The sequence below is a fragment of the Diadema setosum genome, chromosome 9, assembly GCF_964275005.1.
Source record: "Diadema setosum chromosome 9, eeDiaSeto1, whole genome shotgun sequence".
Taxonomy (NCBI): Eukaryota; Metazoa; Echinodermata; class Echinoidea; order Diadematoida; family Diadematidae; genus Diadema; species Diadema setosum.
The window spans coordinates 4,228,742-4,300,830 of NC_092693.1; the positions used below are offsets into that span (position 1 = coordinate 4,228,742).

Genomic DNA, 72,089 nt, shown 5'->3' on the forward strand with positions numbered 1-72,089 from the left:
GTGAAACCATGAATTTTTGCTGCATTTGATATTTCAGAGGGAGTTAACACACTGGGTCTAGGGCAATTACCCCCTGGGCAATTAACCCCGGACCCTCCCCGTGGCCCTAATCCTAATCCTGAACCTAATCGTAACCCTAACCCAAACCCCTAACCTTAAACCTAACCCTAACCCTAACCCTAATCTTTACTCTAACCTTACCATTAACCAATATTTAGCCGGGGGGTAATTGCCTAGATACGAACACACTGAAATGTGATATAGAAGAAAAACCTGTAATTGTTCTTTGAGAAAAAGATTTTGTATTGGAAGAGCTGTGGGTGGTGGTTGAAATCAGTTGGAACTAGTTGGTAACAGTGTACATATCTGCTCAATTGTTCTGTATATTTTTGATAATTTGTTACAGATCACAGAGTCTTTCATGTTTTATGCTCATCTCATATTGATATACATTGTACATGTGAAGTTGAGAAAGAAATATATTGAAAAAAAAGACAACTTGGATGATGAGTGTTGTTTTTAATAACATATTCCATGTAGAGAAATTCCATGTGTGTTTTTATAGCTTTGATGTAATGATTTCTGAATTTGACTAATTTTGTAGCCACATCTATTTTGCATCTGATACTCATGCTGCTTCAAAAATATGCACAAATGAATACACAACAAACATATGCATAGATACACATGAACACACACAAACACAAACAAACAAGCAGATACTCTCACACAGTGTCGTCCACTTCTTCAAGCTTTATGATGAACGACTGCCCTGTTAGCAATTATACTCACCTGTACTCTGTTGTGGAGAGTGATGGAAGCTGAGAGACCAATGTCGAGACAATTTCTGCAAATATATATATCTCTGTTTTATTGTTTACAGAAATCAAACAATAGATTGGCACTGATGGGATCACAGAATTTGGGGGTGGGGTGGGGAGACATCCATTCCCCTCACCCCCTCCCCCCTTTTTTTGGGTTGCTTTGCTAAATCACAGTTTCTCACTCCCAACCAGCTGAGAAACTTGCCATCTCTGGCTTACAAGTCTCACCTGAACTTGATCTTCACATAGTATTCTCTTTTGAAACGGAATAAAAAGTGGATTAATTACATCCTTGATATCAGATTGATTGTTGAGTTGTAACAATGTCTATGATACACATATAGTATCACATGTAAATGAATAGGATAGTTGTGAGATTGTGATATCTCGTAATGTATATTCCGAACATTGTCGTGGCCAATACTTCTAAACATTTTCTGGCTGTTTCTCATTTTATTGGATTTCAGGGAAACTTGTTCCATTTCATGTCACCTCTGATAAAAGCAAATAATCCATTTCTGTTCTAGTTATTACTGTAATTAGATTGCAGAACTTCTTTTAGAATAACATTTGTTTTTATTTCTTTCATCATACAATGTTTAGCCGGGATATTGGGAGGGGGGGGGGGGGGGGGGACAACATACGAATTGAGAGGTCCTATAACAAGGAGCTGCATGCCAATTAAATTTCATAGATCACGCAACATGTGCATGATCACAAGTTCAGGCCTTCCATGGTCAGATTCATGTGTATATTTAACACAGCCTGACAGTAACTCCCCAATGCCATACAAATCAGCACCACATGAGCAGCGAGGTGTGAATACAGTTTGTATGGACACAAAGAACAGGGGAAGTACCTGCAGTGAACTCTTTCACAGCACAGTGAAACCCCGTTATAACGAGGTCCGTGGGACCGGCGATATTACCTCGTTATAACCGGTACCTCGTTATATCCGTACGCATCAAAAACAAAGAAAAACATAAGCACGACATCATATACCCATAAATGAAGCTGAAACTTAAGGACATCCTTTGCGTTGTTATTACACAATTATGGATCATTATTATTGAGAGAATAAAGGGAAATTAATTGTGAATTAGACGAAAAAGTAGGGGCTGAAATGAGTTTAATCTTTATTGTAATAATTCTTGTTTGTGAAGTTTTTCTAAACACCAGCGCAAATAGAATAGGCGTAATAATTGTTTACCGTAACTTGCGAGGTATTTTTACGCGTTGTGCCCAGCGGGAATGCGATAATTTCATGAATCATTTCGACTGTAATTTTATACAATGTATTATATGATCGTTGCGCGCGAAGGGATAAAAAATCCGTTCATTGTTTTCTTCCGAAAATCTCTTGAACTGTTAAATGCGTTTGTTTCTATTTCCGAACACCAATTAAGTAGGTTAACATGCGTTATTTCAACTATCTTTTACGCTACGGTCACCCGGCGAGATTGCGATGATTTCACTAATTATTATTTCTGCTTCAATCAATCATACACACTCATGTTGAAATTATAATTTGGTAAATGATAATGAACAAATCCAGATCTATTCAAACTAATAAATGCGTGTGTTTCTTTTTCTAAACACCGATGAAGTAGGTTAACATGCGTTATTCAACTATTTTTACGCTACGGTCAACTGGCGGGATCGCGATGATTTCTTGAATTATTTCGGCTTTAATCATACACACGCATATTCAAATTATCATTTGTTAAATGATATTGAACAAATCCAGATCTATTCAAACTAATAAATGCGTTTGTTTCTTTTTCTGAACACCGATTAAGTAGGTTAACATGCGTTATTCAACAATTTTTACGCTACTATCACTCGGCGGGATCGCAATAATGATTTCATTAATCACTGTCTTCGGCTTTAATCATCCACACTCATATTAGCTAACCAGCAAAAGAACTGAAATTCGGAACTAAAAATGGAAAGGATATAATGATGAATTGCAAATGCATTCCAATAGTCCATTTTGGCCACAAGTGTCGCTACATGAAAAGTTTTTAAATGCGTTTTCCTTTTTTTCCTTGTTGCGCTGTGGTCTGACCTAATATCACGCACGCGTATCTTGCGAAAAAGAAAATCGAATGATTATGTTTAATAATTCAGCAGGAACATCGGAAGGCATTTCTGTGTCTTGCGTGGTTTAGAAGAAAAAGTGGAAGAACGGTTCTCTGCAAAACGGGAAAAAGACGTGGATAGCGTGAATTCGGTTTTCAATGTTTCGTTTGTCGCGTGTTTGAAAGCGACAATTTAGTCAAGAAATGGAACCTCGTTATATCCGATCAAATTGCTCATGTTTTTCTTTATCATGATGCACCGAAATTGTCCTTGTTATAACCGGAATCTCATTATAACTGAACTCGTTATAACTGATTCGTTCTGCCATAGGTTTGCATGCAAAGGAAAACGGGACCGACGCGATCACCTCATTATAAGCGGTTCCTCGTTATAAACGAACTCATTATAACGGGGTTTCACTGTATATAACAAAGTATGTGTCGCATCAGTGCTATCTCCATAATCCATATCTGACATAATTCTGAAGGTTTGTAATTTTGATTTTTTTTTTTTTTCATATTTGCCCTATGTAGACCTACTATGGGCAAGAGCTGTGCACAATAACACATGCCGTCAATCTCTCGTTTGAGGCGAGACCCCAGCCGGATTTGGTCCAAGGTGGGGTGCGTTTATTTGTCGTTTGAGAGTTGGGAGTCGAAGTACTTGTCCATTGCAAATAAACTTTCTGCTGAGGCGTGACAAACCTGGAGGCCAAGCCAGGGTTTGATGACTCCAGCAGCTGTCGTATTACGTAAGAGCATGATAAGGATATCTGCCTGTGGCAGACCATTCAAAGTGAACTCAATTTTCTCTATCCTTTTTAAAGTTTTCAATTTTATATTCTATTGAGAAATTCTATGGTCATCCATTTTACATTTCGAACGAAAAAAATTGACCCGTAAATAACGAAAATACAGGAATAAGAAGGAGAGCATTGCCAGTTTGCCGGTGCTGACAATGTGCTATTTGGCAGTGAGTTACAACGGGGAGGTGAGACTACCTCCCTGGTTACAATCAGCCTGCTGACTGGATCATTGAGAAAGCAGCTGTCGTATTACGTAAGAGCATGATAAGGATATCTGCCTGTGGCAGACCATTCAAAGTGAACTCAATTTTCTCTATCCTTTCTAAAGTTTTCAATTTTATATTCTATTGAGAAATTCTATGGTCATCCATTTTACATTTCGAACGAAAAAAATCGACCTGTAAATAACGAAAATACAGGAATATGAAGGAGAGCATTGCCAGTTTGCCGGTGCTGACAATGTGCTATTTGGCAGTGAGTTACAACGGGGAGGTGAGACTACCTCCCTGGTTACAATCAGCCTGCTGACTGGATCATTGAGAAAGAGAGAGAGAGGGAGAGAGAGAGAGAGGGAAGAGCGAGAGAGAGAGAGAGGGAGGGAGAGGGGGGAGAGATGGGGGAGGGAGAAGGGGAGAGCAAAAATGACAATAGTTCCGGTCACTACAGTACAGGCATGCTCTGTCTGCATACGCTGAATGTCTACACTCACACACACACACGTACACACATACACGCACCATGGAGCTACATGGCCCATGCCAAAACCAAAACAATCTCCTCCTCTCGCGGTGCCCCCCCCCCCCTCCTGTGGCGCTGTGGCGATGACTGATGCTTAGATTAGGCCATGGTCAAGAAACAGGTGTTTTATATCTTTGACTTTAAGTCATTGATTGCCAAGATATGCACTGGCATTATTTACTGGGGTGTAGCCTCTTCAAACGAGAGATTTGCGTCATGAGCTAGTACAGTCTACAACCAGAATGAACAGGTATAGGAAATCAATAACAGCATCTGTGACCTTAGTCGGATGTCTGTATTGATATGGGTCACCTTGTCACCCTTTATAATTGATTACTATATTTAGGTTGTTTGTTCGTTGTTGTTTTGTTTTGTTTTAGGTAAATTGCATTGGGAAAGTAACTCGCCAACAAAAAAAGGAAACAAAAGCCAATAACAACACTAGAGAAACAAAACAATGCCAAATATCTACTAAGCTGTGACCCCTCAATGTTTGCACACGACACCCTCGCCTGGTCTCATGGGTTACCTTTACAACACTGAAAACACGCCTGGAAGAGGACTGTGGTTTCACATCCCACTATGTGCCGATATCGTGTGGAATTCAGCTTATGATCTCGATTAGCACATTCTACACCTTCTCTCTTACATGCATACAGGCCAGACTGCTTACATGAGACTCAAGGGCAGTAATAAATCACTTGTGTGATGAACCAGTCTCCTAAGTATGACAATTGGTTTATCGTTACCGCATAATATTTAAAGGGGAATGAAACCTGAATTTACACATGGATTGACTGATGTCTCATATGAAGGATAGTAAGAAAAAAAAATATAAAGAGAAATTTGACATTTTCACTTTTCAGCAAAACAAAGAGTACTTGGCCTGTCTCTTTCTGAAAGCAGGGGGAATAATATTACTCTAAAGACAAAGTCTTGATATAAGTCAGTAGTAATTTAAGTTGGGGGAATGAATACTTTTCATTCAAAAATGAAATTTTGTTATATTTTCCATATAGGTTTTCTCTATGTCACAAACTGTAGTACTAGTAGTCTTGTCATCCAGCAGTGGTTGCACCAAAATATTAAAACTTCATAACTTTTGGTCAGATTGTCTAGTTTTCCTCCAACTCTCATTGATGTGTTCTACTAATATTCCTGCATTCACTCAATCCACATGTATTTTGGGGATTTCATTCCCCTTTAATTGTAAAGCACACATGCTGCCTGTGAAGTACTGGTATATCAGTGCATGTCATCTTTTGAAAGGCATACAAACATATGTCTGGTGTGTGTGTGTGTGTGTGTGTGTGTGTGTGTGTGTGTGTGCGTGCGTGTGTGTGCCTCAATACGTCTTGCAAGCAATACAAGATAGCGACTCCATATTTATAAACAATCGCTATGAGACCAATTTATCAAAGTGTATTTCATTTCTGTCAGTGTCAAAAACCATGAGAGTAGAAGGTAATTATAGGCTCACAGCAATCGGCAAACTCCTCAGCCTGTGTACACTCCCCCCTTGAAACCATCAATTTATTAAGTGTGGACTCACTGTGCCTTCTTGGATGCAGTGATTAGTAAAAAGACACAAATGAAATAGAAAATATTATTCAGTAAGCCTTGCAACAGATTATTAGAGGCTTTGTCAAAACCAGTGTGGTTGTAAGTGCACAGAATGGCTTATTTTATTTTATTCCGTTTTAGTTTTCACAGGCCGGGTAGCCTACTTCAGTTGAAAAAAAAAAAATGATTTACACAGGGGCCCTGCATAAAACAATACAAAATACAAACAAAATACATACAAAGTTACATACAAAAGTACAGTAAACAAAATACATACAAAGCTACATACAAAAGTACAGTAAACAAAATACATACAAAGTTACATACATAAGTACAGTAAGGTGGTAGAAGGCTTAACAGTGCACCATGTATTCTTTCTAGGGTATGTGTTTGGCCCTGAAAAGGGCCTACCCAATCCCGTCGTTTCTGCAAGCATTTTCTTGTCATTCTTATTCTGTCTACCACCCACGTTCTACCGCCACGGAAGCCTTCAAAGATTTTAAAATCACAGTAGAATACTGATGAAATCGTCCACTCCACTTTCATGCTTAAATGTCTCACAGTATCATTCAAATATTAATCAACAGCAAAAAATCATCGCACAAGTTAATCAAATCTGAAAAAGTGTGGAAAGCACTCGTTATTCAGCATTTTGTCATCTGCAAATGCTGAATAAATAACAATAATTCTGATGACAAAAATGTGTCTCGTTTGTAGATGTGTATGTGCTCTTTACAAAATGTACAAAACATATTCACAGATGAATCAACAAGACTTATTGATTTTAATTGCCTCCATTCGTGTCTGTAGGATTTTGAGGGGTGAAATAAACTGCAGCTGCTATGTGATTGCTATAGATCAAAGCGAAAATGCTGCTCTCTGCCATTTGATTCGGCATGTGTCTTGACTGTATGAAATTATGAACCCCGCACAGCTGTTTCAGTTTTTGGCGCGTATGGCATCTCGGTGATGAGGAAAACTTGAAGCTGCAACGTGGAGATGACCATGAAATATTTGGGTGTCTGGGTTAGGCCTATGAACTGATGAGGAAAATGGAATAGATTCTGAGACAGACCTTTCTTGGGCAAGTGGTATAATGTGGTATAAAGTGGGCTCACTGAAAGAGAAACTTATTCAGTTGAACCTCTCATATCCGGACAAGTCGGGACCGGGGCTCATCCGGATAAGGGATTTGGCCGGATACGGGAGACTCAATGCTTTATACATGTACATATACATACACATGTACTGATGTAGCCCATTGTAGTACCACATGTAGTAATGTGTATACTGCAACCTTTTCATTGTTACACTCAGTAACAGACCCCAAAATAGAGGTGTATGCTAATGTTGGAAGTAATATGTAATTCATGTGTGTTTGTGTAGGAGTTCTCGAGGAGTTGGGAATCCCCCTTTCCTCCCGTAATTATTAAAAAAAAAAAAAAAAAATCACGGCGAGATTGCGTACGCATAATAGAGAGATCCGGATAAAGGGAGGCTGGATAAGAGAGGTTCAACTGTACTCAAGAGGGACGCTTTGCCCATATGAGGCAAATTGCCTTTTTGAGCATTAGCCAAATTTTCTGGCCAAACAACAGCAAACAGACTATACTCTTTTACTTATCTTTTTTTTTTTCTAAATGTTCTTCTAGCTCTCAGATATACGCAATTCATTTCCCCACAGGCAAAAGAAGACGAGAGCTATAAAAGTCATGCATGATTGATATCAAGGCAAGCTATATTGCTGCTGTGTCTAGATCGAGTGAATCCCCGAGTGCAATATTTCATTTAGCGTTGTATGGTCGTGTATGCACAATTCTAGTGCTTGGTGCTATTTGCAAATTGCCATCAATTTTGATGAATTAAAGCATCTTTTGCAAAGTGACAGTTTGGACAGCAAACTTGACAAGTGCCACCCATGAAAGATATTGCTCAGATACAGTTTCCTGTAAGAAAATTCAGAGAGACACAGTTGAACATGCTGAGAGTGACTTTGATATTGCATAAAGTGAAGCTTTGAGAAAACATAACTTGGGTGAAAACGACATGATTCAACAGTAGCACAATTAGCACTAGTCAACCTAAGCATATAGATCGTCGCACAAAGTACATTTCACAAAGTGATCTTAGCTTAAGATCACTTGCTGGTAAATTTCAATTATTTAGCAATGCATGAGCCTGAAAATATGCAAATGATCTCCTGGCTGAAAAATAAATGTGACAACAAAATTTTACAGCCAATGTTTTGATTAATCTCTCAATTACAGCAATTTGTTTTCATTTGACATATTATTTACAATTAATATGATACATGTATTCCATAAACTACTTGTTATTCAAGATTTTCACAACATATTTCTTTGTAGTGTGAATATTTTCTATATGCCTTAATGTTTTGTGAACTTCACTTCTTAACCCATTGCAGTCTCGTGTTGATGTTTCTGCGTGGCAATTGTAAGTTACGTAGGCCTACTAGCTCGGTGTATCCATTGGGCAGAAGTGCTCCTGATGCATGATAGGGTAGGGCCAAAAACACCAATAAACCTGCACAATTGTGTTCTCTTGCTATTCTGATGGGATGTTCAATCCTCAACACATTAATTGAAATGCTGCGCCTGTCATGGGTAATTCTGTAGTCCTTCCTAATCTGTATCAGAAAGATTGCAATGAAGACTTATACGGATCGGAAACACCCTCCTTCCAAATTAGTATGTTGGTTCTGCACTGCCATTTTGGATTGTATGTTGTTATGGCCTGGATACAGTCCAGCTTCGGGAGTTTTTGCATAGTTTTAGATCATGTGTAAAGTTTCACATGATCAACTCACAAGGGACTTCTGCATAACTTACTGGTAGAGCTTGGTGAAACATGACTAAAAGTTAGCATGTGTCAATTAATACAGTTACATATGATTTAGGGAGTACTACACATGAGTGAAGTCATACTATTTAACTTCTGTCTTTGTGATCATACCCCTGATCCCCCATGAATGTCATCACTCACAAATGAGTGATCAGCCGATACATTGCAGTCATATTTTGTTCATAGATATATTGACAGTGCAAGCATGGACTCTTAAATGGTGGCACTGAAAAAAATAAATGTTGAGCCTCCATGGAGACTGAGTGCAAAGACTGCTACACAGTACTGTACGAGCTGAAATTTTCGCGGTGGTTTTATTTTTCGCGAATCATCTTTGAACCGCGAAAATAACAATGCGCAAATAGTTACGTTCAGTTAGACCGTTGCAACCGCGAAATTAACAACACGCGCAAATGTCCTCCAAGTAGCAATTCGCGAAAATATCTGTACGCGAAAATTTCAGCTCGTACAGTATGTGGTAAATTTCTGTTCTCTGGCTCCAAACATGAAAGGGCAGGGTGATGGTATTGTACCCCTCATTATAGTTCAGCAGAACTTAGAAGTCAAAGTCCCACAAGTCATTTTCTTCTAAATTTCACATAGACTGTTCCCCCCCCCCCCCAAAAAAAAAAAAAAAAAAAATGCACGTTGATCACGCCACACTGTATACATTGAATATTGCCCGAAACACAAGTTGATGCTAACAAATGCTGGTAGGCTATTATCTCATGCTACTATAACCAGATCAACCTAACACACTGTGTGTCAGAAGTCTATTCTAATATCAGACATCTATTCCTTTGATAGGTTTCACTCTTCATTTGATGGACAGTAATGAAGATGGAGGTTTGAAAACATATGCTGGTGATGTTGGAAGCCTCTCCCCCACACTTTCATAAGGGATGGGGTATAGGGTATGAAGAGGAAAGCTTATTTCTTTCCACTGCATCTACTTTTTTTTTTAATCAAGGATTGCTCCCACGAGACTATTTGCACTGTAGCAAGCCTTGCTTTGCTTTTTATTACCACAAACTTGTTAGGTGAAGGCAAGCAGATAAACACTGGCAATACCTGGCAAATATTTGAAAAGGTATACAGATCGAAAGAGAAAGAATGCTAGGGACGAGAAAGAAAGAAAAAGAGAGGGGCGGGGGAGGAGAGAGAGAGGAGAAACAGCAAAGTAAACATTTAACAAAAATCCTCATCACTGTCATTGTGTTGCTTGTCTTCATTTGACATATTTTATCACAAAAAAATTTCACCTTTCAAATCAGCATAGTATACCACATTGTCATTGCCATAACACACTGTGTGTATGTGTGTGTTTAGCGGTGGTAGTGGTCGGGGGGGGGGGGGGGTGGAGGGATTGAGGTTCCAGCATGTGGGTCAGACACTCATCTTCCTGGCACGTGATCAGGACACCATTTTGTAGAGCTCTTAAAACATTACTATGTTACAAATAGACTGAGAAATTTGTCAAGAGAGACAAATATGGTTATCTGTTAAACCCCGATTGTGGGTGATTGGCCATGCAATATATTTGAGCTGTTCATCAAAAACAGATTTGAAAGAAAAAAAAAAAAGAACAAAATCCAAAGCTTACCTGTCATGCCAATTGAATTAACAGAAGAAAAAAAAAAAGACTGCCATAGAAACAACATGGAACCTCAATTTTGAAATACAAACACACACACACACATTTACTTGGCTCAAGCAAACTTGCAATCACAAGTCCATACATGAACCTATGAATGAGGCAAAATTATGGTGGCCCTGAAGAACGCTCAACAACAGGTCATGTGCGCCGTGAATTTTGCGACAATGGCCACGAAGTTTGCGACCACAGGACGCGAATTTTGCGTCCCCGGTCGTCAAGTTCGTGTCCCGGGTCACAAAATTCGTGTCCCGAGTCACAAACTTGGCGTCCCAAATTGCGAATTTCGTGACCTGGTCGCAAAATTCACGGCACACATGACCTGTTGTCGAGCATACTTCAGGCCCCCCTACAAAATGCTGTAATGACAACACATGATCATAGATGTCAAGTCAGAATGTAGAAAGGTGTGAGATTTTTTCAGCACATCAGTAGGGGGCAAGGGTTTGGGGATTGTCAGAGGAGGGTGTCCCATCAGTAAGGAACTCTGAAATCATGGTCTGGTACATTTTGAACATTTTATTTCAGCTTTTCAGAAGAAAAATACAATACATGTATTGCCTCAAAATGTGATTTTTTTTTTTCACTCCTGTGGTTGGATTCTATATACATGTATGTTGTTACTGTTTTTGCTTTTTGGTTTTTGGTGAGGATGTCGGGTGTGTGAACCCAATCAGAAAGACTCTGAAGGTGTGAGCCTCACTCTTAATGCATGAAACTTGGCAGGTCTGCATGATACAGTCTTTGCAAAACTGCAGAATCCTAAAATTGTCTCGTAAGGCACTTAAATTGTGCCATGGATGAATAGAGCAAGAATGCTTCGCAGATCTCTTTCTATGCTCTGACTTCTAAAAGTCCCTTCAAGACTTATGATAACAAATAGAAAGCACACATTCCTTATCTACCGGTCTCTTGGCGGGCATCCTTTAATGATCTTGTTTTGATGGAAGAATTTCAAGAATGATGCAGAGGAACCTATTACGGTACGTGAATGAGACAAGGAAAAAAAGAGACAAATATATTCTGTAATACAATGGAAGACAGTCACACATTTTGATTGGCTTCTGTTGCTGTACACTTGGTCTGGCATTCTCGGTGTATCGTTTGGCCTCAAACTTGTTCCAGCTACTACAGTATGCAGTGATAGAACCTTTCTTTGGTCAGCTCCTGCCTGGCCCTTTCCGAATTCTGCGAAGAGGGGAAGGTGGTCTCAGTAAACTTATCTCTAGACTAACAGCTGAAAATTCCAAGGTGGCATCAAAGCATTTTACACTGTATTGTTCATGGCTTTGAATACTGAAGGCATCTTCCGGGGGGGGGGGGGGGGGGGGGGGGGTGTTAAGGGGGGGGGGGTGTTAAGATGACACTAAGAATTATATTTTTTGTTAGGCTGTAAGATTCTATTAAACTCAATCAACCCCCCAATCGGGAATATGAGTCTCAACAAGAACCTCTTTATTACATGGTTGGATATGGATAGATGCCTGAAATTGAGTAATATCTAATATTGCTGGGGCCATTCTGTTTAATAATAATAATAATAATAATGATAATAATAATGATAATAATAATAATAAAATAAATAAATTGAAAAATATATATATATAAATACATAAATTTAATACCTGATTTAACAAGATAGAATGCCCCATATTAAGGAAAGAATTCAGTGGTCTCGGGCAGTTCGTTGTAACTTTAGGCGTTTTCACATCAGCCCGAACGTTATCAAATAGCGCGCTAGTTCGCATTAATTATCCTGCTATTTCAGAAATTTCCCCGAGTTGGACTCAAGAAATTTTCTCGATCAGGGCGATAAAACTAGCGTGCTAATTTGTATTCACATTATCAAATACTGCGCTACTTCGTGATCGGGTTAATTTCCCAAGTCAGAAAATAGCGCGCTATTTCGAAACATCGGGCTGATATCAATTATCATCATCATTAATATCAACATCTTTGCCAATACCAGGCTTACATCTGTTTATATGCAGCATATGTCAATCTTTTTTCCTTTTTTTTTCGTTCACCATTTTCCTGCTCCTGTGGATGAAAGTACTAATTTACCCCCATAAATGTTACATCACAGCTGCAAAATTCTGTGATGTAACAGCCGTCACCCATGAAGTAGCACGCCGATCTTCGGGTTTTTTTTTTTCCCCCTTGCTAAGCCCAACAATGCTTTGCAAACAAAAAAGGCATGTACCGTGTCGAAGGCGGTCAGTTTGCAAGTCACTCAAGTCACCCGAAGGAGAGTTGGTCTCCAGCTCTGCCTCTTGTTATGCAAATTATCCCCTTTCCAGTCTACCACTCCTATGACAAGTGCACCTCTTTCTCATACCAGGCCCGGCTGTCAAAGGGATGGGGGGGGGGGGGACAATCGGGTATTGTGTCCTACTTGTGGTGACCTCTTGCTCTCTTTCAATTTTCTGCGACGAAGCTTGGAAGTGTCCACTCTTGATTTTTCTGATGAATTACTGTACTTCATTGCCAAAAAATCAAGGAGTTCTCTTCATTTATGTGTTGACATCAAGTAATGCATCTCCCGTCAGCATATCAAGTGTAAGAAAGTGGCTATTTAAGAGCATGGAATTCAGTCAAGAACATCCTTGTTAGTGATTAACACAAAGGGATTAAATTCCATTTCAATATGATTTAAAAAAAATGAGAGCTGACCTTCATAGCTTTGTGACTAACTACTCAGAGAGACAGTCATGCAGATAGCACTTTAAGTATATTTTCAAAATAAACAACTTTCAAAATATTGTATGTAGATTTGTTTTGTGGTGTGGACTTGATTTGCTCATACATAATTACATTAATCACATATACGTACATTGCAGTGTGTTCTGCAGGAGGATGGTGTTTCACACTGATGTACTACTAGTATTTCATACCAAGCTTGTTTGCCTGAAAAAACAAAAAACAAAAAACAGAAGAAGTCAAGTCAAAGTCGAGTCTACATCTGACAGCATTTCTTATAGTAGATTCTTTCATGAATCTGATCATACACAATTCGAAAATACTACAAAAGAAAACCTCACTTCTTGTTTTTTTTTTTTTCCCCTGACGACAAGCGATCTTGAATGAATTTTCTGTAACAATGGTAATTTTGTGCAGAGAACTGTGATTAAACCAAATTTCGTAAATTCATGAAAAATTTCATAAAAAAAAGAACGATCAGAAGGCACATAGTAAGACTTTACATCATACTCAATGAAGGATATCTTTATCAAACATTCATCGTTATTGACCCATTGGTCAATTTTATTTTGCAGGCACATAGGTGTTCATTCTTGACTGGAGACTACAACATTTTTTTTCTCTTCCCCATGAGACAACTGTAATTTGATACAATCATCTTATTTGGCAATATTACTTCCTTGCATATGTTTATTCTGTAATAAATGTCTATAACCCCTAAAATACTACCCAAAAATGAACTACATGTCACATAGCATCTGCAAAAGACATATATAAATTAAAATGTGCATTTGGCTCATATCAACACTTAGTCAAGAAAAGGCTTGAAATCACTTACATATGTATATATCTATATATATCTATATCTATATCTATATCTATATCTATATATATATATATATATATATATATATATATATATGTGTGTGTGTGTGTGTGTGTGTGTGTGTGTGTGTGTGTGTGTTGAGTATGCCTTGTCCTCATTGTCAATCATTGAAAAGCAAACAACTTCACACCATAGTCAAGTTTGTTTTGCCCCGGTGGTCCACGCAGAGTATTAAGTTTATTCATTAAGTCCTTGAAAATTTTTGCAATAACACTGACAACACATTCCTTGAGATAATTTTGGCAAATGCACAACTGCAAACAAGCTTCAATTTTAGATGTGGGCATACAAGTCAATTTTTGGCAGCTGTCCAAAAGATGGAAGTGACCTCTGAACAAACATGTCAGGGAAAAAATTGGAAATTTGGTGGTCTTATAAACACAGAGTAAGTACGGTACACTTCTGTTATAACGAACATGGTTATAACAACATTCCGGTTACAATAAAGTAAAAACTCAGGCCGCAACATTATCCGCTCTTTGTTTTTTATTGTTATTCCTTGGGTTATAATGAAATTTCAATATAATGAAAGAAAACTGCTGGTCCCGAAGACTTCGTTAACGGGAGTCAATTATACACATCATACACAGACAGTTCGTCCACTCGATGTGTTGTTGGGTGACATACGTAAATTCACACGATGTGAAAGAAGCACATGGCTCAAATATATCATTGGAAAAGAACCATTCAAAATGCACACATAGACAAAGTTGAACAGTTCTTCATACCTTCTTCTCTTTGAGAGGATTAAAAACACAAACATCAAATTTTGTTCCCTGAATAAACACATTTCGTTAAAAGAAAAAAACCTCTTCCACAAACTTTGGGCTTTGGCTGAACGTTGAGTTGAGAGGCCTCGCCAGAGATGGCTGAAAAATCTATTTACACAGAGTGATTACAATTCCAAGGTCTGCATTTCAGAACAAATTTAGCAACCATTTCAATGATCTATGATAATTCTTTAGGGTTTGGGAGGGGGGGGGGGGTTGTTTGTTTGTTTGTTTTTTGAGAACCACATAATATTGGTTTCATTCTACTCCACTCCCCAAAAATGGTTTACAAGGTTTCAGACTCATTCAAGATATTTCACGAGACTCATCTGAGTTGGTACACAATGTACTTGCTGGATTTGGTGAGAAAGGAGTCTCTGAGAAGCAGCTTGAAAGAAAAAATACAGTTTTGATTTACTTTAACATTAATTATTACACATACTGTAAGCCTATTTTGTTTAAACGAATAAGAAAGCAATGTCATTACACAAAAATAAACGGATTTCACGCAAACACATAATTAAACAGGAAGTTCATGTGCCCACTATGGGTGACACTCCCCCTGCAGTATCCTGGAATGTTCTTGCACATTGCATGGGAGGCTAATTCTCATTTCAAAAATGCAGAGAGGAAAATTTTGATGCCATGGGACCAACTCATAAATCCTTAAATCTATTACTTACTGTTGCTGCTTTGGTGAGTCTTCTAGACAGTGTCTTACCTATGGATACCTGTGGTTGATACTGAATGCAGATCCAGATTCTATTGATGTTCTAAGTTAAATGGGTCATGGTCAGGTGGAATGGGGCCAAACTCATAACTTGATGGGCTCTGTCATACATGGTGATACCGAAACAACTTTTCAGAAAGTGTCATTCCGTGACATAACTTTCACCTTCAGGGAATGAGTTACACTCCACGACAAGCAGTGCTTTCTAGCAAGCTTCTATCACCATGTTGCTGCTTTTGACAACAGTGGCATGCTTTCAAATTAAATCAATCTAATAACTCTGGCACGATCCATTAGCAATACTAATGTTGTTTTTACATACAGCATGTCAAAAGGATGTGCAACACAGTAAAGCACTGAAAACATGTGCACATTTAACAACTCCCATTTCCACCTGTCCCTCCCCCCCCCCCCACCTTTTGGGAAACAAAGAAAAGCATGCAAGGCTTTTTGTATCATGAACAATCCATGTGATATTTATTCCTTTCTTTGCAGATTACAATTGTGTAATTCCTCCTACACAGACATATACAGACGGAGAAACATGCAGATACACACACACACACACACACATACATACACAGACACATGCAGATATACAAACACACATACACATACACACACACACACGCATGATAATGATTCAAGTCCAAGTATGTGAATACCCTTTCGCAAAAAAATCAACCATGTGCCACCGCTGCGACTTCTGACGATGAGTCTGCCTCAGGGCCCAGTGGTGGTATGACTTCATCGCTGGAAAACATGTCAGTAGATCTGGAAATTAAAAACACACAGATGGACAGGAAATATGAGTTATTGCTGTATCTGAGAAGACTCCAGTGCTTTGTGTGTGACAAGAGTAATTTTTTAGGATGAACAATTACTGTAAAAGCTGAAATTTTCATGTGAGTAAATTTTTCATGCTTGGCTGGGCAAGATGGATTTTGTGTGTTTTAATTTCCCAGATTGAGTGAACACTTAAAGGGATGGTTCATTATTGGTGGAGATGAGAATCGGGCTTTTAACTTTTTGTGAGATACCAAGAAAACACTTATGATACAGTACATTGCATACCATTTTAAGGGGAACTCAAAGCTTATTTGATGAAAATCGGGTTTGGAATGACTGAAACATCAAAAACAAAGTAAAACAAAGCGATCGTAATAAAGTGTGGGTCCCACAATTTATTACAATTGCTCTTTTTTGGGTACATCTCAGCCATTTCAAAACCAATTTTCATCAAATAAACATTGAATTCCTCATAGAATTACATGCTCTTTCATATTTCAGAAAAGGCTTCTCATTATCTCACCAAAAAATGTTAGAAACCTGAAATTAGGTCTCAACCAAAACTATACGATCCCTTTAAGAAATTTGCTGTTACCAAAGCATTTAAACTGGCACAGTTTGGGTTTAGATGGGGCTGCAGATTTCCAAACTTGTGTTTGTGTGTTTGTGCGATAATGAGAAACCTCTTATGAAATACAAAAAAACATGTAATTCTTTGAGGAATTCACGGTTCATTTGATAAAAATTGGTCATGAAATGGCTGAGAAATCCAATACAACAATCCTAAACAAAATGTGACAAGCCACAACTTTTACTAGGATCTTTTTGTTTTATCTTGTTTTTGGATATCTCAGTCATTTCAAAACTGATTTTCATCAAATGAATTTTTAGTTCCCTAGAGAATTGTATCACAGAAGTGTTAATTATGAATTAAATTTTCCAAATGTTGCACTAAATTGATTGCAGATGGTGAATAGTTAAGAAATGTCTGCATGTTTGAAACAGCACTACTTTCAATGGCAAAAATCACGATATTCATAATTTGAGAAACAAATAGTCAAGATATTCACATAAATTTCAGTAATGCTTTGTATGTGGGTTGTGAGTGAAGAGATATCTTTTAATCTTTTGTTAATTTATTCTTCAAATATTAATCTAATTGTCAAAATCAGGTTTCTTATTGAACTGTACCCTCTAATCTAAAATTCATACATGCTATAAAAGGTTTTCTTTTTATTATTCTGATTTGAAAGAAAAGGAAACATATCTTTTTTCTTTCAAGATATTTTCTAATGAATTTCCAAAAATATTCTTGGGCTTAGTCTGTTCACAAGCAACATGAAATATATTGCAACTATTTTTCTTACATACACTACCACTAGCTGCACTGGATATAAACAATGCAAAGAGATTGATGAGTTCTTAAAGGGGTAGGAGAGAGAGAGAGAAAGAGTTCATAAGAGGAACCACCAGGGACCTTTTTTCCTTTTTGTTGTTGATGAAAGGATGTTGTTAAGTCTGATGTGTCTGAATAGTGAGCAATGCATTGCTTTCAAGTCATTAACATAGGGTAGAAATACCATGGTACTCTTTACAACCTGTGCTTGCAGAGTTGAGACTCTCTACACAATCTCTGACCATGGGGTGGGGTGGGGTGGAGCAGCTGATTAAGTACTATAAAAAGAAGAATGTTCACGTGCATTCTATTTTCGCGAATTTCGAGAGCGCCAACCACAATTTCGCAAGTGTCAAGATTCGCGAAATCAAAATGCACACGAAAGTTCTTGTCTACACTATATGCATTGAATGGTAGGGGCAATTTGCGAAAATTTCATGCCACCAAAAAGGCCGTGAGCTCCAATTTGCAATAATTTCATGCCGCGAATATATCATGTTTTATAGTATACTGTCTTCTGCATTCATCTTACCCACCCCAACACACACCCACACTACAAATGTCAAATATGTGCAGACTGCACATACTTTTGCATCTGCCAGATAATGTATAAAGATTTGAACAATGCCATCCCACCCTCCCCCCTCCAACACACACACACTCACATCCACATAATAGCTCTTATATTAATTACATGTACTTGAATGTGAGTTAATTTTAGTCACTTTCATACTGGCTATATCAATGTCGGTCTGTGTAGATGTATAGGCCTACACTTCCTTTCAAAGCCCACATCCAACATAATAGAATATGCACTCAAAGACTGAATTTATGTAAAAAGGAATCATTCATATCTCATTATAGTTTATATAAATTTTGATCACCTTACGTAATGTGAATACCATACTTAACATCATTCCTAGCGTCATTCTATGGTTCAATAACTCCTATCAATTATCCACTTATATCTCCACTACCACACATTTGATTCTGGACAGATACACAATAGTTACTTCAAAACAGAAAAGATAACAGAGAGCTGAAAAGGAGATATAGCACCTGACAGAGTAACGAGTTCATGTCCTTTGAATGACGCAGCTACCCAGACCCATTTATTTTCCATAAGAGCTTATCAATAGACTCCAGGGCCTTGTGCACACAGAGGAGAGGTTGTAGGAGATATGCAATGTCAACACTGTGCACAGATCAGCATGTGATGACGAAGCTCGTGTGTATAAATATCTCACCAAAATTGATATTTGCTCCAGGAAAATGCCCACCACGGCAACAGCTCCGCCGGACGGCAACGAGAAGAGCATATTCATAAAATATATGAATTAAAAAAAAAAAAAAAAAACACCAAAAGAGAGAGATAGAGAAAAAAAGGGTAGGGACGAGGGGATGGAAGGAACAAATTATACAACCTTGAGTGGGATTACATAATCATGACAGATCACATGCAGGCAGTGTATTTTGGCATCTTTGGGATTAGTGACTTCGATACAATCAGTGGCTTACAGGGTCAAGAGTTAAAAATTGATAGCTATGGACTGCATTCGCATGCTTAGAAACATCATTCTTATATCATGGACAGTTGACTATCTAAATTGATAAGTTCACATGGTCCTGTGAAAGATAAGGTTTAGTATTCCATCAGTCTTATTCCTAGGATTGGCAGTAGTTTCAAGGTTAATATCTCCCAGCAGATCACATTAGACATTGACAGAACACAATTGTGATAAGTTAAAGTTGCATTCTTTCCCAGAGAATTTGACCATGCATTTTCAAAAAGAAGATCAAAATGTAAAATTGACCCCAATATGTTCCCAGCCCTAAGGGAGCCACCTCTGGATCTGCCATAATCAAACATGAAACTAGAGTCTACCTCATCAATGTCTGCACTTATAATGCTACCTAAGCTCTATTACTTATGGTTAAAACAGTTGATTAGATTTGGGGACTTTTGAGCATTCTATATGGTCAGTGGGTGGGGGGGGGGGGGGGGAGGGCTTGGTGCCTTTACTTAAATTAAGATCCTATCATCCTAGGGTCCTGTTTTTTGAAGAGTTAAAATTGATTATATAGTTGATTTCAACTTAAGTCTAAGGCAGCCTGTGTGGTAAGGAAATTTAAAACCGATTTTATCTTTTGATAAAATGGGGCCCAGGAATACTACCTGCACAGTTAGGTGAAAATCCCTGATGGTGTTTTTAAGAAGCTTACAATGCACTGGGCCACAATTTGCCCCCCTTGGCCCCAGGGGAAAGCTAAAGAATCCAACATTCCTGGTAATGAATTTGCAGGGGCATCATAATAGAGCAGTTTGCATACTCTATCTACAATCTGTAGTGTTTCTATTATTGTGTCACAAATTAATCCACAAAAACATGTACAACTATCCTGTCAAATGAGACAAAATAATCAGTAAATTGATAACCCAAATGATAAGGAAGCTTTTGCATTTCACACCTATCTGATTAGTTCTTTTTTAAAATCATAACTGACACATATCTCTGATGAGTTCATACATCAAAAGGACCATGATGATGGGAACATGTAAATACACTTCTTTTTAAATATTGGCATAACTTCCTTGGGACTTTGGGTCAGTGGGAAGGTATTTCAGACCAAACTTTGTACACATTAAAACTTGTCTTGATAGTCAGTTAAAATCTAATAATCAGTCCAATGTTCAACAAGTTCTAAAGTTTACATTAAGTTGGGGTGCTTTTCCACATCATGTTTGTGATGGCTTCCGATGAATAAATTAATAAAAACCTGACAAGGAATCACAAAGTGTCACACACTCAAACAACAGTGCTACAGTTCGACCTCAATTATCCGGCCTCCTTTTATCCGGAAATCTCTATTATCCGGACGCGTTCACACAGTGAGAGACTTTTTTTTTTTCATCCAAAAATTGAGAAAAAACAGTGACTTTAACATCTTTTCATGGATCTATTTCACTAATTTCAGAAGATGTGCATGATAGGTTTCTCAATATCTAATGAGGTAAAACATGTATGATTTTCACATAAAGATATACTTTATTTTTGTGAAGAAGGGACTACAATATATTGTGTCTCCCATATCTGGCCAATTTGCTTATCCGGATGAGTGCCGGTCCCGACATGGCCAGATAATTGAGGTCGAACTCTACTTGCGAATGGGGGGTGGGGTGGGGGATGATGTCATCAATTCTCAAAGCTCCAATTGACCTGTACAGTAGTCATTCTTTAATTTCTTTATTCGGTGTGAAATTAATAAAATAACTAAAATCTTTATTGCAATACTACTACTACTGCTAATAATAATAATACAACACATTTATTAGGGGCTTAATATGGATGTTTCTGAGTTTAATACGAATGTTTCTAAGTGCAGTTTTACCGGAAAATTAATGTTTAATCCAACATAACATACACCAACTGCAATATAAGTCTAAAGTTAAAAGCTTCCAAAGCATATACTCACAATCTGGTAATATGTATACAGCAATTTTCTTTACTATACTTCAGCATTTTCAAAATATGGAAAAAAAGTAAAATTTAGCATATTCACTTGACTTTTGACCCCATGGCCCAATAATTGTGCAGTAACGCATGTATACAAGTACCAAGTTTGGTGTATACATGGAGTCATTTCCAAGGCATGGAGAAAATAGTGTAAAATCAGTATTAAAAAGTATAATTTTAGCATCCTAACCTGACCTTTAACCATTGACCTCATGACCCCAAACTTCCCATGAGAATCATTATCTGGCAATATGTGTATGTAGTAAGTTTCATAAAGATACCTAGAGCCATTTCCCAGATATGGAGGAAAAACGAGAAACTTTAGCATTCTCATTAGACCTTTGACCTTAGACCCCAATAGTTAAGCATGTTTCTACTTCTCTTCCTCCCCTGTTCTATTTGATTACTTGCTAAGGTTTGCTCATGCTTATGGGAAAATAATTTGACATCATGTGGATGCTTTTAATACAACATCAATTGCTCACCATTTCTAGGGGATGGTTGAGACAACATGTACCCAGTAACAGTGCTGAGTCTGAAGGGCAATAATATCCAACATAGGGAGACCAGAAAATAGAGAGAACTAGAGATTGTAATTTGTCATTACTGACAAATTAAGGTGATCCGATTTTTTTTAAATCAAATATTCGAGTCCTGATTGCAATACGCATTCGGATCATACAGGTTTCATCTGTGTTTAGAGATATTGGCCGTCTGATGTTTGGACTCTCATTTAGAAAAGGGAGTCATATCTGCCATCCTTGGTACTAAATTCTGTATACACTAGATAACGAAGATACAGCAACAAATACATATGACCTTTGACCCACTTTTACTCTCCCAAGATGGCACCTGAGGAAAAAGTGGGTAATTTGTGAAATGATTCTTGCGACATCGTCTATAAGTGTGCAAAATATGGGAAAGATAGGACAGGTATTCACCAAGATACAAGATGAAACAGTTATGACCTTTGACCCTTATTTACATACCCAAGATGGCGTCTGATCAAGAAGTCGTTATTTTATGAAATAATGTAGGTGACATGAACTAAACATGTGCAAAATATGGTGGTGATAGAGCATGTTTTTCTTGAGTTTTTGCAAAGAAAGTTGCGCAAAGAAAGAAATATTTCAATACATCGTTGATGAGCTTTAATTTCAATCAAGTATTTTGACGTGATACCAACATCGTGTGAAAAAACAAAGGGCACTTATATGATAGCATAAAGTTTCAGCTACAACATATTAAGATCTAGGAGAAATTCACTGAAGCATAAGTGAGATAGTGCTTGATAAAGATAGTCATGTCAATTTTCACATCTAGAAAAACTCCCTCCCATAGAGATAACACGTAATAGCGAAGATTGAGAAAGAAGTACTATGACCTTTGACCCCACTTTGCACACCCAAGATGGCATCTGAACAAATAGTGGTTATTTTGTGAAATGATCCTTGTAACATGGTCTTTACGTGTGCAAAATATGAGAAAGATAGGACATATATTTACCAAGAAACAGGATGAAACATTTATGACCTTTGACCCTAATTTACATACCCAAGATGGCGTCTGATCAAGTAGTTGTTATTTTGTGAAATAATGTTCGTGACATGAACTAAACATATGCAAAATATGGTGGTGATAGGGTATGTTTTTCTTGAGCTATTGCACAGAAAGTTGCAGAAAGAAAGAAATTTTCCAATACATCGAAGATACGCTTTAATTTCAACCAAGTTTTTTCATGTGATCCCGACAACGTATGAAAAATCGAAGGGCACACTTACGATAGCCCTACGTCTCAGCTACAACATATTAAAATCTTAGAGGAATTCACCGAAGCATAACTGAGCTAGTGCTCGATAAAGATAGTCATGTCAATTTTCATTTCCATAAAAATTGCACTCCCATAGAGATTACACGTAAACTGGTCAAATCTGACAAGGTTACCTTCAATCCATTTTTTCGAGGTGATGTTGTCATCTCATAAAAATTGTGTAATTACATTTATGAAAGAGCATTTCATAAGCTACAACATATTGAATTTTAGGTGAAAATTGGCAAAGGATAAGTGAGATACGCTCGAGTAAACTTGAAATTTGATGATGTCATTTTGAAAATTTAACAAACTTTTTTTACTTTATTAAGAAATTTGTTATCTTTTAATTATTTTTTCAGTATCGCCAACCCATGAAATGATATGTACAACTCATCAGCTTTCAAAATATGTAAAGAAAATGGGGGGTCACCGTCCATCCTGACGAGTAAGATCGGATTTAAAATTGGAGGTTTTTTGGCATAGTTGGCACTGTATATCGCCATTGACGCGCGCGCGGAATTTCAACTTTGACGGGCCCGTATGACTTCATATTGAGTCGGATTGACTTGAAACTTGCTAGAAATATTCCTTGACATTTCAGGCATCTGATAAATGTGAAAAAACTGGAAATTTCTATTGCATATGAGCTGTGCGTGCGTATATGTGTGCGCGCGTACGCGTCCGTCCGATTTTTTCAATTTTTCAAAAAATGCTCAAAATGGTCTGAAACGTGTACAAAAAGATTTTGAGCTCGATTGAAGCATACAAATATTTCAATGCGCGAGTACGCGCACGTTTTAATAATAAATATGAATTTTTATGAGTAAAATGCGCTTGACTTGAAATATATGTGACGTAAATTTCATTGAAAATTTCCATTCCATTAATGAGATATGAATGAAAATGTGTTTTCATATAATGACGTCATAGTGACGTCACGGTCGACTGATCACTGTGATTTACTAGATCTGTCGTCTTTGGGACACGATACATATATGGTATAAGTTTGACATTGATAGGCAATGCACTTTCTGAGCTAACCTCTGCACAACTTTTGTCCAGAAATAAAGAAATAAAGAATCCGTACAGATACAGAAGGTGATCCGAGAGGATACTTGGATCACCTAATGAACTCTGAACACAACCTTTGGAGCCACTGCTAATATCTTCATCTCATACTCTCAAAGATATTGCATGATTAGGGGCAGCTGCATAAACAAAGCATAGCCCTCAATGCAATATATTCTGATTTGTCTTTTTTTCTCTTGCTGTTGTTGTTGGTATTGTTGGGAGTGGAGGGAAGGGGGTGATAAAGGGAGGGGGAGAGCACCCAATGGACATACTTCTGAGGGGTGACAGCCCTCATGGGTGAAGGAATATGTGTAGAATGGTGTGTAGAATGGTGTGTCTTTGTGTGAGTGGGTATGTGTTCAAAGGGGGGGGGGGGTCATTTGAAATGGGCTGGCTATATTTCTTTGTAGGGCAGTGAGGTGGCTCAGTGGGTAGCGTGTCTGTCATGCAATGACACAGGTTCAAATCCCAGTGTGGCTTGCTAAGCAATGCCGAGTGTTATCATGACATCCCCATTAGTAAGATGCAAGACACTATATCACTTGGAAAGGACAAAAAAATGGAAGTTTCGCATGCATGTAAATTCCCACTTCATTCGTTTATCGCAAAGTGCAGGGGGCAAACCATTTGAAGTGGTACCACCCCACATACGCATAGAGAAACGGGCTGTAGGTGCCACCTCGTGATCTGCCATATGTGACTAGCATGATGGTATCAACAAGGCACGTGTTGGCACACTAGAAGTTGAAGGAGCTATGTCTCTCTCACGCGTGAAAAAACACCTGACGCCTTGATACAAGTATGACATTTACTCTATTTCTATTCTGATTTATTCTATTTCTATTCTGATTCAATTGTAGGCATTACAAGCAAGAAAATGATCACCACAAGCTAGGGTATTCTGATACATTGTAGCATTCCATTACAGGTTTCAAGCTTTTCTATATGTGGTGGGAAAACATGGTGTGCTACTTATCATTAAGTAACTTTACTCAGGAACCAAAGGCCTGCTGAACTATTCTTTGCAATATTCTACATCAGTTTATCTTATTTTGCTGCTGTCAAGAAAGTGAGTTCCTATCATAATCATTTTTGTTAAACAAAGCCAACTTAGATGTAATAACTCTTGTATTTTAGAGCAGTATTAGGGTGCCTAGACACGTAGTAAAAAGTTCAGAATGCATCCGTAAATCAATCACAACACCATGGAGCAAAGGTTTCATCACAAGTGTGTCACGTACTGGCTTCTGATAACATGATCAAGCATTTTCTGGCAGGAACATTGGCATAAATAATGGCCCTAAACACTGATATGCTTTCATAATTAGACTGAAAATTGAACATCAACCCCATTTAATGAAGTACTGATGCATGTCTATCACTAGATTGATATTAATACTTATTATAGAATGGGCAGCGAGAATCCTGCGATCTCATTGGTCGAGAGCTATGTGTTTATTTTATACTGGCCCCACGCTGAGTCACAGTGGTAAACATGTTATCGCGCACTTGTAACAAAGATTCGCGCATTAAGCAAGCATTCGCACACTCATTATGAGACGCCTATTGGCTAAAACAACCATGCATCAGTTTTTACTGATGCACGGTTAACCATGTGTCCAGTAAAAACTGATGCATGGTTTTCGGGCTCTCGTTTATGGCAAGCCAAAAGGAAATGCATCCAGTAAATTTGTCATCAGGTAACACGGTAGAAAAATGGGGTTTTGGTAAGAAAATTACCCATTCTATAAAACAGACGACGCACATGTCTTTTCGTGCGTCAGTTGGAATATAGTGTGCATGCGGTAACTAAGGAATTTAGCCTTAACCCACTCGGCTTAACCTTGTGGGTTAAGCATTCCATAGTTACCTTATGCACACAATTCCGACTGACGCACTCAGACCTGTGCGTCATTTGTATACTGTGTTTCATATTGCTTGGATGTAAAAACAAACAAACTAATCTTCAAATTTTACACACACACACACACACACACACATATACATACACATACACACGCACACACAAATCACTGTTCTGGGAAAGCTTCATCACACAGCTTCAAAGGCAGAGGTGTTGAATACAATGTGAAATGAAATTATTTCTCCATAGCCTCTCAAAAGTGTTAGAATATATGCCATATATTTGCTCCTATTTACAATGTTCCACTTAATTAATATCGACTGTAATTTGTATGTAAGCATTACTTGTATGTTGAGGAGATGAAACTTTGGGGTAGTTTACATTCTCTTTCAACACAAAGCAGTGTAAGAACACTTTCTTAATACTAGTACAAATTTCTCTTTAAAAAGTAATTTTCTGCATAAGATATCCATAATGCAGATGGTGTGAATAACATGCTAAATGAAAAACAAAAAGAAGATACAGTAACCTGTCATTCTTCTGTTACTTTGTAAATGTCTCATTAGTCAAAATGCAAAACATATATATCTCGTCTTTACATTCTTTACAGACAAAATTGCATGAAAGAGAGCAGGTTGTCTTTTATGCTACACTTTACCAATATCTCAAGCTATACATTTTCAGTTTTGAGACCTGCAAAAATCACACCTACATATTAAGCTCTTACACTCTGAATCACGTCAGTTCACTCCATTTCCAGTGTGAGGTTAGTACATTTTAGTAGCCGTGAAATCAACCACTGACATTCACACAACCCATAAAATCAACTATCAGTTTTGAGAATTGTGACAAGTCAGGAGTTGCAGTGATGAATCAGGTAATATCTGGTATATTCAGTTTGAAATCACAATCAGCATTTGTTAACACTGAACAATCTCAATCAGATAACTATGATAAAACAGTTGGGAGGGTCTTTGAGGGAGACTAACAATATCTTCTCCACATGGTTGAAACAAAATCTCCTTGTCATCACATACAACAAACTCACCTCACATTTGCCAATCTTCTCAGGCAGCATTCTTGACAACTGAAAAAGCAAAGTATACACAAATAACATATCAAGGCAATAACTGCTATCAATTGATATGATTTTTTTTCTGTTACGTATTTTCCCCCCTGTGCATTTTAAGTGATTTCAGTTTCATTTACCCTTCACATCTGTCAACGGACAGACTAAAAAGAATGTGGATTTGATATGACAATTTGTTAAAACTATAACTTCAATAATGGGAGTGCAATCACATCTAATTTCTATAGTTCTTTATAAGCATTCCCATTATGCTTGATACGTAAAGTATAAAATATACCAATAGGCCAGCGTTGAAATTCCACAGCAGAATCCCAGCTATAATGCTGGGTTTCGACTGTTTGTGTGACCTGCTATGCATGCTACAATTTGGCCGTAAGTAGTTGATTCTACAATGAGAAATATTTGTTTATGTCTATCACAATCTGTGTCACTGTTGAAATCATTGTGGTGATTGTATCAGATTTTGAGGTCAATCGTGATGATCATAGAAAGTTTTGAATAATGCAAAAACTGTCTAAAGTACCATCAACGCAACTGCCCCGACTGACGTCAAAATCTGATACAATCACAATGATTACTCCATGATTCAGACCATGATTTCAATCATGGCACAAGCTGTGATAGACGTAAACAAAAATTCCCAAATCAGCAACTAATGGCCAAATGTGGCATACATGTGTAGCAGATTGCATGATAGTGGGAAACTGGCATAATCACTGATGAAAGAGAGGAAAAGCTCTGCATGTAGTTGTGTGTGTACATTATCATTGCCTCCCTTGCCTCCTTCACCCCCTTTCCACGCGAGCTGCTTCTGAACTCTTGCCAACTTCACATACTTTATTCTGTTATGCACAACCAGGTAAAAACCCATCGATAAATCACAATACACAAAGCACATTGACAGTGTCAAAGCCGTAACTTTGTCATAAAATCTACATCACAGCAAAGCTTGAAATTTCCTCTACAACCTTGCTGTACTGCATTTCTAGCATATATATGAATATACAAATATATAAATATATATATATATATATATATATATATATATATATATATATATATATATATATATATATACACATATACATACCCTTCCTTAAAAACTTAAAAGGCTTAAAAAATGTTTTCCCAAACCACTCATGCAATGCGGTCTCAGAATAATGTGGCACGCAAAGAGTTTTAAAGTGATATTCAAGCATTCAGTGACAACATACTGTTCTCACAAAGGCAAGGCCACTGTAAAAGGGATGTTTTGTCCAAGACAGATCTGCACTACCTGTACTCTTAGAGGTCACACACAGATTGACAAATCTCTCTACACACACACAATTGCATTCTGTGAAATGGAGGCATTTCATCACAGGTTTCAGACTTTGATTGTTCTCATACGGCACAGCGCTTCCATGATCCTCACTATTCAATCCCTGGCTTTTGACATGAATAAAAACAGATTCCAAATGAAAAATAGAATGCAAACTTAAAGAGTGAAAAAAAAAAGAAGAAACCCAGACTGACAAAGCTCCCAGCCCATCCCCAGAAATGTTGACGTCTTTTTAAAAATTTGTAAATCAAATACCCATGTCTGTGCATTTGTGCAGCTATCAGCATGTCTAAGCAAATAGCTGGTATTCTGGCACAGCTTGCTATGGCAGCAAATATCTGTATGCTCTTCCAACACTGCATCAACTGACAGCAGTGAGGGGGCAGACGCCTTGTCAAACTCGCTCGGCAGGGACACCCATGAGCACGCCAGGAGACTGAATGTGAGGAGGATGTATTACCATGGAAACAGCCCATGCCTCGAACCTTTTACTTAGTCATCACAAACCTTTTGTGAGTCCTCACGCCAGTCACAGGTATTCAAACCCTACAATTGGTCTGAACAGAAACTGATTTTGTCAGAGTAAAAATAATTCTAGACAATTTATTGCCAGCAACAATTTGAGAACAATGTAAAGTCACTGTACATTGCTTTTCTTTAAAAAACCCCAAAACACTCACAAAAAACCCCAACAAAATGTGTAGTTAGCTTGGCCAACATGTCAGCTTCATCACATAAAAAGTGAGCAGGGACATTAATTTTTCTCTCATAAACATTTGTGGGTGTGCGTACCAGTACTATTTTGACAACTTGAACTTTTCTGCAATTACCTCATAAACACACGACACACACATACACATAATACACACAGACACAAATACAAATAATACAGCATTAAAAATACATACACTTATCATTATTTTTTATACAGTAGCAGAGGGGGACATGCAGGTTTGGTTAAAAAGGTTGGAAGCATGAACACACAGCTTTATTAAGATTGCAAGACGATGTTTCATGATTAAACATAAAAAAAAGGTTTCTTTAACCTTTATTTTCTCTGTGTTCAATCTTTTTCTTACTGGTAATGTAGGTTGTGCTTTTTACTGTTCTTTTTTCTTTCATAATGGCTATATTTTGCCTGGCTGCAGGCACTAACTTTCTGAAATGCAATTTTCTATCATTCCAGAATTTGACTGGTTGCCGACAAGGCTAAGGCAATTCATATTACTGTGATATTGATACATGTATCAATATCACATATGAATTACCTTAGCCTTGTCGGCAACCAGTCAAATTCTGGAATGATATTAGCTGACATCATGTCACTGCTTGCACTACAACAATTTAAATCCTTGCTTCATTAGTCACATGATTGCACTATGACCAATCATTGACCAGTTCTTTATGCAGACCATTTAAATGATAAATATCTGATATTTAACCCATTGAGGACAGACTTAGTTTGCTATAACACCCATTTCCCATAGACACCTGCCCAAGTATTCTCGAAACTCGTCTTTGACGGGTTAATGGGTATGCGTTCGAATCTAATCTAATCACATCTTTCTAAACATTCCTTATGTAATTGACATAATGCTGCAATGATGCAAACTACATTTAACTTTGTTTGCCATATTGCAGCCTTGAGTAGTACTTCAAAAGAAAAGTACCATGTGTAATATGATTGCATCATAATTCATTTCATTTGACACACGTAATATCATATTTTGCTCACATTATATATATGTGACTACGAGCTAATCTTTCCTTGTGCAAAAGCAGTGTATCACCTTACATACATGCACACTAGCGTGCCAGCATTTGATGTATGCAAAGAATGTAAACTTTTGAACTCCACTATATAGCAGGTAGGAGTCTTACGTTCTTTCCATTTTTGCAGTTGTTCGTAGCTATGAAACCATAGCTCACAATAATAACCTAGATAACAAATACAAGCTTCACTGATATTATTAATTCTGATGTAGTGTTGATTACAAACAATGAACAATGAAATATGAATGAAACTCACAACAGTGTTCTAAACTTTAATCATGCAAAAAGGAAAAACAAACATACTGTAAACTGCTGGATGGTCTCATTGGAAATTAGTAGCCTAGAGCAATATATGCATTTTGCATTAGAAAATGGCATCAACCCAGCTACCAGTATTCAGTCATGAAGATTTTGATCTACAAATGATTTTTGTTTCAGTCTAACCCTTTCGGACTCGACATATTTCATCATCTTTTGACTGACCTTTCCTTAATACTTTCTTTACTTTTTTTTAACCCTTCCTATACTTTGTTCACCAATTTTCACAGGTGTCTGGAAAGTATTTGACAGATTGCTTAATCGTCATAATCCCTGTTGTATTACCATGGTCTTCCTGTATGACTGAGGAACAATAGGCGTTTTCACATCAGCCCGATGTTTTGAAATAATGCGCTATTTTCTGACTTGGGAAATTAACCCGATCACGAAATAGCGTGCTATTTGATAATGTGAATACAAATTAGTGCGCTAATTTTATCGCTCTGATCGAGAAAATTTCTCGAGTCCAACTCGGGAAATTTTCGAAATAGCGGGATAATTTGCGAATTAGCGTGTTATTTGATAATCCGAAATCGCCTCAAGAAATTAGCGCTATGCATCCCATCATGCCTAGTGTGATGGCGATCACGCGGGTAATTTTTTTGAAAGCGCGCGCTCTACTGGTATACCCGACACTGTTTGCGCATGCTCAGCTGTCGAATTAGCTCGAAAAAATTTCGGGCTTATTCTCTTCGGGCTGATGTGAATAGGGAAATGAGATAGCGCCCTAATTTGCGATAGCGAAAAATATCTCGAACTTGGATTTTTATCAGGCTGATGTGAAAACTCCTACTGCTACACCCAAGTGGGCTTGCCAACTTTACAATTAGGTAAATGCTTGATGAATTACCGAATGCTGATTAAAAAAGCTTGGCAGGTTAAGGTAGGTGTCTGGGCACATAAAGGATGAAAGCGAAGTAAAGAGTACCAAAATGTGATGTCATAGTCATTCATTGCCATGGAAACTGGTTTAAAACAACCTCACTTGGCCCGAGTGTTTACATGTGCACCAGGTTCCATCCAAGCTATAACAAAAGACTGTAACATCCTCACTTTGGTACAAAAATCTCTTGCAATCTCCCAAATCTTTACTGATACACTAAAGAAGCAACTCAAAAGAAGCAATATACGTACTAGACGCATGTACACGCTCACACTCACACACAAAAACACACATCAGATATAACACAAGACAAGCATGCAGACAGACACCACTTGCCCCACTGTAACACAAGGCACCATCTGATCACTTTTCTCACCATCATCTCTTGCGCTTTGCAGTTGACCCTTTCCGTGACTGGTAGGCAAATAGTTCTTCAGCTTTTTCCTCCTGCTTGTTCCTCTTCCGCTCAGCCTGTTTGGAGATGAAGGAAGATGATTATCTCTTTAATAGCCATGCTAACAGCAGTCACCATAATACTGTCTACGCCATATTTTTCGCCACTATGATACAGTAAAACCTGTCTTAGAGACCACCTGTCTATAGCGGCCACCTGCTTATAGAGACCACTGAAAAATCCCCTTCATGAAATTGCTGAATTATAGACAGTCCTTTATTAAGTTGCCACCTGCCTTAAGCGGCCAGTGGCCACTCATTTTGTATCCTGTATTCATTCCATGAATTCTACCACAAGAACAAAAGTAGGGTAAAAAAAAAAAAATTTAAATGAAGTAAACTGTGAAAAAATTCCATATTATAGCTGTTCATAAAAATTTATTTGCTATTTGTTTTTTAAAGAATGAGGTATTTTATGCTATTAGACAATGCAAGTGTTGACATTAAAAATGGCCTCCAACCTGTCTATAGTGGCCACTTTTGTTGTTTCCCTTGGATAGCCACTATAGGCAGGTTTTACTGTATTTTGCATTTCACAATCGAGAACCATACATAAATAATATATAATATATATATATATATATATATATATATATATATATATATATATATATATATATATATAAATAATACATAAATAAGTATTTATCCCTTGTCAAGAAAAGTGAAGTGTTTTCTTCAGCAGTATTTGGTCTTATGGGAAGTATTTTTTTCTTTTTTTTTTTTTTCATAACTGCTATGCACAGGAGAGATCAACAAGGACATGAACACATAGAGGAATATGCTCAGGATGATTGGGGGTAGGTAGGGCAGAGGAAGCAGCCATGAGACAGGACACAGGAAGCAGCTCTGTGGGTTCCTTACCCTAACTTCTTCATTGAACATCTCTTCAATGTCCTTGCTGGGCTTGTTGCAGTGTTTGAAGAGGTCTCGACCACCAATGATACGAGGGACAGCGCATTGACCAGCAAAACCAGCCTGAATACAAAGAGGAATGCAGAGAGAGAGAGCAAAAGTGAGAAAGGGAGACAGGGAGTGAGAGAGAAGGAGACACCAAACACAAAGACCAAACAACAGCAAGAAAAAGCACAATTGAATCACATCCAATCTTTACTTGAACACAGACTTCTTTCAAGTGATCATGTTACAAAACGTTTTGCAATTTTCCTTTCTCACATTCTTCAGTAATTATATCCAGTTTTCATTTCTGCATTTTGTCCTTCATGCTAGCCTCAGCTTTTTACTTCTTTGTTTCTCACTTCTGCAACCACTATTCATTCAATTATTACTAAAATATATTCATCACAGAACAAAAAACAAAATAAAACATATCTGTCTTCAGACAGACAGCTGAAAAGTATTGATTTCAATATCTTGGAAGGTCCACATTGAATGAAAACTGGATTTTCATGGTGAGCCAGACTTACCTTCCGGAATCTCTTGAAGTTTTTCACAGGTCTTCCATTCTGAGCCACTTGGACTGCCCTTTGCCTAGGTTTACGGTCTCTCTGGACGATGAGGTCAACGCTTTTGACCTGCAGCAGTTTGCTGGGCAGCTGCTCATCTGCCACGTACTCTTCGTCCACTTTTACGCTGATTTGGTCCTGGTTCAGCAAAGTACAAGTAAAGTACGAGTAAAGTACAAGTAAAGTCACAAAATGGCATTCCTTACACGAAAGTATTAAAGGGACTGTACAGTACTCTTTGAGGTGGGGATTCAGGTTTATAACATTCCTAAGTGAGATAATGAGAAACCTCTTATAAAATATGAAAGAGCATGTAATTTTAAGAAGAATTCAACGTTTGTTTGATGAAAATTGGTTTTCAAATGGCTGAGATATCCAACAAAGTGATAATAATAAAAGGCGACAGGCCACGCCTTTTATTAGATCTCTTTGTTTCACCTTGTTTTGGGATATCTCGGCCATTTCAAAAATGATTTTCATCAAATAAACTTTTAATACCCCTAAGAATTGCATGCTCTTTGACATCACATAGAGTGGTTTCTGAATATCTCGCGAAACGTTAAAAGCTAAATCCTCACCTCAACCAGAACTGTACACACCCTTTAAAACTGCACTCTGTCAATAAAAAGATGAAATCATATCTGGTCAACTTCAGAAAAGCCAACTCCGAATCTATATGCCTTCCATCCATCCATCCATCCGTCTTTATACACATTTCATTTCATATCTGTTTATATGTACATTCAAAAAATCATTAAAATTTGATGCAATGATACATTTGACAAAAAGACAAAATTAAGATGTTTACTAATACTGTCTAAAACGTGAATTTACCCAAGCGAGACCTACCTCGATTGGCACACGCGCGGAAATAAATCCTCGAGGAAGGTCAACATCTTCCTCCAATAATTTAGTTGGGGCGTGTCCGTTCCCAGCAGACTGGGAATCAAAAGTGTCTTCTTCCTATATCGTGTAAGCATATGATGTGATTACAAAAAAGATGGAGTATGAGATACTGCTCTTTTTTCAGAATCCTAAATTCAAGGTCGCATATCTTCAATGAATTCCACGTGTGTATACATGGTGTAAGAATATTACACACCCTGTTGGTTCTCATATACTATCAAGAGAGTCAGTTGTAATGTGTGAACATGCTTCTTCTTCTTGACTTTTCTCCTCTTTATAAATCCAATGCACATTTTGTCTTTACACTGCCTGATAGTTACCACAAAACAAATGTAAGCTGGTCAAACAAATCTTGATTACTAATACTTTGTGTGTAGAACCATCAAGGACTTTATATCGACATTTCCACATCTTTCAAGGGACACAAGTTACAGGTACTGTTTACCATTGGGAGCGGTGATTTAAAAAAAAAAATAATTTAATACAACACATCTGATGCATATGTGTAGGTCAGTTGTATCACAAAACATCTGACCATGTAAAAAATGTGCAATAAGGCCTGAAATATAAGGAGATATCAATATTTTTCTCACTGCAGATAGTTTAGGCTTGGAACATCTTTATCATAATTATAGTTCACATTTTGTATATCTAACATTACTGAACATTATTTATACTGATTCAAATTCTACACTGGCAATTTCTATCCCTAAATCACATTTTAGAACTATTTTGAAGCACTAAAGCTGGGTTTTTGTTTCATCTACAAATGGTAAACAATGCCTTTAGAGAGTGAAATCACCTGGGAGAAGATATCAACCCTGGCTTTCTTCTTCCACATGCTGCTACCGCCATCTTCCTTGGAACTCGCCTTGATTCTCACAGCTTGATCTCTCTTCCTCTCATCCCTGCTATCATCGTCACCTTCACTGCTCCAGTGAGCTTTACGCTTGGCACTCCTCTTCCTGCCTCTGTCTCCCCACAGATCTTCCTCCTCCTCCTCCTCTTCCTCCTGCTCCCTGGTCGCCTCTGTCGTCCCTCCTATACCCAGGGCTCTTCTCACTGTCCGTTTGTCATCCTGTCTTCCTCCAGTCTCCATCTGTCCATCACCTGATTCATCCATTGGCTCTTCCTTCACTCTGACAACCGTCTCCATGGTATTTTTCACCTCAACGAGCCCCGCCCTTTCCGTCCTCTCGTGCACCTCTCTCTTCCCTTTTGCTGTGCTGGACTGGTTTTCCTGTTTCAGTCTCACTGTTGAACCCAGACTAGTTGCACCCTCGTCATCAGACTGGGTTTCTGTCTTTATCGGGACACTGCTCCCACTGGACCCCTCCTCCTCAGGTTCACTCCTCTCTGGTTTCATAGGCAGACTGCTCCTACCTGTCTCCGTAGCCTGAGCAACTGAACTATCCGCCTCCTCTCTATGGTGCAATGATTCTTCTCTGCGTCTTGCCTTCTCAGATTTCACAACCACGGGACTCATCTTCTCTTCTTTGATATGGACTGCACCCCTGGTGTGTCTGCCCTGCACATTTTTGCGCTCCTCGTCAACATCCACTTCTGTAGACTGTTTAACACCTCTCTCACCTCGATCCTCCTCAGGTTCTGATTTAATACCCGCAGACTTGTCTGCTCTCATTTCAGTCTTCAACTGGCGGGGGAACTCTGGGGATGTGTCTGCTTGATGTGCTGAGGTTGATTGTACACTCGTAGAGGCCTTTCCAACAATGCTCTCATCGATCTTGGAGATTTTTGGTGTTGATGTGACATTTTTCCTGTAATCAACATCCACAAGGCAAAGTACACATATGATTCTATTTCTGCATAGAAGAAAAAAAAAATCACTATCATCACTACGTAAAATTCTTCTTCCCATCTATCTTGCAAAGGCAGATCGGGATGTGGCAGAACACTGATAGAATCATGCTGTATCAAATTAATATCATCCACTACCATATGTACTTTTGCACAACACTTTGCTCCGAAGCTACGTTTCTTTCCTAGCCCATATTCACAAAGTACAATGTACATCTACCTTTGTTTCAAGTTCAGTTTCTGACATTAAAATGATATAATTTTCACAACATCACTTGACTTAAGAAAACAAAATGAATGAATTAATTTCATATGACCCCTAAATAATTTTGGCACACAAAAGCATCTGTTGTAGAAAACATATTACAGAATTCATTCATCAGACTACTGTCACATAATATTGTAGATCTTTTTTTTTTTTTTGAGGCAGCTGAAAGAAGTGTCAAGTATTAGGTTGAAAACTTCAAATTTTTTCAGCTAAAGTTGACTGCCGTATAGTTTGATTTGAAGTTTCCACACATCATTAGAAATGCAAGCACTTATTCAAGACAAAATTTACAACAAGAAACCCCCCCCCCCATAAACACACACACACACACACACACACACACACACACACACATAACAACAAAAACAAAGAGTACTATGGCTACTTAGCACTGGACTTTGCAAAGACTAAATTCCAAATGAATGGCAATGAAAGACATGGTACCAAACGCTGAAGGTTTGGAAAATGTCCATGTAAATCTACACAAGAATATATGAGTGCAGGCATGCCTAATAATTAGCTTGAGAGCGTCCAGATACAATAAAACGAGAACATACATCTGTAAAATTGGCAGATAACCACTATGAAAGGCAATCTTTCCTCACCTCAACTGATTCGTTGAGGCTACACTATTTGAGACAGGTTCAGCCTTCATCTTGCCTTCCTGGATTCGCTGGGTCAGAGTCTGAGTGTCCGATGCCAGCACATCTTCAGTCGGCAAGGTCACCGAGGGTGCTACGTCGAGGAGGTTTAGACCGGCTGGAGGGGACAAAGAAGAACAAGAGGAGAAAACAGACATGGAGTGTAATGGGCTCAGTGGTTGCAGTGTCAGTGTTGGGATTCTGGAGGTTATGCAGGGCTGCACGCTAACCCATTTCTTCTACTGGTCAGACTTGTCTATTGGACCAGTATGTACCCAGTTTTTCCATTCTTTACTGGTAAATTCCTGAAAAAGTTACTGGTCAGACAGCAATTTTACTGATTCCAGGGACCGTCGGACCAGTGCCAGTGTGCAGCATTGGATTACGGATGTGACAAAAAGGAATGCTCACTTTACATTCTCTCTGGACATAAGCAAAACTGTGAGTGAAATGACTCATACTCGCTATAGATACAACATTGCTTCTTGCAGGGAGCAGGTTGACCATGTGATACCCCATTCATACACAAATTTGGGCACAGGAGCACTCCTGAAGTGCTCCAACTTATGCACCTTTGCATTTGTTCATGTATAGAGACATCACCCGAGCCAGTTTGTTCATGCATAAATAATTTAAAGCACTTCAGGCAGGAGTACTCCTGTAGCACCCTAAATGCCCCCTGCTGACTTTAATCTCACAGTAAAACTCAGCAAAGCACCTCATCATAGAAGAAATACTGTAAAAGCTGTTATTTTCGCGAGGGTTTAATTTTCACGAATTTCGCGAATCACATTCGGATCGCGAATTTCACAACACACGAAAATGTCTCCATGCGCTAGGGTTACAGCTCATTTACGTTAGCGTCGGCATCAGTTCGCGAAAACAACATCTCGCGAAAATGTCTACGACCTCCTCATTCGCGAAAATATCTGCACGAAAAAATAACAGCTTATACAGTATTGACCATATCACAAAAAATGGAAATAATTGTTATCATTGAACAAAGTGACAATTGGAAAGAGAGAATTGCCGTCTACAGAGTGCCTCTCTTATAATCAATGAGATTCTTTATTTTTTAAATTGTTCAAATTGGTCATATCGACTTGTTGGGTATACTCCAGTGTAAGTGTTGCAATATTCCCTGGTTTTCTGACCAGTCAGAGTGTGCTGATTGCACCAAATGTCTTTTTAGTAGGTGAAGTTCCATGCTCATCATTTCATCTCACGCTTTGTCTTATTCAAAAATTCAAAAAGTTTCCTAGGGAAGAAATGTGAATGGTTTAAGATGGATTACAGTTCTCCTCAACAGAGAAATGTGCTTTTCGGGAATATTCACAGGATAGCATACCTTGGGCAACCTTGGGATTGCAGTGAAGTTCTGTGGAAACATACAGCACAGCAAGGCCAAGCTCAGACTCTGGAATGGGGCGGAGTCCATGTCTGGAAGAAGGGTATGAGATGATTTGAGTGATAAATTGTTTTGCTAGAGATCTAGGTCTACAAATATTCTAAAAGCTTTCATGACTGATACTCCCTCCCCCCATTGGAGCAAGAAAGTGGCTTTATAGAACAGTGCTACATATCTATCATTACAGCATTCCACGAAAAAATACCTTACTACCAGACACGTAACATGACAGAACTATCATGCCAGAGTCGACAGAACTTCTGGGTAATTTTCAAATTGTCTAAACATATTACATCTGACATCAGTCAGAAAAGAAATGTTGTCACATGCTGAGAATACACAGGCTATGAACACTAAGAGGACAATAATTTGAGGAATACATGCTTGCCCCTTCAGTCCTTGCTACAGGGCTGTGGGCAGACTGGTTTCAGACGGAATACAGCATCTGGGAAACTTGTGTTCTCTGGCAGGGAGTCTACAGGAAGAGGCAAGTGAGCAGCATCTTTGAAGAAATCACCATTACCCTACGGGAACCTGGTGGCCTGTGTATTAAGTCTATGGGGATTTTAGAATTCAGTATGGAATGGGTGTACAATGACTGACTTAAAATCCATAATGTGATATTCATATTGGGCACGAAGTCACTGGTGACTGAGCGTTCAGTAAAAGCTTACATTCTCTTCGCAGGTCACGAAGTCAGAGAAAGAATTGACTTCCATGTAGACTGGAGTTTTGTTAGCAACTCATGATACTTAACTAACATTGACAGATGTAAGCAAGCTTTGGTCCCATACATGAATAGATCCAAGTTTCACTTGGGCACCGTTTCATGAAATTTGTCAGCCCTGACAAGTTGTCAGTCTCTGACAATTTCAGTAAATCATTGGTTTTGACTGGTTGAGAAGCTCTGGTCACTGACTGATACCATGGTATAAATTGTCAGAATCTGACAAATTGTCAGGGCTGACAGCTTTCATGAAATGGTGCCCAGGTCTACCCAACAAGGCTGATTGGACGACTGGTCTTACTGTTTGAGAAGCTTCAGTATTCTGCTGGTCACGTCCTGTCCCAACTGACTCATCTCCTGCGAGCTGTCCTTGTGCTCCGTGTACAGCACACACGCACCCTTGGAGGTCAAAGGTCGACGTAAGTCCTTGACGTCATTGTCTTCTTCGATCAACTGAGACTGTCCACCAGCCATGCCAATGGCAATGTGCAGCCGCTTGTACTGCATCAATGAGAGAAGAAACACATCAAAGTTGAGGCAAAAGCATAAGCATTTTAAGTGTACCAACACCCCGAGTATTATGTTTGCTATATTTGTAGAATACACTTGGGACATGCCCTCTGCAAAATATGACAATTTTTTGTCACTATGATTTATTTTTTATAAATCTACTCACACTCCAGACATTTTTATGGGCAACGCACTTTGCACAGTGAATCTGTATGACTAACCTCACAGCAAAATTTCCTGCCTCTGCATGGAGGTCACAACGAAAGGCGGATCCTAGCAGAGTGTGGGATCCATTCACCCATTGCAAACTCCATGTGAATAAAGCATTATAGAACTACAGTGCACTCCCATTATAATGATCACAGTTATAACGGGAGTGCACTTTACAATCTTATCATTTCTTCTACACTCTAATAATGATTGACAGAGGGGTAAGGGAAAAATGTGTCCTTCTCTACATGAGATACGTGTAGGAGAGAGAGAGAAACGACCGGTACTGTATGATGCAACAGACCTGTTTCTGGGTCAGGAAGTAGAATGTCATGCCCTGGAAAATGGTCTTCCTTCTCTCATCTGGAACAAAAGACACCTCATTTTCATTGATGGATTCCTCGGCAAGGGGTGGAAGGTATCTGAAATGTACAATCCATGAATGAACTCATCAGGTCATTAGCATGAGTGCAAAGATCATTCTTATCAACACCTAATCCAGTCAATTATACTGGAAAGAAAACAAAACAACCACACAGACACAAACAAATAAACCTAGCAACAAATATTGACTTCCTAATGTAACACGCTGTTTCTCTCAGAATGTGAACAGAAATTCCTAAAAGGGAAACTTGTGCCATAGTTAGTAAACAGTGATTCAAAATATGGGCAAGGAAATATCAAACTGTCTGTGATGTATGATTAACATTGCAGTAACAGTTTATCACGTATATATTACCAAACTTCACTGTATGGACAAGAATTAACAGATTCAACAGGCTTGCCACAGACAATGTAGCATTCATGCCTAAAAAATAAAAGCAAGTATGGTCTGATGACACAACGTTCTACCCATGAAATCCTTTTTAAGAATATAATAATAAATTGTATCAGTCATTAGATTACTAGCATTGTCTTTGTTGTTTTTGGTCAATTTTCTTGCAACAACAACAACAAAAGAAGGTTTTTTCAAATTGAGGCTGTGCAGTCCTACCACTTGTAGTGGTTCATGAAAAGCTTCATGAGAGCTTATTACACGTAATGAGCTGTCATGGGTTGATATGAGGGCTCTTGAATCTTAATACAATACCCAATAAGATAGAAACCTCACCTGTGTGATTCTGGCAAGCTTTCCTTCTTTGCTATTGCTTCTCTGATATGGTGCCAGAAATTGGGGGTCACAACAGGTCGACAGGCCACCAGAGCACTGATCAGCTGAAAGATGCAACAAGCAATGGAGTGACGTAGCTTCCTCAGTATTGCAAAGTCTTTTGGACTTGTTCCTTTGAAATAAACCAGTGTCTCACTGAATTTATTGACTTCAGGAGCAGGTTCAGAAAGAATCTCTTTTGCTAGACATCATTACTACAACAGCAAATACATTATTTCTGCCCCTCTTCTCTTAAAAAAAAAGACAATTTCAGCTACATACTGATAAAATTTATGTGAAATCTCAATGAGTTAACTCAAACTGTTGAGATGACATCATTTTATCTACTATCATCGAAGTCATGTATCCTTACAAACACATACAGAAGAGCAAAAAACACATTTTTTTTGGTTTGTTTTTTTGTTTTGTTTAGAGCTCTTAAGAAGACACTGGAAAAAGGATGAGGACAGTAGAAAAGGTAATAGCCTATACAGATAACTCTCAAAATATACACATGCAAGTATCAGAGGATGCTATGACAGTGATTGAGACACAGATATCATTATACAGAAAAGGGTCTGGAGAGAAATTCTATCATCACATCTTATCAAACAGTACTTCCAAGTCTTGTAAAAAATTGAGGCTCCTCTTCCTTCTCTGACCCCCCCCCCCCCCAACACAGACACACACACATGCACTCCAGCCATAAACCCTAAATATTAGGAAGAGCAAAAAGGAAAAATTGCAACTGGTAATGCGGCAGTCCCCTAACCTTCACTGTGACATTCAGCTGTGACATCACCAGGTGGGTGCATTCGTAAGACCACTCCGACACCAAGTGTCCCCCAAGCTTATGGATGGCTCTCTTGAGGTTCCTCTTCTCTTCCGTTGGCAAGGCGGAGGCGGCGGCAATGAGGGGACAAAACTTCACTCTGCACATCGTGTCGTATGGAAATACAAGTCATGTGATTTGTACAGTCTGGAAAAAACACTTCCAATTCAATTGTTTCTTAGTCATTTAGGCAGACTCCAGAACCTTAACAAATGTTGTAACACTCAACTACCAAACAAACCACCTGCTCTGAGCACCATAATGCCTTCACCCCTAGTAAGAGTTGTAGCATCACTAAGGCTAACCTCTTAGCTTCATGACTACATCAATGCACATACATGCAGGCCATGAAGGAAGCACATTTATACCTGTACTTTGGCATTTTCCGCTAACAATCTTGATGATACTCAAGGTTTTATACCACAATCACCATGTACTAGTGCTTGGGTGATTAATAAATTAGTTTCGCGGGCTAAACCTTTTCTGAAGCCGCCATGAGGTCAATACTTTTCTTTATATAACCATCAGAATAGGTATCATCATGAGATATGAACTTTGAAAGGTTGGATGGGGCGACATGCTTGATTTGAACCTATCAATGCAGTCGGAGTCCATATTCATACAGTCTACAAAAATAAGGAAATTTGGTGTAAATTATTCGTGCCTAGATCAACAAGAGGATTGTAATGTAATGACATCCTTGTCTCATCTTATTATAGTACATGTGACAGATCTATTCTACGAAAACATACCGAAATCAAATATTTCATTTATAACTCTCCTATTTCTTGGTCGATATTGATGCAACCTGTCTATTGGTTTGATAGTGATATTTCTATTAAAAAAAAAAACCAACAAATGAAAACATAGAGTTGAATTTACAAGTACTATACATCAGAAGCTGTTGAGTCCCTCTCAACAATCCGTTCACAATGTTTGAACACTGGGACCAGTTCCATAAAATGGCTACTTTGATTTGAAAATGCAGTAAGCGAGAGCGGCAATACATTATAGCTGGCACACACTTTAAAAAAAATACAATTTACAATTAGTAGACCCCGTATCTAACACTCATACCTCCACTTATTGGACTTGAATGTCCCAAAGGTGATGACATCTCCATCCTTCAACTTTGTCTCGCTCCCTGAGGCCAGTTTCTGTCCATTCAGGAAGGTGCCATATTTGGAAGACTCGGTGATGAGCAAACTTGAAGGACTGCGGGGATGACTCTGTGTTGGAGTGATGAGTAACAGAGTGTGAAACTGATCCAAAGATATATTTGTATCAAACTCAATTTCCCTTTTAGCTTTCCATAGAGTTTATTTTCCATACATGCCCCTTACCATTTCTTCTCACACTTAGCCTCCCATACATCCGAATTCCTCTCCCCTTGCTTGTGACTATCATACACTTTCCAGTACCTTCTTTACTTCTCACCCATCTCCACACCACACAACTCTTTTGTTCTGTTCCCATTCATGTGTAAGTTCAGCTAATGATCACCTCATCTATTTTCCAGTGGTTCTTTTTTCGACCTCGGGTCGCACTCTTTTCCTTGTAGCATTTTAATTGGCTCCTGTAGTCTACGATTTTAATATGTAAATGGAAAGAACCCAGTGGGTTCTGAATGAAGAATTGTCAACCCCTGGAACTCACTGACAGAGGACCTCCTTTGTCCCCTTCTCCTTTTTTGCCCTGAATGTTTGTTGGAGGTTGACTAAATGTTGCCCAGCTTCTGGAGTGTTGAGTGACTGTCTGATGATGATCTTGGACATCAAAATGAGTCAGAGTGTCACAAGCTAATAATTTGGTGGCTTATAATTCAACTCTACCTACAAATAATTGTATCTGATCTCTGTTAAACTAGGCTGCTTTACAAAACCTCTCCCTCTCTCTCTCTCCTCTTTGTCAATTCTGTGGCAGCATACAATAAAAAACTGCTGGAAATTCTCAAATAAAAGTGATCTCGATATCATGATGGGATTAAAAATCAACAGGATATCAGATTAACCTGTTGAAGACTAGTCCAAAGTATTCTCCCACTGGGGTGAATGGGAAATGTGTGTAATAGGAAAATCAGTCTGTCTTCAATGGGCTAAATCATAACAGTACAAATGTTTAATCAGTTTGATAACACACCAGCAAATAAAAAGAAAACTAAATCCTTCTGCTCACAATGATTTTCTTACTCTACATTACAGGGACATAAAATTGATAGATGTGCAATTCAGGTGGCACCCAAGGCACCCAAAATCCATATCACTGTTATAGTACTGAGAAATAAAAAGAGCCCTAGAAACAAACAAGCATAGAAAAATAAAAATAAAAAATCAAGAATACAAAAACAAAGGTTACCAATTATCTTAATCTAATACAATTCTATCCGGGTTTTTTTTTTCTTTTTCCTTTGAGTTATTGTGTCATGTCTCGTGGTTGGATCAGACAGTCTATTACGGTTCCTTGTAAAAAAAAAAAAAATTCAACTGAATGTGAGGAAACTAGCAAAAGTCACCAGTCACAATATGAAAATGACACATTCCTTACCAAATTCATTTCTGGGTGCTTGACAGTCAAAGTGGCATGCTTGCGGCTGATTGATGCATCTCCACTTATCAAGATTTGGCAATCTGAAGAGAAAGAAGAGATATAGTTATCGCCAAGTTCTTGACTCCCTCTCTGCCTGTTGCTCTCTCCCTGGGAGACAAGTTTATCATCTAGCCTATTCATTGGCCTATACATGACCACACAAGATACTCTGTAATTACTTACTATACTAGCAACCTAGATAACATTTTTAATTAGGATATGGAGGGCATATCGTTCATCATTATCGACTGTATATTACTGAACAAGAACTGTAAGATTATAAAATTTCAAACACAGGTCTCAAGATACTGACAGATGGTAATACGCAAACTGAAAAGGCTTTATGTTTGCCCAGTAGCTGAAAAAAAAAAAATATCAGAAACTACACCGATCCGATCCGTAATGAAAAATCTAATTCTGCAAATTTAGAATGCCTGTCCTGATCTCTTTCTATCAATCATCTACTGTAAAACATGATATATTCACGGCATGAATTTTTCGCGAATTGGAGCCGAAGACCTTTTTTGCGGCATGAAATTTTCGCAAACTGCCACTGGCATTCCATGCGTATAGTGTAGACAAGAACTTTCGCGTGCATTTTAATTTCGCGAATCTTGGCGCTTGCGAAATTCGCGAAATTAAAATGCACGCGAACATTCCTTGTTTTACAGTAATTTGAAGGCACACCTCACATAGGTACATCACTGCTGTACCTGTATATCTCACTGCCTGATAGAACAATTATTTATGATAACTTTAAACATCTGCCAAATATATGTACAGACTATTAAAAACATTGCTGACTGCACTGCTGCAGTGCTGGTATACTCACCTTTCCTGCCAACAATCTGATCTTCACCGACCAGAAAATTAAACTTGCTCCCTTTGGATAAGAACATAGGAAAAACAAAGCAACGATGTTAGATGTAGCGTAGGGAGCAATACAACAAAGTTGCTTGGAGAGCACAGACCTCCGCCAAGCCAGCAACTTATTTCCCAAAATAGAAGCCTTTTGTAAATATGTCACTGCACGGGGCCTTGACCAAGAAGAGTACGCACTTTAGTGCGCATATATGTAAACCTCCAGTATGCATAACTTGAACCCCAAGTTCCTTGACCTTATATGCCAAAAGATGAAAAATCCTTCAAAAATCCATAAAAATTCCCTGATCACTACCAAAATTGAATGCTCAAGGTGTTCCGTAAGTGTCAATATCGATGTTTTATGCAAGTTTCATTTTAATCCATACACAACTTTTTGAGTTATTTTGTAAACAGACAAACCAACGCCGATGATCACTTAACCTCCTTCCTTGGCAGAGGTAATAAGAGAAGTGACTTACTACACATACTTTAACAGTGCTCACCCGATAATTGGGAATTCATCAAATCATTATCTACTTGTTACTTTTTAGGTCTACCTCTTGGTCTCTTCAGTAATTGTTAATAGGAAAAAACATTGCAGAAAAGATAAATTCACTTGGGATTTGGATCATGAATACATTATTGGCATGCAACCATACCAAAGTTTGACCTCCCATGCCAAGGCTCACCAGTGCAAAAAAAGCATCAAGGTTTCTACACATAGCAGGCAGTCAAATTTGGATGACGTCGTGATGAAATCATGGGCCGCATTCGGGACACATGATTACCAAATCTGCTAGCCGTTCTACATTTTTCAAGAAGAGTGACAGTTTGTGGCATAGCTAGCTTGCTGTTGAGCCTGCAGCCAAATTTGTATAAATCTTTACTTAATATACTTTTTCTTATGTATGCCAAAATTTAGGCCAACTATTTGTTAGAACTATGGAAATTTTAAGTTTTAAATGCACTGACATGTGAAAATAGGCTGATACACTGGCCCTATCAAAAACTGCAACCAGCTTGAGCGTGAAGCTAGCGCTTCCACCTGCACCTGGCCTCCCTTTGACTGGTCATTAGTGATCAGCTGATAGTACAAAAACAAGACAGGTCTGTACAACGAGTGCCCCGTGACCAGGAGTGCCAGTGGGTTTGCACACACTGGCCATAGGATAGTTCGATAGAATTGGTCTAGATTTCGTCTACAGTAGTACAGTAGACCTTGTTACAAAAGTAGGCCTACCTATTGTCTAGGTGGAGCGTGCGGACGAGGATGGACATTAAGTTCTACTTTTTGCCCCTCTCCTGACTTTTACAAAATTGTCATTATTTGGTTGTATTTTAACTTCGAAAACAGCAATGTTTTGAACGGCTTCAGTCTATCAAAAAGGAAGATTATTTATACATCTGTAGATATGATATTTAGTCAAATTGGAGTAAATTTATTTTGCAGGTGAATTGATGGATATGTTTTTAGCAAGTTTGCCCTGAGCACTTTTTTTTTTTTTTTGCCAAGCGATGTATCCGGCTTTCTGCACAATAAATACGTGTGGACATTTTCGCACTTTAGCTGGAGTCCTCACCCATGTCTCATCTCCCTGGATTTCACATGCAGTAGAGCGTCTAGTGGCAGTGGCCAGTCTGAAAAACATCGTTCTGTTCAGTGGAAGATTGTTAGTACGCAATAGTAGCTCTAAAACCCAATTTGATATGTGAATGAAATTCAGAGTATTTCGCAGCAGTGCTGATATGTTTTAGCGAATTTTGAATTGTGAAAATTTTCCGCCATATCGCACCATGTCACATGACGTATTCAATCCAGCCCTTGCCCGCGCCATTTTGGATTCTACATTATATTGGATTAACCTCCACTGTGGATTTTACAATTTTAAATCTGTATTTTGATAAGTAAGGCATAGGTCCTAGATTTATTGCTTTAGTGTAAACATGTTTTTATGCTGGCAAAATTGTGGAAAGTGTGCAATATTTTTTTCTCTTCCTGTGCATAAATTTATTTGGAATCTCATTTAGGCCCTACCTCAGCCACCTCCAGTTTAAACTCCGCTTGGGCTCTTTTAAAAGCCAAGTAGGCCTACTTTAAATTTACCGTTAAACAGTCAGGCATGATGAAGAAACAATGTTCAGAAACAATTTTATCTAATGTTAGGGTGTCAAATCATTGCTATTAACATGATTAATGCCCAATGCCATGGCAATGGCGTGATGCAGGGTTTGGTGATAAATTTACAGTTCAGTTGTGTCATAGCCCGACCAGACGCTGTTAATACGCTACGCGAATACACGCTACGTATGTACAGCGGCGACTGGGCTGTGTATAGTTAGTTGTGTCAGTGATACAGTGACAGTGATACAGTGATTTTTATTCACTCACCTTCATCTCTCAAACTCTCAAGGGTCCACATTCTCAGTCTGGTCGCATTCTCTCCTCCTAAATAAGAGTAGAGATCTACACTCTTGCTGAAACATCACATGTAAAATGGCCTGCTTCACTACAATCCCATCCCTCGGATATCTCGACGAGATGTTGTTGTGTGTAAACGTGTGTACGGATGATATCGTATAGCGCATTTGCACGCGGCGGCGGGAACATGAACAGATTCGATGGGGGTTTCCCCCGTGTCAAAGGTTACGGTTCGACCCTTTCTTTATTCGTGAGGTGCCCTTGTGCCAGTGTTTCTTGTACGGAAGCTTAAAAGTGCCAACCAGATGACGAGATAAGAAGACGAGAAGACAGGTTAAATACCGAGAAGCCGAGTTATTGCAACTCGGCAAGTCGACTTGCTTGGATCAAGAAGACAAGATGACAAGTTGTTGAAACTCGGTAAGTCGACTCGTTTGGGACAAGAAGACATGATAACGAGTTGTTGAAACTCGGAAAGTCGACTTGCTTTGGACAAGAAGTCAAGATGACAAGTTGTTGAAACTCGGCAAGTCGACTCGTTTGGGACAAGAAGTCAAGATGACAAGTTGTTGAAACTCGGCAAGTCGACTCGTTTGGGACAAGAAGTCAAGATGACAAGTTGTTGAAACTCGGCAAGTCGACTCGTTTGGGACAAGAAGTCAAGATGACAAGTTATTCAAACTCGGCAAGTCGACTCGTTTGGGACAAGAAGTCAAGATGACAAGTTGTTGAAACTCGGCAAGTCGACTCGTTTGGGACAAGAAGTCAAGATGACAAGTTGTTGAAACTCGGCAAGTCGACTCATTTGGGACAAGAAGTCAAGATGACAAGTTGTTGAAACTCGCCAAGTCGACTCGTTTGGGACAAGAAGTCAAGATGACAAGTTGTTGAAACTCGGCAAGTCGACTCGTTTGGGACAAGAAGTCAAGATGACAAGTTGTTGAAACTCGGCAAGTCGACTCGTTTGGGACAAGAAGACATGATAACGAGTTGTTGAAACTCGGAAAGTCGACTTGCTTTGGACAAGAAGTCAAGATGACAAGTTGTTGAAACTCGGCAAGTCGACTCGTTTGGGACAAGAAGTCAAGATGACAAGTTGTTCAAACTCGGCAAGTCGACTCGTTTGGGACAAGAAGTCAAGATGACAAGTTGTTGAAACTCGGCAAGTCGACTCGTTTGGGACAAGAAGTCAAGATGACAAGTTGTTGAAACTCGCCAAGTCGACTCGTTTGGGACAAGAAGTCAAGATGACAAGTTATTGAAACTCGGCAAGTCGACTCGTTTGGGACAAGAAGTCCAGATGACAAGTTGTTGAAACTCGGCAAGTCGACTCGTTTGGGACAAGAAGTCAAGATGACAAGTTGTTCAAACTCGGCAAGTCGACTCGTTTGGGACAAGAAGTCAAGATGACAAGTTGTTGAAACTCGGCAAGTCGACTCGTTTGGGACAAGAAGTCAAGATGACAAGTTGTTGAAACTCGCCAAGTCGACTCGTTTGGGACAAGAAGTCAAGATGACAAGTTATTGAAACTCGCCAAGTCGACTCGTTTGGGACAAGAAGTCCAGATGACAAGTTGTTGAAACTCGGCAAGTCGACTCGTTTGGGACAAGAAGTCAAGATGACAAGTTGTTGAAACTCGGCAAGTCGACTCGTTTGGGACAAGAAGACATGATAACGAGTTGTTGAAACTCGACAAGTCGACTTGTTTTGGACAAGAAGACAAAATGCTGAGTTGTCAAAACACGACAAGTCGACTTGTTTTGGAAAAGAAGACAAATTGGTTAGTTAGTGGAACAGAAAAGTCGACTTGTTGCGGACTAAAAGACAAGTCAAGTCAACGAGTGGTTGGAATTTGTTTAGGACAAGAAATCAAGGTGACAAGTTGTTTTTCGACATTTGGGGTCTAGGAACACTACCCCCTGGAAAACTAACCTCCGGATAACATGCCACTTGGATAATTATCCCTCAGGACAATTCCCCCCTAGGGCAACTACCTGTCGGACAACTAACCCCATAGGGCAATTACCCTCCAGGGCAATTACCCACTAGGACAACTACCCCCTAGGACAACTACCTCATGGACAACTATCCTCCTAGGGCAATCACCCCTCTGGACGATTCCCCCTTAGGACAACTACCCCATGGATAACCACCCCCAGGATGACTACCCTTGGATAACTTCCCCTTTAGGATAACTACCCCCAGATAACTACCCCCGCAGATATCTACCTCTTGGATAACTACCCCCGGATAACTACCACCAGAGAACTACCCCTGGACAATTCCCCCTGATTACTACCCCTGGATAACTACCCCCCCCCCCCCCATAACTATCCATGGATAACTACCCCCGGATAATTACCCCCGGATAACTACCCCCTGGATAACTATACCCCCGGATAACTACCACCCGGAATACCCCACTCCCCCATTACTTGCCCTCCCCCCTCCCCTCAGAAAAAGAAATTCCCTGGATAAGTTTAGGGCCTTTACATCCTGGTTGAATATCTCACTCAACGTGAAAGACGTTAGCAGCTGTATCCACGTTCTCCGATATAAGACATTCATGTACTATAGTATATAATTATTATATACATCTTTAACACAATATGGAGCCTTCTTTTATGTGGCCTAAACTGAATGATGATAAATGTTCAGTTATTGGTTTTCAGAATCATATGTTAAGTAAATTCGATCATTAATGATGTTATGTCCATATCGGTCCTGTCTCTAGCACTTGTATACTTCATCAAAATCAGCCCGTAACTTATGTGTGATAGTCGATCACGAAATCTCATATCGAAGTCATATAGCTCAAGTTCAGCGGAATGTTAGATATCAGTTGGGTTATTTAAGTTTCAAATATACGATTCCTCTTTTTTGATGTTGTTGTTGGATCAAAATTTGCAGCTGATATCAACGGCATAAATCCGTACGGGGGGGGGGGGGGATGATCGGCGATAGTCACCATTACCACGATTACAAGCCAATAACCTGACCGGCGCACCCTTTTGTTTTTTGTTTTTTTGTTTGTTTGTTTTTTTGAGGGGGAGAAGCTTGGTGACCCCCCCGACACACACACACACACACTTAACAGGGAGCGAATGTCCCATTCTTTTGCATGAATTATAAAGTGGAAGGGAAGTGGCAGCAAAAAATATGTAGTCTTTTTGTTCTTGTTTTTGTTTGTTTGTTTTTGCTTGTCAATATGAAGAATTTTTTTGTTGTTGTTTCTCTTGTCTTTTGATTTCCTTTCTTCTTCATTAAAAGGTAATTTTGACCCCCCCCCCCCCCCCAACCTTTGAAAAATATGGCGCGGCCCTGAATAGTGCCCAATTAAATTCAATAAACTGGTAACATTTCTTTTATGTAATAAAATTATGTACAGACCATTCCCCCCCCCCTCCCCCGCCTCCATTAAAGGGGGAATTTACGCCCATGGCTGTTATGCTTAATCATTCTTTGCCTTCTTCTCGGTTGGGTTTTTCGAATTCGCTATTGTGTAATATTCCAAAAAAGAAAAGAAAAGATGTCACAAAAACTTATTACATTGTAGTACATCATTCGGTTCATACCCTTTTCCCCGTATACCTACTCTATTACTGTCATCTATAAAATGTTGAAATCCAAACTTAAAACGTATCTGTTCCCCTCACAATGAGGACCATAACTGCAATATGTAATGTTGGGAACGATTGCAATCTTTATCTGGTATCTGTGGTTGTTTGTTGCTTGTCATTTTCTTCTGTGTTTTCTTGTTTGAACATGTATGATATTTAAATTCATTTTTATTTCTTGAAACGCCATCGAAAAAAGTAGACCTGCGCCCTGTGCAAGTATAGGCACCATTATTAGTATTTATTTATGTATTTATTCATTCATTATTATTATTATCATCATTATCATTATCATTATTAATATCATCATTATTCACATAATCATCATTATCATATGTGAAGCAAGCAAGCTTTTCACGATTACATTCCTGGACAGAATGCAGAAATGGGGATCTCTGAGCGTTAGCCTTGGATGACCAGCACGACCGCAAAGTAAGCAAGCAAACAAGCAAGTAAACAAAGGGACAAGACAAAAAAAAAAAAAAGATGGTTAATGTATTATCGGCTCTGAGCGGCTCGGGAATACCGAGATCATTACAAAGAAACGAATAATTAATCACTGTGATTTCGAAGACTTCGTTGATACCCGTTATTTTTCGCTGTTCACAGAATATGAGTTTTTTCCGACTGAAATAACAAACGATGTTAGAAAATTTAAATGGGAGTGGTAATTTTCTTGTGTCAAATTAATTGGAGGAGAGGTGATTTTTTGGGGCCTAATTTTAGAAAAGGGCAATTTTAAATGGAAATAATGTTCTGTGTTACCTATAATGTAGTGGTTACTGCAAAATGATGCAGCAGGGCAATACTGAAATGAATGCTATGTGAGTCCGGCAGCCGAGGGGGCTAAGTACTTTTTCTCTGATATATATATATATATATATATATATATATATATTCTTTGTTGATTATTCATCTTTGGGATCTCTACAATGATATTCAAGTGGGTGTGGAGCTCTCACCATTGGGCAATTTTAACTATTCAAAGTGGCGTCCAAAATGGCCGCCATGAAGCCTATACAAGAGTCAGAAAAATGTCACTAAAACACTACTACTTCAATTAGAACACTTATCTAAACGGCCAGTAATACTAGTACAATGTCTTTAGTCGAACAGAATCTGGTTGCCATGGTAACCATCAAATAATTGGAACAAACCTCAAAAAAGTTAGCAAAGTATGCAAAATACACATAAATGCCTGTTATTTGTGCGACGTCAACGATATATCAATTACCTGCATACCTCTTACAAAGAAAGCCTTAATGAAGTTACCATTAATCTAGCCTTAATTTATATTTATAGTTGCCATAGCAACCTAAACTTGAATTTGATTGTGAATAAATGCCGAAGGATTGAATTGCAGTATAGCAATGATGTGAAAATGTGAAATACCATATTTCAGGTCTTTACTCCACATATGCCTATATTGGTTACACAAATCCAGTACCTCTCTCTGTTATAATTATGAAGTTGATATGTCCTGGTTGCCATGGTAACTGCTCAATGTCACTTTCAAGGACAGTCCCATAACATGCATACATACACATTGCAAAAAAATTGCTTGACACTATTAAAATTAGATGGCAAGAGACTAACATCTTTGTGTAATACTTATTGGATGGATAAACCGACTGTTAGCTGGGATGTGCATGTTTTCATTTGTTTCCAAGTTGTAATACAAAAATAAAATCATACAATGTGAAATATTTTCATGGTTTTGTCAAATCATTGGAACATACATTGCAATATTACAGCCTGCATAAATTTCCTTAAAAATCGTTCATTAAGTGTTATGTGAAAACAACATTTCAAAAATGAGACTTCCTATGTGGTACAAGGTGAAGGCTATAATGAAATAACTTTTACATTCATGACATTGACATCAATACATACATTGTTCGTAATAAACTACAGTCCTTGAGAATGAAATAATCCAGTTTGTTTCATGATTTCCTGTTAATTATCTTACTATACTTACCTGTAGTTTTTATTCATGAGTCATGCATATTAATTTAACCGAAGTTGATATTATACAAGTGTATAAGGCAAAAACACTCTGAAAAAGAAAATATGTGTTTGTTATAATTTTCTGTAAAAAACAAAAAACAACAAACATATTATTACTTACTTTTCTTGTTTCATTTCTGTAGTACACGTAGATTTCTAAAGTAGGTCATGTAAGTTTTTTAATATTCAGGTTCCAGTTCTGATGAGTAGCTTATTTTTACTTTGCTTCATTATGCGAGGAACTATAGTATCGAAGACATAGGGAGGGGATGAGCAAACTTAAGGAATCTTAGATATCTTACTTGATTCTCACTCTGTTCTTCCTTACCACTCTCTCTGTTCCCTTTTTTACCGTCTCCACTAATAGTACAACTTCAACTTCCGACACATTATTATCCCCCGCTCTTCACTTTTGCCCTCCTTACTATCCCCATATGTCGCTTCTCTCTTCAATTCCCCTCTTTCTAGTCTCTTCTGCCAAGCAACGATGCGGTTAAGGACTACGTACACATGGTGTCACCGCAAACCTTTCTCCCTCAAACTCCCTCAAAAGAAGTTCCATTGCAAAATATCATTAAGCAAAACTTTACTTTTCACTGTAATACACAGAGCCGACGCAAACAAGGAGTGAGGACTCGCCTCAATTTTTTTTTTTTTTTTTTTTTTTTTGGGGGGGGGGCATAATACATAGGAATATATAGAGTCTTACCACCAGGATCCCCACACTTTTGTATACTTAATAGGCACAAGAAAAGTGGGATAGGCCCCTCATCTTTTTTTTTTTTTCTTGTCAGCTGATTCAGCCTATTACCCCCGGAAGTAATATCAGAAAATAATAGTTAAGCCCTCTTCCCCCTCCTTTTTTCTTTCTTTTTTTTTTTTTTGCTTGTCAGTAAACCCAAAAGTGGCACCAGAAATATAAACTGGGCCGCCCTCACTTTTACAAAACATAGCGCCAGCCCGATATGAGTGGTTCTTATATTAAGGGATGTTTAAGAACAAAGTGCAAGATGAGTGTTTGAACTTCTTAAATTTTCATATCTTTCTATGCTTGAAATTAGGATAAAACCGATTTTGTTAAGCTAAGATTTATTTCTGGCTACTGGCTACTTGTAAGCCGATTTTGTAATCTAATCTTAATGGTTTGACATCGTGGTTTAAACTCTCAAACAAGTAGCACATGTCTTATAAAGGTGGCCAAGTCATGGCTTAACTCTCCTTGCTCTGCATGAGTGTTGACATTTATTTTTCAAAAGAAAGTTCTTTTTTTTATTACGCAATTTCCTAGAAGAGTAGAAGAAATTTTCATAGCTACAAGACAGGTTTATAGTTGTTCTTCAATTTGGTAACAAACACTTGTTGTGAGCAAGAATTGATTAGGAAACATATCCAAAAATGGAAAAGTGGTTCAACTCTCCTGCATCTCCTCTACTTGATATCATAGGATTTTCTTTAATGTATATAATTTTATGATGCTTCAAGACATCGTAGGCAGTTATCTCTTCAGATGATACTCTCATGGTAACATGTATAACACCAAGAAAAAGGCAAATTCGGAAGACAACGATGTAGTCAGTTTCTTTTACAGATTGATAAGCTTCCTATATATATATATCATGGGCGTAAATCCCGGGGGGATGGGGGGGATATATCCCCCCCCTGAAATGGAGGAGGGGGGGGGGATGGCCTGTACAATCATCCCCCCCCCCCTGAATTTTGAAGAAAAAAATGGAGGAAGCAGAAATGTGATTGTATCAATTTTGGCATATTGCATGACGTTTGTACGCCGGCCTTCAGACAGGTACAGAGCTGAACAGTATTCTATCTTGTAGAAAAATAAATACATAATTTTCTCAAGCGCTCGCTCGCTTCGCTCGCTCGCGAAGAAAGTACGTGTATAATCGACATACACTGTAAGGTATGGCTCAGACGTTGACAACGTCAAATAGTATAGGCCTATATGTAAACATGCTATGACGCGAGTAACTGGGACCATCTGCAAGATATGTACGAAAACAAACAAACAAACAAACAATAACAAAAACTATATTGCCATAATTGAACCCCCTCCATTTCCTGAATCATTCCTGAGAAACGACAGTGACTGGTGACTCAGTCAGGATACATCTATGAGCATACCCAGGGAAGATCAGGGGCGTCGAATCTATCTCGGGGGGGGGGGGGGGGGGGGGGGAGGGGGGTAAAGGGGCATTTGCCCCGCCCCTACGGAAGTGTTTAGGCAGACAAATCATTTATCCCCCAAGCAATTCCCGAGATGAGGACAAATCTCGAACTTTCTTAATGAAAAATTTTCCAAATATCGCCAGAACTACGCACCAGATCGTTGTATTGCAATCATAAACATGCAAAAGCTCCGCTATACAGGATCCCTTTCGATAGACTTTGTACACTTTGAGATTGACGTATATTTCCCTAATTTACCAAAGAGTGTGCAGCAGATCTTTCACTTAACAAAAGCACCTCATACATGCAGAGGCGTCGATGGGGGGGGGGGATGGTTCCCCCATAAAAGTGGGACAAACAAAAGCGAAAAATATAGCAACAAACGGCAGTGTTTGGAGTGTAAAATGTCAAAATTTTAAAGCTCGCTCGCTCCGCTCGCTCGCATTAATTTAATCGCTATGCCATTCTCCTGATGCTGCTGCCAGTGAATGGCAGCAGTTGCGCCCCGGTGCCCCAACCCTTAATTTCCAAAGCGAAAAATATAGCTACAAACGGCAGTTTTTGGACTGTAAAATGTCAAATTTTGAAGCTCGCTCGCTTCGCTCGCTCGCATTTAATCATTATGCCATTCTCCTGATGTTGCAGCTAGTATTGCCAGCAGTTTTCGCCCGATGCGCTCCCCTTAATTTCCAAAGCGAAAAATATAGCTACAAACGGCAGTTTTGGGACTGTAAAATGTCAAAATTTTGAACCTCGCTCGCTTCGCTCGCTCGCATTTAATCATTATGCCATTCTCCTGATGTTGCTGCTAGTAATTGCCAGTAGTTTTCGCCCGGTGCGCCTCCTTAATTTCCAAAGCGAAAAATACAGCCACAAACGACAGTTTGGGGGACTGTAAATGTCAACATTTTCAAGCTCACTCGCTTCGCTCGCTCGCATTTAATCATTATGCCATTCTCCTGATGTTGCAGCTAGTAATTGCCAGCAGTTGTGCCCGACGCGCCCCCCCCCCTTAATTCCAAAGCGAAAAATATAGCTACAAACGACAGTTTTGGGACTGTAAAAAGTCAAAATTTTCAAGCTCACTCGCTTCGCTCGCTCGTATTCAATCTTTATGCCATTCCCCTGATGTTGCTGCCAGTAACTGCCAGTAGTTGCGCCCGGTGCGCCCCCCTTAATTTCAAAGCGAAGAAATACAGCCAAAATCGGCAGTTTTGGGACTGTATGTCAGAATTTTGAAGCTCGCTCGCTTCACTCGCTCGCATTATGCCATTCTCCTGATGTTGCTGCCAGTAATTGCCAGCAGTTGCACCCGGTGCGCCCCCCTTAATTTCCAAAGCAAAAAAAATACAGCCACAAACGGCAGTTTTTTTACTGTAAAATGTCAAGATTTTCAAGCTTACTCGCTTCGCTCGCTCGCATTTAATCGCTATACCATTCTCCTGATGTTGCTGCCAGTGATTGACAACAGTTGCGCCCGGTGCGGCCCCCCTTGATTTCCAAAGCGAAGAAGTATAGCTACAAACGGCAGTTTTTAGCATGTAAAAGCATTAGGGCCTATGTCAAAATTTTCAAGCTCGCTCGCTCCGCTCGCTCGCAATTAATCCCTATGCCATTCTTCTCATGTTGCTGCCAGTGATTGACAGCAGTTGCGCACGGTGTGCCTCCCCCCTTAATTTCCAAAGCGAAGAATATAGCTACAAACGGCAGTTTTGGACTGTAAAATGTCAAATTTTCAATGTAAAAAGATTTCACCGTGGGAGGGAGAAACCCCCCTACCATACCTCCCCCCCCCCCCCTCGCTTGCTTCGCTCCCTCACGATCTCATAACCGCTCCCCCAATCCTGTCTACGCCGGTGATAGGCCCCACTATTTAGTAGGCCTTCGCAGTGATGTCGCACAGGCGGAGCAAGAGCTAAAATACCCCGATTTAGTCATTCAATAATATATTGTGAATATTTCATTTTCTATTGGTTTTTTAAAGAAAAAACAAACAAAAATTTCACCAAAAGTGTGCACCAGATCGCTGAATTTCAGGTCTGAAAATGCAAAATCTTCCTCGTGTGGGAGAGGGACACCCCCCCCCCATACACACCTCTCCCGATTAACCCGGTCGCTCCGCTCTCTCTCACAGATATTTTCAAAAACAAAAAATGTCTTCATACTTTTAAGGTCTGATTTTCGCCGCAAGTCATCAGACAAGCAAAAAAAAAAGCAACAACAAGAACAAAAAGTTTTGATATTTTTGCTGCCACTTTCCTCTCACTTTATATTTCATGCAAAAGAGTGGGACATCCGATCCCTGTAAAGTGTGCGTGTGGAAGGGGGGGGGCACCAAGCTTCTCCCCCCCCCCCCCCCCCCAGGCTGCGCCGGTCCGGTTATGGGCTTGTAATCGTGGTGATGGTGACTATCCCCCCCCCCCCCCACTCCTCAGTACGGATTTACGCCGTTGATATATGTGTGTATATATATCTATCTATCTATATATATATATATATATATATATATTACAGGTTACTTATACATTTTGAAACATCCTAGGACTATACATTCGTATGTAAAATATCATGTCTGCAACCAGCCAAAGAGCAAGTATCCATGGCAACCTTCTACTCAGGTCCTTTAGGTAGAATAGTTTCTACGAATTTCTGCCAAACATTCTGGTCAACATGTCCCTCACCACACACACAAACCCGATTCCATATCATTTGGTATTTATATTGTGCATTTTAGGGATTTTAAGCTAATTCAATGTTTACCGTGGCAACTGTCCTGCAACAAAAAATGTCAAAAATATCTTGTTCAAGTTATTGGACCTTTGGACAAATGCTCCAATCCAAACGTTGATATAGTAGCATATAAAACACATGATTACATACATTTTCCTATATTGAGGGCTGTGTGGCGGCCATGTTGGACGCCATTTTGAATAATCAAAATTGCCCAAGGTGAGAGCTCCACAACCACCTGAATACCTTTGAAAAGACCCAAAAGATGAATAATCATCAGAGAAAAAAAAAACTGTATCAGAGAAAAAGTACTTCGGCCAAAAAAAAAAATGGCTTTAGGCTGCCGGACTACTAAATACGGTTTAAACAGAAAATCGACATTCTCCTATAATATAGACACATCTGGAGGCGGTGATAAGAATTTTCAAATAGATGCAGTAATGTACTCATTATTTTATGAAATAAAGGTAAAATATGGGGCCCATAATATGTGGGCCCATAAGTAGACATATTCATCGGGTACTCCATGACATTTCATCCCTGCCTGCCTCTGAGTACTTGTCGTGGGCCGTGGGTTCGGGGGATGCCCGATGGGGAATTGTTCTGGTGAATTGGCCTGGAGGGTAAGAAGTTTGATATCCAGAGGTAATAGTTGTAGGCTATCAGGATTGGTGGGAAAGCCTTAGAGGGAGTAATCAACCGGGTGATATTTATCTGGTGGGTAATTGCCCTGCGAAAATTGTCCTGGTGGTATTTATCCGGGGACGGGGGATGTTTTCGGGGGAGGGGGTGAGTTGCAGGGGCGTCACCAGCTTTTTTTTTTCAAGGGGGTGCGTTTTGACAGTAAATGTAAACTGTGAGATTTTTTTTTAATTTGATTTATTGAATCCTGTGTCATCAGGTACATTTACACATACTCTATATATGTACATACATGTGATTGTATACATACACGAATCTTTCGCTATGAAGGACTATACGGGGGTACATTATGTGACGGTGTGAGATCCTCGACGATGATCAATTTCGCTCCTTCAGTGCGGAGGGTGTGGGAGGGGGATACCCCCTCCCACGGTGGTAACTTTTTGTAAAAACAAGAGTGTAGAGCATAGTGAAAATGAAAATACTATGAAGGACTATTACGGGGATACATTATGTGACGATGTGAGATCCTCGGCAAGGGAGCGAAGCAACCAAGCGGGAGAGGGTGTAGGAGGGGGATACCCCTTCCACGGAAGGACTTTTTGTAAAAAGAAAAAAAAAAGGAGAATTGCATAACAATTAAATGCGAACGAGCGGAGCGAGCGAGCTTGAAAATTTTGATATTTTACAATCCCAAACTGCGGTTTGTAGCTATATTTTGTCGCTTTGGAAATGAAGGGGGGGGGGGGGGCGCACCGGGCGCAACTGCTGGCAATTACTGGCATCAGCATGAGGATAATGGCATAACGATTAAATGCGAGCAAGCGGAGCGAGAGAGCTTGAAAATTTAGACAAATTACAGTCCAAAAACTTCCGTTTGTACCTATATTTCTTCGCTTTGAAAATTAAGGGGCGCGCACAGTGCGCAGCTGCTGGCAATTACTGGCAGTAACATCAGGAGAATGGCATAACAATTAAATGCGAGCGAGCAGAACGAGTGAGCTTGAACATTTTGACACAGTCAAAAAACTGCCGTTTGTATCAATATTTTTTCGTTTTCGAAACTAAGGGGGGCGCACCGGGTGCAACTGCTGGCAATTACTTGCACCAACGTCAGGAGAACGGCACAACGATTAAATGCACGCGAGAGAAGCGAGCGAGCTCGAAAATGTTGGCATTTCACAGTTTAAAAAAAAAAAAAATGCCGTTTTTAGCTACGCATCTTTTCGCTTTGAAAATTAAGAGGGGGCACCGGGCGCAACTGCTGGCAATTACTGGCAGTGACATCAGGAGAATGGCAAGGCGATTAAATGCGAGCGAGCTTGAAAATGTTGACATTTTACAGTCAAAAAAATTACCGTTTGTAGCTATATTTTGTTCGCTTTGGAAATTAAGCAGGGCGCACCGGGCGCAACTGCAGGCAATTACTGGCAGCAACATCAAGAGAATAGGATAACGATTAAACGCGAGCTAGCGGAGCGAGCGACCTTGAAAAATGTGACAATTTACTGTCAAAAAAAAACTTCCCTTTCTTCGCTTTGGAAATTAAGGGGGCGCACAGGGCGCAACTGCTGGCAATTAATGGCAGCAACATCAGGAGAATGGCATAACGATTATATCGTCTGTATCACTTCAGTCAATCAATTTTCCTTACAACGTTTCTGATACCCCAAGGTTCCACAATTATGTTTTCTCAATTTACTTTGTTTTGATTATGCAACCTTATTCTATGTTACCAAAGGAAGTGAAATGTTTATATTCTTTTCGAAAAATGAAATAAAGTTTGAATTGAATTGAATTGATTAAAATGCGAGCGAGCTTGAAAATTTTGACATTTTACAGTCTAAAAACTGCCGTTTGTAGCTATCCTGTTCGCTTTAGAAATTAAGGGGGCGCACCGGGTGCAACTGCTGGCAATTTAATACTGGCAGCAACATCACGAGAATGGCAGAGCAATTAAAATATGAGCAAGCGGAGCGAGTGAGAGTGAAAATTCTGACATTTTACAGTCCAAAAACTGCCGTTTTTAGCTATAAATATGTTGTTTTCGCTTTGGAAATTAAAGGGGGGGCGGTGCTCCACTGGTAGTCAAGGATGTCGGTTTATTGGTCATGATTGGGGGAGGTATGACCAGTGAGGGGGCGTCGAAGTGACCAAGCGGGGGAAGGATATCCAAAATCTGCACTTTAGAGCATCCCCTAATGTATTGTTTGTGTTTGTGTGTGTTGGGAAAGTTGGGAAATAGCCCGTCAAGTCTTATTTTTGGCAATGCAAGGCATTTAATATAGACTATATGTAAAGCAACAATCAGTGATCTAGCTTTGATATAACGAAGTGTAAGGTACAGAGATGTAATTCTACATCACATTGCGCAACATTACAGCGACTCTTTGCCGTTCGGATGTTCTGAGTACACTGCTCCATCCTGCCTATCATTCAGAATGCCAACCAGGAATCACGATGAATCACAATATTTTGTCGGCTCCGGGATTTTTGAACAATGTTTCACACTATTGATGCCTCTTTAATTATGGTTAAAAGAAATCTTAGAGAAAAAAAAAAAATTTCTTGCCCACCCTTTCATGTCAATTTCAAAAGCAGTTTACTAACCCTTGAATTACCATTTTGATATATATTTTTTTTTTACCAGCCGATGGGGGGTGCCCCCCCCCCCACCCCACCCCAGTTACGCCACTGATTGGAGACCTATAACGGGGAGGGGGTGGGCGGGGTATCTTCCTCCCATGCGATGGAGCTTTTGCTTTTTCTGAATTGATAATCCGTTGCACAATGAATGAAATATTACGTATACAGTACGGTCGATAGACAGTAAACACTGTATGTATAATGCATCAGTGCTGCCAGATCCGGGGTGCGATTGTTTTTGTTTTTGTTTTGTTTTTTGTTTTGTTTTGTTTTGTTTTTTCCCCTGGTGCAAAATAAAAATAAGAATTGAATAAGAAAAAAAAAAAAAAATTATTTAGCGTCCGGCGTTGAGGTCGCTCGCAGACTGAAGCATTTTTTGTAATAAACAATATTTTTTTTTTAGGTTCTGAAGGGGGTGCGTTCGCACCCAGCGCATACCCCCCCCCCCCCCCCCCCCCCCCCCTCGGTGACGCCCATGAGTTGCCCTATCGGGAATAGCCCTGGAGGTAAGTTGTTCGGGGCTAGCCCTGCGATTGCCCTGGAGGGTAACTGCGCTGGGAAAGTGGAAGATTGCAGTGGTAAATCCCTATAGGTTATCTATCGGGTAGTAGTTGTTATACCAGGGGTACTAATGCAGGAAGTACTGAGTAGTTATCCCGATTGTAGTGCAACATTCCTCATTTGTCGGTGTTAGACACTGTGTTGTCACGGAAACAGTATTTTAAGGAGAAAAAAAATACCAGTGTTTTGCTCCATTGGTCAGGTTTATGCATTGAGATTTTGGTGAGGAAATCATTTCTAAATAAACTGAACATAAATCGTTCATCGTAGGGCAATGTGTTGCCGTTGGGTGGTACTATAATGACAAGTTGTTGTTTTTTTTTTTTCTGAAAGAACATAAATCCAATTACCAGTTTTGCTGGATGAGCTAACACCATCGGGTCAGGGTGGGGCATCGGAAATATTCAGTGATTGTTTAAGTTGTATTTGTCTTTGAATTCACTGCTTTTTTGTTGTTGTTGTTGTGATGATGTTTTATTTGATAGTGCTATCTGGGGGTAGTCATCTGTGGGATAGTTATCCAAGAGTAGTTATCCCCGGGGTAATTATTCGGGGGTATAATCCGGGGGTAGTTATCCAGATCCAAGGGGTAGTAATTATGGGGTAGTTTTCCAGGAGGTAGTGTTCCTAGACCCCAAATGTCGATAAACAACTTGTCACCTTGATTTCTTGTCCTAAACAAATTCCAACCACTCGTTGACTTGTCTTTTTGTCCGCAACAAGTCGACTTTTCTGTTCCACTAACTAACCAATTTGTTTTCTTTTCCAAAACAAGTCGACTTGTCGTGTTTTGACAACTCGGCATTTTGTCTTCTCGTCCAAAACAAGTCGACTTGCCGAGTTTCAACAACTTGTCATTTGACGTCTTGTCCCAAGCAAGTCGACATTCCGAGTTTCAACAACTCGTTATCATGTCTTCTTTTCCCAAACAAGTCGACTTCCCGAGTTTCAACAACTCATTTTCATGTCTTTTTGTCCACAACGAGTCGACTTACTGAGTTTCAACAACTCGTTATCATGTCTTTGTGTCCCAAACAAGTCGACTTGCCGAGTTTCAATAACTTGTCATTTTGACTTCTTGTCCCAAGCAAGTCGATTTGTCGAGTTTCAACAACTCGTTATCATATCTTCTTGGCACAAACAAGTCGACTTGCCGAGTTTCAACAACTTGTCATCTTGACTTCTTGTCCCTAACGAGTCGACTTGCCGAGTTTCAACAACTTGTCATCTTGACTTCTTGTCCCTAACGAGTCGACTTGCCGAGTTTCAACAACTTGTCATCTTGACTTCTTGTCCCAAGCAAGTCGACTTGCCGAGTTTCAACAACTTGTCATCTTGACTTCTTGTCCCAAGCAAGTCGACTTGCCGAGTTTCAACAACTTGTCATCTGGACTTCTTGTCCAAAGCAAGTCGACTTTCTGAGTTTCAACAACTCGTTATCATGTCCTCTTGTCCCAAACGAGTCGACTTGCCGAGTTCCAACAACTTGTCATCTTGACTTCTTGTCCCGAGCAAGTCGACTTGCCGAGTTTGAACAACTTGTCATCTTGACTTCTTGTCCCAAACGAGTCGACTTGCCGAGTTTCAACAACTTGTCATCTTGACTTCTTGTCCAAAGCAAGTCGACTTTCCGAGTTTCAACAACTCGTTATCATGTCTTCTTGTCCCAAACGAGTCGACTTGCCGAGTTTCAACAACTTGTCATCTTGACTTCTTGTCCCAAACGAGTCGACTTGCCGAGTTTCAACAACTTGTCATCTTGACTTCTTGTCCCAAACGAGTCGACTTGGCGAGTTTCAACAACTTGTCATCTTGACTTCTTGTCCCAAATGAGTCGACTTGCCGAGTTTCAACAACTTGTCATCTTGACTTCTTGTCCCAAACGAGTCGACTTGCCGAGTTTCAACAACTTGTCATCTTGACTTCTTGTCCCAAACGAGTCGACTTGCCGAGTTTGAATAACTTGTCATCTTGACTTCTTGTCCCAAACGAGTCGACTTGCCGAGTTTCAACAACTTGTCATCTTGACTTCTTGTCCCAAACGAGTCGACTTGCCGAGTTTCAACAACTTGTCATCTTGACTTCTTGTCCCAAACGAGTCGACTTGCCGAGTTTCAACAACTTGTCATCTTGACTTCTTGTCCAAAGCAAGTCGACTTTCCGAGTTTCAACAACTCGTTATCATGTCTTCTTGTCCCAAACGAGTCGACTTACCGAGTTTCAACAACTTGTCATCTTGTCTTCTTGATCCAAGCAAGTCGACTTGCCGAGTTGCAATAACTCGGCTTCTCGGTATTTAACCTGTCTTCTCGTCTTCTTATCTCGTCATCTGGTTGGCACTTTTAAGCTTCCGTATTCTTGTGATGAACCCGAGAACAGCGATGTCACTATATAATGGTTGGCGCGCAACTCAACAGAATCAGTTAGGTGGCATGTCATTTGCAATGTAATTGCAAATCTAAGCTTTCATTCTCTTCAGTTTTTAGTGATATCCTCTAGGCCTACAGCAGATTGAGCTGTCACAATCATTTTGTGGCCAAGGATATCAAAAGTGCCGCCTTGTAGATGAGAACTGTGCAACATTTTTTTTTCTTTTATCACAGCATAGAGGTGCAGTACATGAAAGCAAAAGAAATACAAGTACCAGGTAATATATTTTCTCAATGTATTACACGTTTTTGCTTTTTTCCATAGCTTTAGAAGATTATTTTATTTTTACTTTATTGCAACTGATTGACAATATATTTTGTTCCAGCAAACTCTACCCACGACGACTATGCAGCTTGTAATTCATAATACATGGCTAAAAAAGAAACACACACACACACACACACTTTTTACATGGTTTTTGCTTGGACCTTGAATTTCAATTTCCCTAATATACCCTACTTTCTCATCCTTTCTTTTATCTATCATTAGTATCAATCAATCTATCTATCTATATCTATCTATCTATCTATCTCTACACTGTATATGTTATTCTATTTCATGGTAGTATATGCTGAACCATTTGCTTTTGTCATCTTTGGAATGCATACTAGTATTACAATTACAACTTTTTGGGGATAATAAATCTAGTCTCCCAGTCCTGCAAAATCCTTTGCCATTTATCACACACACATGCACACACACACAATATATATATATACAATGTATATATATATATATATATATATATATATATATATATATATATGCATGGATGTATGCAAGGGGGGGGGGGGGGTCATACGACCCCCCCCCCCTCCAAATTTTCAAAAGGTCCACTTTTTGTAAAAGACAATTTCTGTTTTTCGAGGGCTTTTTACCCTGGGATCTATGAACTTCAGGAAGGTGTAAGGTTAGCTAGTTAGCAACTTTTTTTAAATGCACTTATGCAGTTTTCAACTTAGCGATTTACGAACTTTCAAGTGACCAACACAGTTTTTTAACAAATTTTAACATGATAAACGTTTTTTTTTTTTTTTAAAGTATGCTGAAAAAGTCACTTTTGTATGCACCAAATGTAAAAATTCAAAAACTCCCTACTGTGGGAGGGGGGACACCCCCCTCCCACACCCTCCTCCCGCTCGGTCGCTCCGCTCCCTCGCAAAGGTAAAGGTCCAAAAATTTTGATTACAACCCCCCCAGAAAAAATCCTGGATACACCCCTGATATATATATATATATTGTATATATATATATATATATATATTTGCCTTGAATTATCAATTTAACATAAATGTAATTTACTAGTGTGAATGAATATAAGTATGTAGGTATACAATATAGGCCTGTGCATTGCTTTTTGTTGTGTTTTTTTGTACTTGTGTTCTTTTTTCATTTTTTTTTGGGGTGCACAGGAGAGAAAACGGGCCAGCAACAGCTGCAGTGTGATTCTATAAACCCATGGACTGTACCTAGCATTCCATAGTTCTTTGGCTTCAAACATTCATATCGTTAGAGTGAACCTGACTTCTCATAAGTTTCAACTGTCCTACTAAATACATAATAAACTTCAGACCTTACATCAAAACTTTGTCTAGATGGAAACTCACTTTTCAAAGCAGTATCTCCTCAATAAAAGAAAAGCACAAAACAAAAAAGCAAACTTGTTCTCAATAAAAGCATTGAAATGATCTGATACAGATATGCAAAAATTCAAGGAACTCAAATAGCAAGGTCATATATTTTGTGAATGCAATATACATGTACAACATTATATATTAACTACCTTGGCTATAACGTCATCTAACATTAACATAGTATGAGTACATGCGTACAGTATAATACACATTCCCTATTTGCTGTGAACAAAATAGACCATCTCCCAAAACAAGGGGATAAATAGAAAAAAAAATGCCATCCCATTTTTATATTGACTTTACAAAATAGACTCGATCACAAATTCAGAATGGTACAAGTTTCATTGCAGGGTTCATACTCTTTCTCATGAATTAAATCCCATAACTTTCCATGACCTTTTAAGCCAGAATTCCATGACCTTTCCATGACTTTCACACATTTTTTTTTATTTATTTTTTTTTTAAACACATTAGACTGAAAATTTGATCTCAAATCAAAGCAAAGCAACTTAGGGAGTACATACACATCTCACACAAACAACAGATAAACTTCTATAATTTTCGCAATTCCATGACTTTCCAGGTTTACCATGACCTGTATGAACCCTGCATTAAAAGAACACGTTTCTGCTCAGCACTGTAGCGGTCGTGACCACATTTCCGTATCACATACAGCAATGATGTCATCACCTCACCACTCTCCAACTAGTTTGACCCGTTGAGGACGAGTCCCGAGTACCTGTATTTTCGGGCAAGTGCCTATGGGAAATGCATGTTGTAGCAAAATCGAAACGTCCTCAACAAGTTTAACACAAAAATACAGTCCACTCAGTGTAAGTTGACGATGCATATACAGTACGTCCAATAATCAACTTAGTCAAAATTATCCCGTATACCCATGTTCCCGTATTCCATACGGGAACATGGTGGCCTGCGTATAAAGTCTATGGGCATTTCAGTATTTAGAATGGAACGGGTTAAAAAGACCATAGCCTTATGTGTGTAATTCCTCTGTATGCGCAGAAGAACAATGTTGCTCATTTAAAGTTGTGTTTTCCTCAGTGCCGTCATGATCGACATATGCAGAATTGACCGTACTATGAAAATCATGCTTTTGGTTGATGATTTAGCCACTGCAACGTCCTTCCTCTAAAATAATTATGCATGGCTAGTACAACACAACAATAATTTTAGGTGAAGGACATAACTCTTTTTTTTTCTGCATTTCATTTTGAAAGAGGTAAAAGGTGGAAATCAGGTGAATTTTTGAGACATATATACCACTTTATACATATAAGATTGTTGAATAACTCACACATATGGTAATGCTTCACCTCGATTGGGTCTCCATTGATTTATGAATGAAATGTTGGCTCTGCAAGATCAATGAAATGACTTCAAATCGATTCAACCAGGCTTTGTATGAATCTCCTTATTATCACATGTACAGAAGACATGATTTAAAGGGGCCCTGAAATCCAAATGCATGTTGATTTGTGTTGATTTATAATACCTTCAACATCACTTTTGCGGTGAAACGAATATCTAGAAACATTCCATATATTTTTAATGATTTTTTCTTTTATTTTTTTTCAGATTACTTGGGAACGCCCACAAAAAATCCTTCCAAACCAATCAATATTCATATTCTTGAGATGACATCATCTGTCAATCATTGCTAAAGTGCTGAAATGTTTAACAAAAGACATTGGAATGCACCTTCCCCTCGACTCAGCATAACTTGCATGTTTCTGTCATATTAATGTGACTAACAAAAGACATGGCAAGGGGACATTCAAGTTATGCTGAGTCAAGGGGAAGGTGCATTCCAATGTCTTTTGTTAAACATTTCAGCACTTTAGCAATGATTGACAGATGATGTCATCTCAAGAATATGAATATTGATTGGTTTGGAAGGATTTTTTGTGGGCGTTCCCAAGTAATCTGAAGAAAAATAAAAGAAAAAATCATTAAAAATGTATGGAATGTTTCTAGATATTCGTTTTACCGCAAAAGTGATGTTGAAGGTATTATAAATCAACACAGATCAACATGCATTTGGATTTCAGGGCCCCTTTAAGTATTCATTGATGCTACTTATTTGAGAGAGTCGATGCTTTGACACTGCTAAGAGAATCCTGCGTTCTCTTTATTCGCTGTCATCAAAGTGACAGAGCAGCTATGAACCAATGAATATTTTGAGACAGCATCTATACAAAAGTGGCCCATTAAAAGTCAAGAAATTGGTAAGGTTACAACATATTTCTGATGGCACAATGTGAGTGTGAAGACTTAATGAGAAAGAAAGGGGCACATATAACAAAAAGCAGCTATTACATAGAGTAAAGAAGTTTTTGTCTTGAGCATACAAATAAAAAAAAAAAATGTACAAATGAATCATTGTATATCCAGGTATCTTCAATAGCCCATACACATATGACTACTGCATTTGGATCATACTTAACCTGTTGAAGACGAGTCCCGAGAATACTCAGGCAGGTGTCTATAGGAAATGCGTGCTATAGCAAAATCAGTCAGTCCTCAACGGGTTACAAGGAAGCCTTTCGTAAGGCAATGCAACTGACTGGTCACCAGATGAAGACTTTACCAAAGATTAGCCTGTACAAAGTGCAAAGAACAATTTTGTCCTCTACAGCACATAACTACTGTACAAAAATACTTTCCACATAAGTGGTTTTTGATATTTACATTATATGTATATGAAAAGTCTAAAAGCATGACATCAAGATCAATGCTATTTACGAGGAAGCATTGACAGAATAGATTTGACAAGATAACTCGACAGCAAGGAACTAAGATTAAAAAAAAGACCAAGGTAATTGACATTGTACCCCTATAAAAGTGGTTGTTTTTATGCGATCAATTTTTCAAACTGGACTTATGTCTGTGAATTTCACTTGCTTATATTCTTACAAATGAAAGCATTTCTCTAATTACTAGACTATTTTCCAGAAATGTACTGTATTCTTGTGTTGCTATTATTGCCCTAGTTCAACACAGCTAAAAAATCAAAGAAATTCTCACATCATGAAATACATTTGTATTCTAAAATTACAGCACATTGAATTGGTTTTCATTACAAATGCATGTTTTTCATAGTCAACAGGCACACAAAAGCTGTGAAGGGTGACAGTCAGAGTGGATGAATCATATGACACACACATGGTTACCACAGTAAGAAGGCAGTTTGTTCCATTGATTGTAACAACCAGGTTGCCATTGACTGTAACTCGCTGCCGACACTTCATGCAGCCACATTTGACATCAGAGGTTGTCAACCGGAGAGCGTGTGCCAGCTGATGCATGCAGTTGTGACTGGCAGTATGATACTACAGGTCCATGGTCAGTATGCTGATGTGCTACCATCCATCAGGCATCCAGCCATAACAAGCCATACTACTTCAGTCAACTTCTCTAACATGATTATAAGGTTATTGGCAGTTGCTACAGTCTCATGCTGTTGCAAAGGTTTTCATGAACTACATAGCTCTCGGTGGTCACTATGACTAAAAATGGGGTCAGAGTAAATATAAGTCGAGACACTGATTTCCACATGTGAGTCAACAAGTGACCAGTGGCAAGTATCCACGAATAAACACAGGCATGCTCTGATTAATTTTGGATTAAATCTGGATTAATTATGGATTAATTGTCAATTGAAAACTGTCTTCAACCTGTCCTATCCAATAGTGCAATAAAGTCCTGAATACACTTAGAATGGCTGCAAAGAGAAGCTTGGTGAGCTCGCCATAGTGCAAATACCCATTTTTCCCCGTCTTGGTTTATATCAAAACTTTTTAATGAAAACCGCTCCTTCTCATCTTATGATAGCATCTGGATTCAGAACAAAAAGTGTTAGTTGTCAAGTCAAGCAGAATTTAGCTGAATGTAAAATGGTCATAAACAAAAGGTGTAACATTTCTTCAAGAGTCATCATCTGTCCAATATGTCATAAAATGCATACATACATTTCTGAGAGCAGAAGACAATTCAGACCTTCAGACATGTTTTATTAGTCTAAAATGGACAAGAATCTTATATTTCATACTTTTTGTTGCTGTGGTACCTTAAAAGAACCCCATCAAATTGAAGATATGCAACTTTACTCCAATAATACACCCTATGATCAGACTGTAATCACTAAATGCCTCAAGCCCCTTTCTAGAAAGAATTAATTACGACATGTAACTAAAAGCCAGATTATTACAGATATCGGTCTACAATCATGCAGCTCTCTTTCTTTTCTTTTCTTTTTAGACTTTAAAACTCAAAATCTGCAAGACTCTACGATGTCACACTCCAAGATTAAATGCCATAACATTATGAACATATCAAGTTGAGATATGAAGTCCAACCACAGTCCAAACACTGTCTTTCCTCTACTGTACACAGACAGATTGAGGTTTCACAGTTCACAGTAGATGCAGTATGCTGTCCATGATGCAGTGATGCGTAACCATAGTGACTGGAAAAGGAAGATGACCGTGCTGTCTGTGCCTTTCCTGCTCTAACCGCTTCCAGAAAACTAGCTGCTGTCTTTCAGCATCCTACTCAGGGTCTCTTGGAGCATAAGGATGTTGCGCTTGTCGACCTCATTCAGCTCCTTGTCTTCAGAAAACATATTCTCCTGCACCAAACACAAAACAAACAGGCAAAAGGCATACTTAGCACTATACCAGACAAAGAGGTAGCACTACACCAGACAATGAGGTTTGGTCTGATATAAGTCACTCAAAGCAGCTAGAGTGGCTTACAGAAAGAGAGAGAAATCAAAAACTTCATAAAACATTATGGCAAAATCCACAGAATGGCTAGATATTTTGTTTCATGAAGGTCTTCAATTTCAAACCACAGTCATGAACAAGAAAAGGTGAAAAATCATTTTGGCATGAGAATGGGTAATGCTTCTATAGGCACACTAGAAAACTCAAACAAATATTGAACACCAGTGTCTAAGTCGATCTAAATATCATGCTGGGAAGGTAATTTGTACACATTTTCAAAACTATGGATAATACATGTACATGTACTTTATTATCTATCTGCTGGAAAGAATTCATAACACTTGGAGTCTGTCTGAATCCGAGATATCATTTGCAATGAACTGTCTTTTTACAGTTGAATCTTTGTTTGTGCCACTGATGCAGTGGAAACTCAGCAGAGAGAGATCTGATGCAATGAAACACCTGATGTGACTAGCTGTTTTAATTTCTCTCAGATAGAATACATCGGTGCGCTTTTTATTGTGTTAAGATGCTCAGATAACAAAATGCCTCATATTTTGAACATAATATTCTGGTTGCAAGGACCTCTTCACAGGAGTTATGTGTGTGTCACTGTAAAAAGGCAGCCTGTATGCAACAGCTCATACTGCACCAACATGGTTGCCTAGCTCTGTAAATTGAAAAATATCTCGATGCACAGCAAAAGACACATTTTGAGGGTAAAATATTGTATTTTGGTTTTAACATGGGGAAATTGCACACATCAAGCACTCCAATTGAAGCTTCAGAAACAACAGTACATTCTTTATTCAAAAACAGATTTGTTTACTTTTTATGAAAAGAAACATTTAGAATATAGAAAAAACAAAGCAAAACTAAACAAAACAAAACATGAGTACACCCTGTACCACTTACCACATTTTGCACAATATCCTGGACACTCTGGGGGTCCTTGGGAGACACCTTGGCCTCTACTGGGCTCCCTGACAAGGAGACAAGGAGTTCCCCTTCCTTGGCACGGCGTACTGAGGCTGGAGTAACCTTAACGCTGTTGGAGATTGTCCAGAAGGCAAAGAGCATGAATGATGATATAACATCTCTTTCATCACATAGCTATGAAATCCTCATGGGAGCATGTACTTTTGATGCCGGAGGGGATTGTAATCTATATCATTGTTATAATCACCA

At 38.9% G+C, this 72,089-nt stretch overlaps 2 protein-coding genes across 2 annotated transcripts in view; both read right to left on the bottom strand.

The window, feature by feature from the left end:
- Positions 1–16,223: 16,223 nt before the first annotated feature.
- On the bottom strand, positions 16,224–47,747 carry LOC140232978 (uncharacterized). The gene is made up of 17 exons (XM_072313084.1): positions 47,676–47,747; positions 45,255–45,305; positions 44,381–44,463; positions 42,914–43,065; positions 41,777–41,936; positions 40,966–41,069; positions 40,159–40,276; positions 39,436–39,635; positions 38,348–38,439; positions 36,964–37,117; positions 35,075–36,050; positions 34,216–34,329; positions 33,328–33,504; positions 32,765–32,878; positions 31,824–31,918; positions 27,111–27,149; positions 16,224–16,388 (listed from the first exon to the last, which is right to left on the bottom strand). Exons 1-15 carry the CDS (start codon positions 47,704–47,706, stop codon positions 31,826–31,828), a joined length of 2,619 nt encoding a protein of 872 aa, XP_072169185.1. The 5' UTR covers positions 47,707–47,747; the 3' UTR covers positions 16,224–16,388; positions 27,111–27,149; positions 31,824–31,825.
- A 20,423-nt stretch (positions 47,748–68,170) lies between these two features.
- LOC140233543 (uncharacterized) overlaps positions 68,171–72,089 on the bottom strand; it is a 19,331-nt gene continuing 15,412 nt past the window's right edge. Inside the window, exons 8-9 of the mRNA XM_072313664.1 lie at positions 71,817–71,949; positions 68,171–70,804 (exon numbers count right to left, since the gene is read on the bottom strand). Coding sequence (XP_072169765.1) covers positions 70,703–70,804; positions 71,817–71,949 — 235 coding nt within the window. The 3' untranslated portion in view covers positions 68,171–70,702. The remainder of the gene's footprint in view (positions 70,805–71,816; positions 71,950–72,089) is intronic.

Bases quoted from the DNA above. Each gene is read 5' to 3' on its own strand.
- LOC140232978 (XM_072313084.1), bottom strand. From the start codon at position 47,706: ATGTGGACCCTTGAGAGTTTGAGAGATGAAG. The intron at 45,306-47,675 runs GTGAGTGAATAA...TCTTATCCAAAG, and splicing joins TGAGAGTTTGAGAGATGAAG to GGAGCAAGTTTAATTTTCTG. The intron at 34,330-35,074 runs GTGATTTCACTC...TACACGATATAG, and splicing joins GGGTTGATATCTTCTCCCAG to GAAGAAGACACTTTTGATTC.